Source organism: Nelumbo nucifera, chromosome 1 (assembly GCF_055504915.1).
Source record: "Nelumbo nucifera cultivar China Antique chromosome 1, China Antique-T2T, whole genome shotgun sequence".
Taxonomy (NCBI): domain Eukaryota; kingdom Viridiplantae; phylum Streptophyta; class Magnoliopsida; order Proteales; family Nelumbonaceae; genus Nelumbo; species Nelumbo nucifera.
The window spans coordinates 16,280,276-16,352,364 of record NC_142649.1 but is presented as its reverse complement, the minus strand read 5'-3'; the positions used below and the strand labels follow the sequence as shown (position 1 = coordinate 16,352,364).

Sequence of the window (72,089 nt, the reverse complement as noted above, 5' to 3'; positions counted from 1 at the left end):
ATGGAAAAGACATACAACATCCCCTATTGTATACCATTAATCTCTCTCTCTCTTATTTTCACTGCAATCGTCTAACACTTGAATCTATTGGGTGGTGGGTCCTACAATATTTTTAAATGGGTCCCATGAAAGTTTTGGCTCCCATTTCAAAGGAATGAAGGATCACGTTAGGAGATCTTTGAATTGCCAACTTCAGCTCAAAGTGGAAAATGTTTGATTGGAGAAGGCAACAATTTTGGAGAAGTTTACATAATTTTGGGGATAATATTTTTTTGGAATATTCCCATAAGTTGCATGGCCAAAACAAGTATCCGGATGTTGAAATTATTATTTCTAAAAATTCAACTTTAGCCGCATTGCCACAAAAGTTACATTCCCCCATTACCAAATAGCTGTGAAAATAACTGCTGATTGAGAATTCAAAAAAATGACACCAATTATCACTAGATATTTAGAATTAAAAATAATGGTCAATTTTTTTTTCTGCAGTATGTCAATTTTGAAAAACATATGTAAATAGATCCAGATTGTAAGCTGAAGTATGGATAGTTTGAAATTACCTAAGAAAAACAGTTGTTTTGATTTAAATAATTTCTCTGAATCAAATTCAGTTAATTTCAACAGAAAGAATGACTTATTTATGTCATGAATAAGATGAACATCAAGACAGAAAGAAAAAGATTAGGGATGACAATTTTCTCTATTTTCTTGATTCCCGTAAAAACCACCTAAAATGGATCAGGGATGGGAATGGAGAGATTTTTATCCCCGTTGGGGGAGATGAAAATAATCATGAGGAATGCGCATCCCTTTGGGGATGGGGATGGGGATAACCTTGCCCCCTCCAATAGAGACAGGAATAAGGGTGAAAATTCACGAAAACGAGGATATAGAGTGGCTCCTCGTCTCTACCCCGCCCTATTGCCATTAGAGAGAGAGAGAGTTTTGCCATTGGTTCCCATTATATGATTAACCATTAGCGTTCTCAAAATAGGCAATAGGTAGTGGATGCCCCGAACACCCTTAATATTCTTATATCAAAATAAAAATGGAAATGGTCAGGGTCATGGCGGGCTTGGTCTAACTCTTGAATGGTTAATACATCATTCATTAATCTGTACCCTCCAACACTGTAAAAAGTGGGGAAGTACAACAAGAAGGGGGGCATGGACCTAGCTAAGGACCTTCTCTTCAACAGTTGAACCAACAATTCGTCCAGCCAGGCCCCAGCTGGACCTTTAAACTTTATTAATTCAAAAAGGGTGTTAGGGCATCAACATCCTACAACAAAAATTCAAATATTAATGAATGTGTGAACTCATAGGCTCCATGGGACAAAATGTTGTAAATTCCTCCTTGCCATCAATTAAAGGAGGGAATCAAAGTATCAAAAGTCAGACCATGCATACTCATTAAAGTTATACTTATGTGGCAAGCATATTATGCTTTGTTTGACATACTAAGGCTTGAAATTGTTATGGTAGAATAGACTCAAGACTCAAGACTCAAATTGATTGATAAAAAATGGAAAAAAGTAGAAAAAAGGGAAAATTTATGATGCGGGAAAGATATGGATGGCATGGAAAGAGTTTTGATCAATCAAAAGCCACCCATAAATTTTGATAAATAAAACCTGATTGGCTATCACGTTTATGATTTCAGTTGACTGGTCAGAAGTTTTTCAGATATCATATTTTTCTCATATCATAGTCGAACCAAAAAAATAAATAAATAGAAAAATTCAGGAAAATCATACAAAGATTTACATGCTTTGACTTATAAACTACACCCACAAGCAAAGGAAGAACTGAAACCCACTATAAAAATACAAAACTGTATAAACAGTCTCTCTTACAAAAGCCCTAAACCCCCAATATACCCTAGATCTCGCCCTCAACATTCTGTCTTCTCCCGTAAGGCAAACATACATAAAAAGAGAAAAGTCTCAACAATATAACATAATCTATTCGGGCCGGACTCATAACTTAAAATGGATTAGGTTCTACCCTCCGCTTCTACCACAAACTACTATGAAATTTTGTCTTCATATTTTTCTCCATAAAAGTGAGTTACAACAAGAATTCAAAGCACAATACATAAATTTTTTTAGTTTTCAAGAAAATCTTTGTCAAAAATTTTAAATATCAACATGATACACCTGATACGAGACATATTGAATTCTATCTTTGGGTGCCGATACATCTGTTTACATGTGTTTTCAGGAACTCCTTTTTTTAATTAAATAATATATATAAAATTATACTTAAAACTAAAATTTGAAATAAAAACTAAAAAAATATAAAAGAGGCATTCATCTTTGAACCATTCCTTTGTCCAATTTGAACACACAATCAACTTTATGGTTGCCTCTCAACAATTAATGTAGGTTGTAAATGTTGCACTACGAGACCATTGTGGATAATCATACCATAAATTGTGTGAACAAATGTTTCAATATTTATTTACTTGATATTCAGACCGTTCATTGTGAATGCAGCAGATTGGGCTTGCAATTTCATCATAAAAAATACAAAAAATATTGATACAAAATTTAAAAATCAATTAATATGCAATATGTACTATTTACCAAAAAGGAATTATGCAATATTTAGTTATTTACAGCCCGTTTCTGCAGTATAGAAATACCAACCGTAATAGGCTAAGCCTGCTACTTTGGTAAAAGAAGTTTACTTGAAATCCCCTTTTATGTACCAGATTTTACAAGTGGCAGCTGAGGTAACAACTGAAGATGGGTCCACATGTTTCATGAAACCACTAGCTCTTTCTTGTGGTGCAACTTTTGGCCCAATATTTCTCTGCCATGTGGTAGAACAATCAGATTGAGAACATGACCTCATCATATTTGCTTCCACCATTCAAGCTTCTTTTAAGAGGATTTCTATGTCATTTAATCTTGATGCTGATTTTTTTTTGGTGAAATCGGGTGTTTTGAGATCTGAACTGTATAGCAATACTTAGACTTAGAGACCCTGCTTAAGATGGTTTTCAAAATCGGACTGGACGGTTAGACTGGAAAAATCGGGAATCAGTTAGGTAATTGGCTCCGTTTTACCCCAGAATCGTTATTTCGCCAAAAAATGTTGATTTGGTCAGTAAACTGTTGATTCGGGCAATTGAACTGTTCGAATTGTTTGAACCATCCAACGGTTTTGACGGTTTTTATTTTTTTGTCAGAATGGGCCGTTCGTTCGGTTCGAATAGTTGGACTGTTCAACCCAAGAACCGAATCCCTAACCGATTCATTGTCCAATTCGGTTTTAAAAACCTTGCTGATTAATATTACATCTCTTTTCTTTTTTGCCTGTGTATATCCATCTCTTGTACCTTCTTTTCATTTTAATATAACACCTTCGGAAAAAAAAGAAAAATTTAAAGAAATAGGGAAATTACTGATACGAGTACTTCTAAAATTTCATTTTTAATAAAAGAATGTAAAACAAATTCTTCACGAAAACTTTCCTGCTACTGAAAATTGTGCTCAGTAGGTCTTTTTCACATTCAGCTTCTACCCACCTACTCTTAAAAATGGCTTTTCAAAGCATTATATGGATTGCTATTATTGTTTATAAGTTCACAAAAAAAGTAATTTTTTTCTTTTAATTTTTCCTTAATTTTGTTGTGTTTTATAAACCTAAAATTATAATTTCTTTTTCATTTTTATTCTAATGTTTATTTTATTTAATTATTAGTAATTTGTCTATTTGGGCTTTAAACAATATATCTAATTTTAAAAGACTAAGTTTCATTATTCCCAAGGGAGGAAGATAATTAGCATTCTACTTTTACTATTGTTCATAACAAATAAAATACTAAACACAAAAATGGGATTTGTACTACATGGAGTAAGACTTAGTGGGCATAACTTTAGAAACGATAAAAGTTGGTTGAAATAGTTTCTTTTTGCATCACCCTTGGTTGGCATAAGAAATTGAAACCATACCTTTTCGATAAATTTACCAAAAAAATAATGGTTATTAGTGTTAGAAAAGTAACAAAATGGGACAGGGGTGGATATTAATACTATAATCATGGGACCCAAAAAATCTATTTTTGCTAATGTGGCTTATCCCTCTCCCCCTCCAAAAAAAAATAAAGTTATTTAATTGTGCTTATAATATTTAACACTTTTTAATACTTACTAGTGGAATGGCCTGTGTGATGCATAAAGTATTTGATAATGATGGTGATGTATGACTATACTTTTATATCTTGGACAGAGATGAAAATTTACATACTGTTTAAATCCTAAGACAATTATATAATACATAAAAAAGACTATCCTCACAAAATGCCAGGATCTAAATTTTATGATATGCATATAATGTTGGTTGCAAATGCATCAGATTGAAAAATTAATGCACTAAATCAATTATAAAATTACATTCAACAACATTATATCTAGATACAGTTCATCCCAATGAAACACAAAGTTTATGGAGAATAGGAGATGCCACTCTTAATCAATCTCCTGTTTTGTAATAACCTAAAACCTATGAAAATAATTACTATTAATGGTTAGAAGTAAACAAAGCTATTATGTTAATTTACATAAGTAACCATTGAATAGCAACAGTCATTATCTAACATGACTATTAAATGACTTACATTTAAGTCTAAAAACATTTTCTTCTTACTTTTTAACTAATAGGATATATATAAATTAGTTGGAAGCAAAATTTATCAACAAACCACTAAAGTAACATGTAAGAAAACGCCTTCTAGGCATGTTGATTACCTCTGCACAGTGTTGCATACGACTAAGGACATGAGTTGTAGGCCCTATTTAACAATTGCACACATGATAACATACAGTCATAGTGGCCAAATGCCTTTATAAGACCTAGGCCTAATTGACGAACATGTCCAGGGCCCATGGAATGAAATTTCTATATTTTCATTTTTTTGTAATTTTTGTTATTTTCATCAATTTTTATGATTTCCTACACTTTTTTTTTCTATTTTTTTGCGTATTTCTTTGTTTTTCTGTAATTTATATTATTTTCTTCATTTTCTATGTTTTTATAATTATTTTGTAATTTTTATTTTTTCTTTAATTTATGTTATTTTCTACATTTTATATCTTTATTTATATATTATGTATTTTTTATAGTTACATTTTTCTATAATTTATGTATTATGTGAAAAAAAAATTAATGGGTTGGGCAGGTTGGGTTGGGTTATGGTAGGTTTGGGTTGAACCCAAAATGGGTCATTTGTGGGTTGATGGGTTTGGTGGGTTGGATTGAATCTCAACCCAAACCTAAGTACCTAACCCACCCAATTTCTTTTTAGAAGAGGCATTTTTTTTTTTTTTGCCAACAACTATCATGCACCCTCATATAGAATTGGGATGTCGGAATAACCAAAAAACTAAGGGGTAGAATTAGTATGAAAAATCAGGGTCTTTCAACTATACTAACTGAATCATTCTCATTTTTTATATATGGTAGTAGATATAAATTTTTATTTTATTCTACAATTTTTGTTCATTTTTCTATAATATATGGCTTTTCTTTCTTTTTTTTTGTAATTTATTTTTTCTTTAATTTTTATGATTTTTATATTTTTTTTTTGTAAATTTTCTCTCTATTTCTTTGTTTTTTTTGTAATTTATATTATTTTCTTTATTTTATGTGTTTTTTCATAATGATTTTGCAATGACATATATACAATGGGAAAAAATAGAAAGTTGAGGGTAAAGTTGGAAAGAAAAATCAGTGTGTTTTGACCAAACCAATTGCAACATTCTCATTTTTTAGTATGGTATATATAGAAATTTCTATGATTTTCTATATTTTTGTAAATTTTCTATGTATTTTTTTGCTTGTTTTGTAATTTATATTGTTTTCTTCATTTTATGCTTTTCATAATTATTTTGCAATGACAATATATACAATGGGGGATAAAATAGAAAGTTGAGGGTAAAGTTGGAAAGTAAAATTGGGTGTTTTGACTAAACCAATTGCAACATTCTCATTTTTAGTATGGTATAGAAATATTTATGATTTTCTATATTTTTGTGTATATTTCTTTGTTTTTTTTTTGTAATTATATTGTTTTCTTCATTTTGAGGAGAAATGTGCGTAGGATAAGATAGACACCATTTTTGCTTCCTTCTTCCTAATGTAAAGTAGGGGTAATGGATAAGATATACACTATGAAGAGAAGGGGTTAAAGGAGAGAACTAGGGTTTTAGAATATATGTCTTCGCTTCATGTGTGAATGATGACATTTGGCCTTTTGCCTCTTGCCGTTCTGCTTGTCAATAGTGGGGCTGTTATTTGCATATCTAACGGCTAATAACAGGATATAGGTTGATCCTAATTCATTTATATTTGAATTCGAATTGAACATCCGTTTGATTTATATAGAAGAGTCCAAATTTCCTACCAACAAAATGCATTCCAAACCCCTATGGCCCTACCAAGTACAACTCCTACGGTATGACATTGGTAGGGTGTTAGATTACCGGATTGGCCCGATGATCGTCGAGAAAAAACACCCTAAAATGAATCAATATAATGATAAAAGCACTTCTTGATCCAATACAACTTATTACATTAACGGAGACAATTGAAAAAAAAGGGAGAAAACCAAAAAAAGAAAAAATTCATTTAATCATCTAATTGATTGTTCCATGATAAAAAGAGAGGTTGAAAAGATCCATTCCTCCCTTCAATTCAAATTCGTGATTTGGACAAACCATCTGATACTTGACACGTATTGGCACTAATCAATGAAGATGTTCGTCAGGTAGGTGCTTCAGGAGAAGATTAGATAATAGGTTCCACAATAGTCTTATTATTATTTTATTTGCTTTATCCAATTACAAGTGTTAATCATTAATTAAATAAAATTAAAAAATAAAAAGAACATAACAAAGAATAAAAATGGAACTGAAAATCAAGGTTTAAAATATAAAAAAACATAATAAAGGATAAAAATGGAAAGTAAAAATTAGGCTTTTTAATGAAATATTGTCACCATCCTCATTTTTATTTTTATAAATGATACAAAAATTATCCAATTACAAATATTAACAATTAATTAAATAAAAAAAATAAAAACATAATAATATAAAAGATAAAAACGAAATATAAAAATAAACTTTAAAATAAAAAATATGATAAAAATAAAAAAATCAAACTCTTTGAATTAAACATTATCACCATCCTCATTTTTATAAATGATACGGACAAACAGATGCAGATGAGCTCCATGACAAGCCCACTACTCGTCAAAGGAACCCACCATCTATTATCTCCTAAATCAATAAAACACAGACATACAAGCAGATAGAGGCACACAGCCGTGTTGACGACGGGGGCCAAATATGTATATCTGATTTTGAACTTAGTCATTAGTGGCCTCGACTCTGTCAATTAGCTCAAGTCAGTCAGATCGTCATTCTAGCTAAGAACCAAATGAGTTGAAAGGTTTCTCATCAATCAATTCAGATTGACATCTGTCTGAACAAATCATCATTAATGAAATTAATATTCTAGGGTAATAAGAATTTATGGAGATGAACACTCATCTCGTAGACCCAGATCAGGGATTCCTGTGATTTAACCTATTGAGTCCACTCCACACCCCTTAATAATGGTGTACTTCTCACCACTAAGGTGGTACGAATACTTGATATATATGTATATTGCGTGTGACTATACATTCATGTTTGCTCCTATGCAAAAGGGAAAAGAAATGAAAATCTGGAATCCAAATTGTTCATCGAAAACAATTCCTGTTATATCAGAAGACACGCATCAGTGACCACCACAATTAGTGTCCAGACAAGGAATCCTTGGGTAGCCCTTCTTTTGTATGATATCAGATTGACCTTACATTTTTTACCCAAAATTAAAAAAAAAAAAAAAAGATTGGCCCTACATCAGAACCCTATCCATCTACTGATGAAGCGGTTCTAGACCCTGTAACTTGTTTTTTATTTTTTTTCAAAAGTTCAAGCTCTTCAAAACAACTTGATGATGATCTTTCAGAAACCCAGAATTGATTTCATAATCAGAGCTAAACTAAAGAAATTTTACAGGGGAAATAGGATTAATTGTGGTAATCAGTTCTCATGTATGCTTGAGTTTCACTGACACACACATATATTATATCTATCTATATATATATAATACAAAATAAAGGAATCTTAGTTGTCTCTGCCAAAACTAGGCATGTTTCATGCATCTTTCTTAGAAGTCATTTTCCAGTACTGCTTAGTTAGGTTTAGGGATGGCAATTTCCACCTTGCCCGTTGGGTAGCGGTCCCTAGCTATCCTCTCCAACAGGGCAGGTTTGTTTTTTTGAAAAACAGATTTTGGGTCGGGGATGGATTTTAGGATTTTACAATCTGTATTGGTATGGATAGGGTATAGTATTACATTAAACCCAATCCTCTTGAAATCATATTGAATTTACTAAGATGCCCTTAATATTGGATGTTAACTTTGTTGTTGTAAGGTATATAAACCTATGTATCATGTATTGTCAGTGTTGAATTTAATAGTGTTCTAAATCTTATGCAAACGCTGACTGATAGCTTATGAAAAATTGAAAATTTAGCGTTTGTTTATGTTATTTTACTTCTTTATTGCTTATGTATAATAACAAATAATAAAAAAAATTAGATGTGGGTTTTGGACCTAATCCATCAATCTAACCTGCCTCACCCTTAAATAGGGGGAGTAGGGACAAAAAAAGGTTTTATATTTTCATATAGGGGGAGGATTTGGATTTTGAAAATCAAATTCCTTAGGGTTAGAGTCTTAGAGAGTCAAAAAATTTACAAAACCCTCAGTTCCGTTGCCATCCGTAGATAGGTTGAAATAGCCATAAAGTCAAATTATTGCATCCTAAATTGACTTCAAATTATGCCTGTTTTGGCTTGTGGACTTGGGAAAGAAATTAAAATTCATAAAACCTGAAGACAGAACTCATATTGTGTCAAGCGATCTCTGTAGATATGACCTTACCCTCTTTAATTTGAATTGCAACAAGTGTGATTACTGCCAATTGATCGGATCACGATCTCTAGACCCAATTAGACTAAGCAGCTAGCGTATGGTTCTCAACTGATGGGTCCATTTACAACACAGTAAGCATAGAATTTGGATGCATTCAGACAATAAGTAGATTTGAATCGCATCTGAATATTAACAAGCCCGGTCCAACTCACCCAATTGACAGTCGTAAGAGATGATGGTCTAACTTTGCTTTAAGACCGACTTTAAGACCATCCTCATGGACTCACAGCTCTGTTTGGGATATTCGGGTCACGTGGTTTATGAACTAAGAACAGTGTTTCATGTGTCTTTGATCCTCTACACGATGTTGAAGGTGGCCTACATCCATGTAATTAGAAATGAGAGAATTGCAGCTGCTTCTGGTCAAACAGAGAAGCATTGAATTGTGATGATGTGCCAAATCGCTGTAAAAAAAAAAAAAAGATATAAATGTATTAAATGCAAAGGTAATATGTCTAGAAGAAATGAACAAGGAATTCAGAAGCTCACAAAGAAAATTTTCCAAGTAAAAGACAAGAAACAAAGTACGAAATATCCATCTCTGGGTCCCCCTTTATTGAGCAATCTGGTCTCGAGAGGGCCTTGACATTAAGGCTGGTCTGATGTATTGCTGTTATAATTAATTAATTTGGGTATCTTTTAACTTTTATCTACGGTACTGGAACTGGAAGAGATGTGGAAATTAAAGAAGGGGGGGGGGGGAACAAAGAGAAAAAGCACATGAGGAAAGGAAGATAGATTCAGGTTTTAGTTGAGGATTCCAATTCATTTTTCAGCAATTCAAACTTGCTTCAGTGTTTGCTGCTCTTTCTTGTTTCTTTAAGCAAAACATGTTTCTTCTTTTATTTATTCCCTGATGTCATTATCAACTTTAGTAAATCTACTATGGGCATGGATCTTAGGCTTAATTAGCTAAACCAATGAGAACAAAAGGAGCCCACCTCATCCCTCGCCATGGGTTTCAGAGTTCCAGCCAATAGCTAGATCTCTTACTGCTTATGATCAACTATATATCTGGTTAATCAATTCAAGAAGGCAAGTTTAACACAAATTTGCCCTTAATCATGGCTGCTTATCTCAATATTAACAAAAGTTTTAAGAGGAGTTGGTTAATATAATCGATTAATCTCTGATTCAAATGTTGTTGTTGATCAAGATGTACATGCATGTCTCCCCACTCATAGAATGAAGTATGAAGGCAACCGACAGCATCCAAAGGATTCAAGACTATTTGGTAAATGAAAGGACAGCCTTCAAAGGCAAAACAGCACAGTGGTACATGGAAGATAATTACAAATTAAGGAGGGTTGGACCCCACCAAAACGGGTCCCACAAAGGAGATACTTGAGCTGAAAATTGACCAGGTTACAAAATCTCAGCCGTCCACCTATCAACATCTTACGTATCCCTAGGGAACTGGTCATCATTTAATTGCTCAAGTCTCCCAGGTGGGATGGTCTTGAAACCTTATAAATTACTCAATTGAAATCTCTTCTTTTGAGCAGAAATGAAGAATTCGGAATTTTGTGGAATTCAACATGTCTATTTCCAAACTTAACAAGGAATTTTTCATCTCACACCGTATGATATGAGATGAGACGACAGATTTGGATGGGCCCAGTAGATGGGCTTATAGATCTATGTTTGGCACTAGTTGTTCTTTGGGTAGATGACGATGATACCTAACAATGAGTTGGAATCATTCACTAGATTTAAGGTCGACTCATCAACCCCAAGTGGACCAAGGAGCTTGCAAGGATGGGAGTCACGTCTCTATCTGTTTGCTGGGAGAAATCCCTACTAAAACTTCAGTAGAAAGGAGGCTAAAACACACCAACCATTAACCAACCTTTTGTAGAGAATTTTTTACAGGCTTCCAGTAATTAATCACATGAACTTGTGTAAAGAGAGGTTTGATCTCCAGTGGAGAATCTTTTTTTTTTCTTCTTTTTTTTGGGGGGTTAAGAAACAACAAATTCTATGGAGAGAATCCGCAATCAACTTTTACCAACTTTGAAATTCAAGTATAAAAAAACAATAGAAATTAGGTTTAGGTCAAGGAAAAAGAACCAAAACTGCCCTTAAATCTCTATTACGTAGCCAAGTTGTACATGGATAAAATTCATGAATTCCTTGCATTTAGAAAAGTGTAGTAGTTTTCATAAATCGTCACAATCAATTGTACCCAATTGACAAAGTGGTGGAAGAAAACAAAAGAATTTTGAGATTTTAATTAAGAATGAAAGCAATCTACTGAGAATGACTTAACACAATGTAACCTAATTAATGTTCATAGATGCATGGATGCAGGGATGGGCATCCATATATGACCTGATAAAATAAAATAATAATAAAAAAAAAACAACAGAAGATGAGGCTTGAATCAATTAATTCTCCAAACAAGCAATGAATGAACCAACTTGAAGAGTTTATAAACACGGTTGGTTCACTTGTTACAGTGAGAGCTTTGATATTTCACTGTGAATTAAGGACAAAAATATAATCCATCACTAGTAGCAGTACGGTTGGGTATTATTTAGTTTTATTATTAAGCATTAGTGCTGGGCGATAGTGGTGGGGTTAATTATTAATAATTGGGATATAAGAGAAAAAAAGGAAAATACATTCAAGTCAACCAACTCACCTGGATTCCGGTTCATACCTACTCTTCAGTCTTCACTCGTTGGGGTTGAGTTGGGTTGTTGCCGTGACTCGTTTGTTGTGTAGAGATCGAATTCGATCATTAAAAAGTTGTATGTAGAGTTTGTTGTGTGGATGAGGATGACACGTTGTGGTCTGAGCCATGACGAACCCAGATTAATTGGTTACACACTTATACACAAACACCAAACTGAGTGTCTGAGTCAAGACACCCGGCTGCTTCAAAAGAAGGATGGGAGCTAGGTGATTAGGCAAATGGAAAAAAGAAAAGATAGAATGATTACGTTGATGATGGCTTACAATAATTGTAAATTATGTGGAAAAACAGAGTTAATGGTCATAAAAAAAAGGAAAATTAAATGAGAGAGGAAGAAAAAGAGGAACAAAAGCACCTTCATAGGGCCCATGGCATGTCTCCTCAGTAGGCCCCCGCGATGTGATCTTCTTTCTCCACTGCACTCCTATTCCTTTGCCTTCATCCCCCATTTCTTGCCTTGTCTTCCCCAAGAAAAGCCAACACACAAACACAAAAGAAAGAAGGAATACTCATCGGCGGTGCGGCGATGTCGACTGAGGGAGCAAAAGATTGTGCAGAAGGGTCGTCGAGACATGGTGGTGGTGGTGAGCAGCAGCAATCGGCACCTCTGAGTCGGTACGAGTCGCAGAAGAGGAGAGATTGGAACACCTTCGGTCAGTACTTGAAGAACCAGAGGCCCCCGGTTTCACTCTCCCAGTGCAACTGTAGCCACGTTCTGGACTTCCTCCGGTACCTGGATCAGTTTGGAAAGACCAAGGTTCACTTACAAGGGTGTGTGTTCTTCGGCCAGCCAGAGCCTCCTGCGCCTTGCACATGCCCTCTCAGACAAGCTTGGGGAAGCCTCGACGCACTCATTGGCCGCCTCCGAGCTGCCTACGAAGAGAACGGTGGCTCGCCGGAGACCAACCCTTTTGGAAGTGGTGCAATCCGTGTTTATCTGCGTGAGGTAAGAGAGTGCCAGGCCAAGGCGAGGGGAATCCCCTACAAAAAGAAAAAGAAGAAGAGAAATCAAATCAAGCCCAACGACAATCCCAAGCCCACCACGACGACGACGACGACGATGCAGTCCTCTTGATTCCTTTGCCTTCCGCTGCTAGCTCCGAATGGTAATTCTGTCATACATAATATATACAAAATTTCATAGCTTTTAATTTACTTGGAGAAGCTGATGAATCTGGAACTGACCCAGACCTCAACTTCATCATCATCATCATCATCATCACAATCATCTACTCATCAACAAATGATCATCAATAGCAACGGAATATATATATGTATAAATCTGCAGTCAATAACGAAACAATTGCACAAGGGTGTGGCATTCCTTCTGCTACCGATCCCCCATGAAAGGACGACCATGGGGAATACCAGCCAGCAGCTGGTACTGTGATGGGTCGTCTAGCCTAGCTAAGCTCAATTGCTTGACGTACTTACTGTACATGGCTGCAGGCTGCAGACCATGAGATTGCGGGTTTCAATTACAGTCGACCCACCCAAGAATTAATGGTGACACCAATGTATCATAAGCACGGTCTGAAATTTGATTGCTATACCCGTATTTGAGTTGGAGAAGGTATAATTAAAGAGCTAATTAAAGAGCAGTAGGCTATAGCAAACAGTATAGATTAACCAACCCAGTAAACCCCTACACAGTAAATGCTATATCCTCTATTATGGTCCAATTAATCATCACTACTCCTTATTTAGTTAGGGGATTTCCTTCCCTTGATAGTAAAACCCTAGTCTGACCACCCCAGAAACAATAATCTGCATAATTGCTTTCCAGATTGTGAGCCAAGACCCAGAGAATGAAAAAAAAAACTGTACTCAGTTACTTTACCTTAACGAGACTTTTACACTCAAACATAATATGCAATCATGGAAACGAGAAGAATCTCTCTCTAGAGAGAGAGAGTAGAGACAGGCATTATGTAAGAAATACTGTTTTCTTGTGGTTTCCTGATTTAATATTTCTCACTTGCATGTTTGCTTTTCACTAGTTTTGGCTCTTTTGGGATTCTGCACGATTTTGTGCCCCCCATGGATGGCCATGTAAACACTTTCCATGTTATATATTTATACTTCACGGACGTGGAGACCAATATTTCAGGGAATTTGCATGCTTTTTATATAACTTTTTCTCTTTATTAAAACATATATAATCCTCGCATAAACAAACAAATTTATCATTAATGCAAATCCCTCAGACATAGCTGCAGCACAAATTCCTTTGTTTAATTTGTTAATAATAAAGAACAGCTCATCAGCTGCTCTCTGGTTCAGTTTACCTTTCGCATGGGTCGGAATGGGGATGCAGAAGGGCGTTCCCACCTCATCTTCTGGTTCTGGAGGGCAATTTTGTCATTTCGTGCATCTAAATATATAGCAATTGTCCTTCGTTTCTTGCTAGATTTGTCTTTAGCCAGTATTAGATATTATGTTAAAGTAAGTGAAAGTTATTATTCTATTCTCCCTACAATATTGCTTTAATTTGGTTTTCTGCAGTCAACAATGTACTGGTACACAGTTGCAGCAAATGACCTTTTCTTTGGAACTAATAAGTAATAACCCATCTGTTGCATCGATCGAGTTGTGAACCCTTGTTGCCATCAATTAATGTTTCCTTCGCTTGATGAGATTCTCATTTGTCTTCTCCTTTTTAACCTCTAAATCCATTAAGATAGATGCTAAATTGAAGTTGTATGTCATTGTCTTATATACCACTCTCCATCTAGACCTTTTAATGGAGAAAATAGAGATTGTTGTTTGCTTGCTTTTTTCTTTTTTTTTTTTCAACTTTTGTGTGGGTTGACTGCATTTTAATCAGCTCTTGCTTGATGTTTATAACATTATCTAGGTAACCTATCCAGACAGATATCCAAATCTCCTGAGTTTATTATTTGGACCAGATAGATGTGAATTTCTGTATGTTGAGTGCCTTTGGCTTGTTATCTTCTGCTTGGATCTCTCGCTGTTTTAACAGCGTCAGTGTTTCAGTAGAGAACATGGCTTTCATTTACATGGTTGTGAATTATTTGAATCCCACATGGTAAATTAGTGATTAGTAAATGGTTTTAGTTCAGGGTTTTCACTTAATCCAAAAGAAAAAAACAATGTTCAAAAGTCACTACATATTAATCCATCTGAAACATGGGAATTAATCATTTATACCTTGGCGTGAAAAAATGGAGGAAATGATCTTCTCGATGCACCTGGTTTTAGTGTTTTTTCCTTGCTTCAAGTATTCATTTTTGTGGGGATCGAGATGTGATGTTTTAATGACTAATATTTCCATTTGATGGTTCATTTGTGCAGGATATCATGTTACAAGTCAATCGAATGGGAGGGATTGAAAAGGCAAATGATCTGAAGTCTTGTAGTTTCTATTTCAATTCCTGCTTTTCTCTTCCAAGTAGTTAGAATCAGGCGCTAGTTATAATACCTATTGTGACATTCTCTTATTAGTTATTCCCATTTTCACTACGTTTTTGGCCCTTGTAAGCTATTTTTACATCTCAACATCTATAAGAAAACAATTATGTTATGCTAATGTAATACTTGCTTTATGCAGAAAAAAAAAAACCAAAGAGATTTTCTCTTGTTTATTAGCACCTAGAAAAAATAGAACATTTCTATTTGTTTGATACTTTAATTGGAAACCAACTGATGAATTTTGCTTCTAAATGTGGAATTTGATGTCATTAATGCTATAAATTAACTATGTATGGTGTAAATGGAGCAATTGAAGCAGAAAGATTTAAATTTGAAGTTCCTAAATTTGTAATTGAATTCCAAAGAAAAACCAAACTGGACAGCCAAAGCATAACCTTGTAAAATGATTAAGAAACAGATGTAGAACGGAATAGTGTTAAAAATGTATATTTCCCTGATTATCAATAAAAAATTAGTTTAATATATAAAGAAAATGCAAGAAATTAATTTCTATGAACAGCTTGAACATTATCAGGATGCACTCATGTTTATTGAACATTATTTTTTAGAAGAAAGGCTCTTAATCATCTATAATTTCCTTGAAATTTGTCTCTAGCTAAGAAGTTTCTAGTGATAATCAGAAAAAAAAATATTTTGGATGTGTCTTTGTAGCATTTAACAAAATGTAAGAGGAAAAACAGGTATCTTTGATGTTTCATTTTTCCTTTTTTATTCTTGGATTTTCAACTCAAAAGCTTTAGCAATGTTATGAGATCTTCCTCAATGGCAAATATCTGTTGATCACACAAAAATAATGATTTCTTTGCAATAGTTTACATAACTAAAGTTGGGTTTCTTTGCAATAGTTTCATCTTCTTTCTCTACATTAAAGTATTTTGGTCAAACTTCAGACTTTCATCCCAAGTTGAAAAACATAAAAAAAGCAGTTCAGACATGTCACATATATAGGGATGACTCAGAGGGACCCAGTTCTGATCACATCCTCTAAACAGCAATGGTCACAGCCTCACTTCCAATGGGAGGATTAACCTCTTTCTTCTTGATACATAACAAGTTGAAATATCTGTTGGCTGGTTTCTGTTGTGCATTGGCACAGAACCACAATGAAAATATATTGACAAGGAAATTTGTGAAGCCTTGGTCATACTATAATATTAATAATTCATGTTATCTCTCACCTTTTATTAGTTTTCACTTTTCATAATTATTTGATTCTAGATGTCCCAATGCTTACTTAAAAAATATAATTAAAAGGGAGAAACTTTGAAGGAAAAGTAGATGAGTCACACAATAGCCAAACTTGGGGATAAACTTCCTAGGACAATAACTTAATCATATCTAGGATTATTACTTTTCATATATATGACAATATATAGAATGTTCAAAGGGATAATACTTATCTATCATTGTATCAGTTCTTTTTCTAGAACATGTCAATATGCAATGTTTCCTGCAGCTAGGCTGACTCATGAGAATATAAGATATAATCACTACCATTATAATATAGCTTACATGATGTAAAAGAAGGTACTACTTTAGTATTACTAATTGTTTGAATTTACACATTAGTTAAGAATTCCATATTGAGCTCCAATTTTCCACTTTATTAATTTCTAGTAATTAACTTCGTTTAAAGAAGTATTCTATTCTTGTTTTTCCATAATCATAGGATGATAGATAGGGCTGCAACTTGGACCAGGTTAGTGGGTTGTGTTTGGTTGATCATCAAGTTAGGATTAGGGATTACTTTTGCCTACCCAATTTCACTTCGGGTTGGGTTGGTTTGGGTACATATGTATTATGTACCCGAACTACTATTAATTGTTATTGTACATATGTATTTTAGTCCCATTACATTTCATCATAATCCATTTGTCTTAACTCTTACTTTTCAATAGGAGAAAAAGGGCAGCCCAAGGCTCCTGCCAGTATGGTCTGGGGAGGGACAGGTGTATATAGCCTTATCCTCGCACATACAAAGAGGTTGTTTTCAAGATTTGAACCCTAATCACTCAGGTCAAAATAGAACAACCCGACCATTGCACTAAAGTCCACCTAGACTCTCAATAGGAGAACTATCATGGTTTTCTTGTCTGTTGTTCAGGTACTTCTTGTACACTTCTATTAATAAAGTTTTACCTTACCATTTTCAAGAAAAAAAAGAAAGAAAAACTATCATGGTTCATAATACTCTAACCATTAGGAACATTCCTTCTTTCATTTTTGTACTAAAAGAGCCACTAAAAACATTGAACAAGCAATACCCATAAAATAATATGCTCAAGATATGGTCATACCTATTCAACGATTAAAATTATTTTAGTGATATTATGAGATTTTAAGAGGATGCGAGAAAGGTCGGTTGGGCAAACCCAAGGCCCAACCTTTAGGGTTGAGAGATTTTAAGTTGGGTTAGGATTAGGGTTGAATAGGTCGGGTCGGGTTGGGTTAGGGAAGGTTGAGGATTCAGAACTTTGGGTTTGGCTAGGGTTGACCTCATCTTGACCCAAATCAGCCTAACTTGCACGCTATTGATAGAGCTAATTATTTCATTATTTGCAGAGAAACTTTATACATTTCTGAGAGTCACTTGTCTTTTCTTTGAAGACCCTATTTAACCCTTTGGTGTTTACATAGTCCAATAAGATAAAAAAGCCCTTCCACTCATTATTAGTATCATCTATATTCATATACTTTTATTGATCAATATCTTATTAGCTAGATACAAAATTGTGCCTAATACAAAGAGTAATATTGGTTAAAAGCCTTCGACTATGATGCCGGAAAGGATATGATATTGTTAAAATTTTACCCAATCAAACTGTATTTAAAAAGATATTTTGATATTGGAGGATTAAGGTAGGTAGATGAATGGGAAAGAATTAATGCCCAAAGGATGTACAAGGTATATTTTTGCAGATAAAGTTCAGTACAATGGGGAACAAAAAAGAAAAGATTAATAGAGTTGTTATATTACAAGTTACAACCAAGCAAAATATAAAATTCTGTGCATCCTTTATTCATAGAAACCCCTAGTGAAACTTCTCTCACATAGGGTAATTCTCCTATGAATTTTGATAAATGACACCTTATTAGTGACAACGTTTATGATTCCAATCCAATTTATTGGTCAGTTGTTTTTCGGATATCATTTCTTTTCCATATGATAGTCGAACCTTTTGTCTCATAACGTGGTGAAGCAAGTGGCAAATAACCACTAAAGATAGAATAACTGCTATCTGATCAACAGGGAGAATGAAATCAATTAAGTTATGACAAGCTTGCTCAAAAACAAGGGTGTTAATTTGATTTTACATTTTTAGGGATTGAATGGAACCTACAAGAGAAATTACAATTTCTGCGTACACATGTGATAACTGAATGTTATTTGGACTCATTGATATGTTGTGTGATTGTTGTTTGTTAGAGCAGAAGATCAGAAATTGGGACTAGGAAAGATGTAACAACCATAAGAGTATATATATCCAGCTCAATCAACATATAGAACTCAACTCAAAGAATATACGGGTCATTCAACCATAAGATGTAACAGTTACGGTTTTCAAAACCGGACCAGAAAAATTGGGAACCAGTCATTTGATCGGTTCCATTTTACCCTAAAATTGTTTTTTAATCAAAAACCGTTGATTTGGCCAACAAACCATTGATCCGAGCAGTCGAACTGTCAAACCATCGACCTGGACAACGGTTTTTGACATTTTTTTTATTTTTTATTTGTTCTGTTAGACTGGGCCAGACAGTTGGACCGTTCGACCTAGAAAATGGACCCAGAATGGCTCCCTGTCCGATCTGGTTTTAAAAACCTAGGTAACAACAATGTACATTTTGGCTTGCCCCTAGCTCTTTTGAACCTTCCAAATTTCAATATAGATTGTTTTCTTATTACTGGTGCTATAAATGGGCTTTTATATACATGGCCAAATCGTTCTTGTTGATCGTTTTCCTTCATTTTATAACATATCATGGTTACTAGATCTTTGATCAGCCCGGATCTCCTATTTACTTAACAATGTATTAAGGCGTGCACCAACCAATGAAAAACAAAACCCAAGGCAGGGGGGTGGTTTTGATTGATCAAGATGGGAGAACCACCCCCATAAATTAATTCGAAGAATTTTCAATATTGGTTAGTGTCTTCCTTATTACAAGACGTTAAGTCTACGCTTGGTTTGAAGGAAAAGGTAGGGAAAGGAAGGGAAACCTATATTTCCTTCAAACCAAACGCAGCCTAAGTATAAGAGATTCCGAGGATTCTTCCATTTCCATATATGCTCATTTAATTAGAATCCTATTTCTTGCAGAATTACCATCCATGTGTCTCAGTATTCACATTTCTACCACATTCATTTTTTATACAATTGACTGTTCAGCACTTTGTTTTATATAACAGTAGCTGATACTTAAAGTTTTGGGTTTTTTATTTGATTTAGGAGATTATATTAGTTTTTTTTTTTTTAATTTTCAATTGAAAAATGTACTTTATTTAGAAGAATGTAATGTCTTGAAGACATTTGTGGTAGTTTTTTATTTGAGTCAAGAAAATTAAATTTGATTTTCAACTAAAGGATATAAGATAATTTTTAAATTTCCTTTTACTCTGAGTGGTATTCTCTAATTACACAATATCGAGAGCGTATGATATATGGTATATGCCATTTGAATTTAAATTTTATGGTCTGCATCAAAACCAAGGTAAGTATCCACTTTATATAGAACAGATTTAGAAATAAAATAAACATTAATAGAGAGTAATTTGTAGTAATTAATCCCTGACAATCCCCAATGGAATTCTACTTCAATATTTAGAAATCATATAGAAATTAATGGGGATTATACATTGAAGATATATGAAGTCAAAATAATGTATTGTGGTTAAAGGCAGCTAATGATTAAAAAAACTAAAGAATCTATTGTGATATACACAATATTAATCCACTGATGTATTTGGTAGCTTAATTAAACAAGCACAATGGAATTAATTGATATCTGGCCTCAACAATTAAGCTAAGTATTGCTTTTTGGAGCACCAACTTCAAAAATCAGATACACAAAAAAAGATATTATTCGATGCCAATCAACTATCACCCAAAAGCCAACCCAACCCAATCAATAGAAAAATGGAAAAAAGAAAATATTGTGATAGTGGATATCATAATAGAAACATATGTACTAGATGCTTTGGAATGTCGAGGTGATGAGTATGACAAGTAGTGAAGAATGGTAAAACTCCAATAACAATAACAACATGAAGGTATTGGCATTAAAAAGTAGTGTTCGGTATTAGGTGAGATATATAGGAATAACTTGCTTCCAACTTGTCGGAGTGACTCTGCAAATTAAAAATGTAACATATTTCGTTTGTTCGGGGCATACCCAAGACAGTAAGAAGTGGCCAGAATCTCTCTTGTCAGATTTGGCCCCAAAACATGAAGTGCAATAATGGAAGGGAGAAAGTGATTGATGCATTAGATTTGCCTACATGAATTAATGCTTTTGTTTTTGTAAAACAAAATAATTGAAATGCCACACCAACAACCTCTAAGTGCTGTTCAAATATGAAATTTAATTTCAAGGTCGATCCATAGAATTGTGAAAAACATATGAAAATAAGGTAGGGAATATGCAGACCAGAAAATATAGTTGGCTAGTAACACAAGTGACTGCATCGAGACGATTTGAAAGAGTCTTCAATGACCAAATATATACATACATATTTACATACATATATACATACTTATATATAATTTAAATTTAAATTATAGATAAGTTGAAGGATATATGGAAGACCATATGGGTAATAGTAGTAATTATAAGAAATGATTAAAACACTAATAATTTAATAATAGATATGGCTTTAAATAGAATGGATTGACGAAACAAATTCATGTAACAGCGACGATGACAATAAGGATGAATTTAAATTGTAGACAAAAGTAATTAGAAATAATTCTAAAAACCCAAATTTAGAAAACCAGCAACAGGAAAGGGAGAAGAATGTGGAAGCAGTACTAGTGATAAATAACCATGAAATACTGAGCTTATAGGTACTGAAATTAAGCATGGTAAAATACTAAAATATACAACCCTAACCATAATGATCTGCACTCATCAAGAGAATATATATACAAGATACCCACAAGAATAAATCAACCAAAGGCACGCCCAAGAAAGGAGATGGAGTGAAAACATACGGGGTCTCCATGATCTATTCAAGGAAGGAAATATAATAGATAAAACACACAATAATACATGAAAAGAAACCAAGGCTATGTTTGGTTTTGATTGAGAAACAGATATCTTTCCCCCATTTGGCTAGATGTTTCTTTTTATTTTTTTATTAATAGAAACTAAATGATTTAATAAATCACTTATAATGATGGAGTTCAGATGAGATGACTGAGAAGTAGCTCAGTTCACACTTGAACTAATTAATTCTTCTTTGGACTTTTACCTTAGGATTCCAAGCCTAGAGATCCTCCAGGGACCCAAGAATTTCTTCTAAATCTTATGCTGAGCCCATTGCCTAACTTGCACGAGTAGTAAACCAAAAATGATTTTTTTTTTTTTTTTTTGCTTATACCAATGGCAGGAGTTGCTTCTCAACTTGGTAATAAGTAACCGAATAACTCAGTTATTTCAGTTGACGAAGACAAACCCTTTTCTCTTCATCTTTTGGATTTCTTGACAGGCTTTTGCCAAGTACCAACTTCAGAGATCAGGATCTGTTATGACGAGGGACTACTCTCTCTCTCTCGCCCACATCCAAAGAATTTGGTTCAGAAGCATCACGTCCCTCTTGTATTATTCGCAGAGTCACGATTCCTTCCTCATCAAAGGCATATTTATATGAAGTTGTCTACTGTGTGCCTCTTCTATTTTCATCTCATTCTCCACTAACCAGACGACCTTGACCAGAACCCTCTCATGGGAAGCTCTGTAATGATCAGTTCATACTTTATTTTGTTCAACGCGGTTTCTGCTGTACTTCTTGTACGTCTGGGATTATAACAATAATAAACCATTTTTGAACTATATATGCTCTCTAAAAACTGAAGTTGAAGCCGAGCTTCAATTCCTTTTTGTAATTAAATCCTCAAAAGACTAAACTCTTCTAAATTTATGAGTAGTCTGTACAGAACTGCAGATGGTTGTTTATTTTTTTGGGTGAGCTCAGAATTGCAGAATGCAGATAGTTACGTTGGGTTGTATGTTGTTCCGATGAGTTATCATTAAAGGGATTTGTCTGTGAAAGCGAATATATATATATACTAGTCCCCTTGTTTCTCTTGGAACTTGGAGGATATACTGGGTTTAGTGCTTTAATTTTCTTCAATATATAATAAATCATTTGGATCATGGAGCCCACGTTACAGTTTTCTCTTTTCTTTTATATTTTTCTCTTTTCCTTTCTGGTGTGGACTGATACTTGATCATGGCTGAGCTCACAGCAGAGCAAGAGCACACATGTCATAAACCAGTGTGTCATGCAACCACGGCGTGTGGCTCTGTGTGGGGTGTGGCCAACCACTTCATTTCTGTCAGATAGGACACGCCCACTGTATTGGCATGTCTTGACCTCCCCCTCTTCCAGGTTCCCAGCCAGCTTAGCTCTCTATACCCAGTACCCACCATTCATTGGACCCTTTCCCAGAGTTGTGTATGACAGTAAACCCATTTAACCACATCACAGGGGCTGAGAAACTTGCCCATGAGTAGAGGTTAGAGACAGCTAGAAAGAGATTATTATTATTATTATTATTATTTTTCTTTTGTGGGTGCAACTGAAGATTAAGATTGAAAGAGAAGCCTGTAGTAGTTCTGCCACATGAGAGAGGTCTATCCAATTCCTTTTGTCCACATGAGCCCCATCTTGATCTACATATACAATTTGAATGGTTCCCAGGAATATAATTTTGTATATAAACCAAAGCTGAAAAGATGACATTTGACAAATGGCATTGGCCCATTGGCTGAACCTTGACAAAGAGAATCACTTGGACCCACGTTGGGCTGCCACATATTTAATGTAGGAATTGTAAATTAGCAGGATTCAAAACCTGGTTTGTCGAAATGGCATAAAATAACCACAAATCATATAATATATATATATATATATACTATAATAGCAGCTGGCCCAGAATGTACCATTTTAGACATATTGTTGTATATATATATAAAGTTAGAAGTAGAAAAGCAGCTTATTGGGTCCCCTTCTCGGTGAAAGGACAAACAGCATTCCTATTGAATGATTCTTTTTGTCAATATAAATGGAGGTATCATTTGCCTTTCAAGGACAAAATGTCCCCATTTATAAAAAGTTGGATGCACCCCAAATCACTACCCGGTGATCTGATGGAAAAAATCAGATGAGAAGGCTCTCATTTGTTTGAACTACACATGCAGTTTATCACCCATTGGGGCTTGAAATTAGAAGAAATGTTCACAATTAATTTCTTTCGGATGTGGCTTTCAAATCATAAGGCTGCGTTTGGTTTGAAGGAAATAGTAGGGAAAGGATGGGAAAGGCAGGAAACCTTTACAAATCTTGTATAGGTTTCCCTGCCTTTCCCTTCCTTTTCCTTCAATTCAAACCAAACATAGCCTAAATTCGACACTACAGAACCAACATGGATTGCTCAATGAAAGCGCTCTCATTGGATCATCACTCATATATGTATCAACTTGGTGTAGGGCCAAACAAGGACTTAAGGCAAGCATTTTTTTCCTGGACAAGGCACATGCTGACCTAGACCCGCCCAATTCCCAATTGCACTAGAGTGGTGTTAGCAAATTGGTACTATATATAGACCCATTTATATCCCTTTCCCAAATCGGATGGGACCAAATTGATTCCCACATCCTTCTCCCATTTAATAATTATCTTTTGTATTAACTTAGAATAAATAATTAAGGTGTTATTTGGCAAATCCTTTTAAGAAGATCTTTTGACAGTTTAGATGGCTAAAAGATGCAATAAACTTTTGGGTTCTTATCTTTAAAGATTTCCTAGTCTTCCATGATCCACAAGTTAAATGAAAGACTTTAGGTGCAAGATAGGAAGCTTCATTTGAAACTTCCAGATTTTTTACTAGTTTGGGCTTTTGTGAGCTTTTTAGGTCATATGTCTTTGACTTCCTATATATCTTTCGTTGCCGAACAGAGAAAGACCAAATTTTGGTCTTCCAAGCTTTGAAAAGCTCAAAAAGACTTGTCAAAAGCCTCCTAAATCTAGTGCTTATCTTCTCAACATTTGCATTCCCAAAGGAATTTCTTTCATTAGAAGTAATTAGAGAAACATTAGTATTTTATGGTCTGAGTTAGCACATAAACCACAACAGTTGTATTCTTCATTAGATTGAACGCCGAGAAAAAAGATTATTGTTATTGTTGTGTTGTTGTCATCATCATCAACATCATCCAAGCTTTATCCCTAATGTAGGCGCATATGGCCTGGCCCAATAGTGGGCTTGCATGTGTTAGGCGGCGGCGTTCAGAGTGGACCCAATTAGGGTGTGCGTGGAATAGAGCTCGACAGACATTTTGGAACCAATGGCATGGTGTCACTTGGTGACCTCGGATGACCCCGCCCCTCACATACGAACCACATTTGGACCGTCTGAGCCCATCTACCTCCAGGTGGCCTCAAGTATAAATAGGAGATAACCCCCTCAAGGTAAAGGGCTGGAACTTAAGAACTTGGACTTGAAAACTCTTAGTCTCGTCTGAGTGCTCACAGCTCAGGCCTCGTCCACTTTGTACTGCTCTCGTACTAACTTGACCGTCGGAGTCTTCGCCTCGTGTACCAACCCGGGGCCTCTAACATCCTCCTTTCTTCACTCCTTGCAAGACAGGCCTATCAGCCCTCGGCCACATCGGGCCTCAGACTACTCAACCACACCTTGGCTTAAGAGCGAATTGAGAGTGTTGCCCTCAGCCCAATTCAACCGACAACAATCCCAATTATATGGGGTTGGTTATATGGGTCCTGTTTTGGTTTGCCAATTGCCATTAATACTATTATGTTCAATGTCATATATCTGTTGTTAAATTATTGGTGCATAAACCATATATCACCAAATTTGAAAAATAAATAAATAAACACATTTGACTATCCTCCTTGTATGAAAGCTTGTGAACAGCATTCTCTTGTACATATGAGTAAACGTTGTTATTTGATTAACATGGGATCTTTTTTCAACAAATAATCCATTCAACATAAAGAGCAATTTTGACATCCTCGTTCATTTAAAAAAATAAAATAAAATAAGAATATGTCGCAAGCAAGTCTGACAATGGCGGCAAGAATGTATTATATTATATTATATTATATATATATATATATATATTAAGGTTTTCTAAGGCTTAGTTTAAAAAGAGTATAAATACAAATATGTAAAGTGCAAAACCTTATATTTTGTACTATTGTACATATTTGTATTAATATTCCTTCCAAACTGAGCCTAATTTTTAAAATTCATAGATTCCCTTCTCCTTGAAGGCAGTCAAATATAAGTTATTTATTTATAGCTAGCTTATTAATAATAATATACATTCTTTAAAAGTTATCTATCTAACATTCTATATATTATTTTATAAATGAAATTACATTATATATATATATATTATAAGAAATGAGAGAGAGAATAGTTTGATGAGTGATGAATGGATATTGTGTTCCGTGTGAAAAGTGAAAAGGGGAGGGAGAATGTGCAGAAATTCAGGTGAGTGTGGGTGTGAGTGTGAGTGAGAGTGAGTGCATCTCTTGTCCCCATTGAAAAAGCTGAGGGGATGAGGTTACGTGAGTTGGGAGTATAGAGAGAGGTAGAGAGCATCCATCACCATATGACTCCTGTCACAATTAATGGTGATGACAAAACTCAAACACAAAAGGATATTATCATATATAGAGAACCAGGGAAAGAGGAGACTTAACTAATTTTGGAATTCAACTAACTCCATCAACTCCATCGTCGTAGCCAACTCAGCTGCCACCAAAGCAATGAGTCATCGACACCTCCTCTCACGGTGTTCCGAGAGTCGTCCCACTGTAGAAGGCTGCTCTAAGATTCCAAGAGTCTGTCTGACGGGTTTCAGACAGACAGTCGGTCACCTCGTACCTGTACACAGTGGCGAAGAGTCGAAGACTGCTACAGTTTTTACCCGGGAAAATACAAGAAAACCAAATCAAGTTGCAGATGTTAGGTGCGCATTAAAATCTACGTGCCTGGTCCGTTGCTCTGTTAAACAGAGAGAGAGAGAGAGTGGAGTTCCATTACTTCCATTGACTCCACTCTTGTTTTTATACTTGTGTCGTCTGTTCAACAGTTCCAAGTGTTGAAACCGTAAGTTTCGGCTATTTATTTTGACCAAAATATTAATTTTTTATTAAAATGATAGAATAAAATATAATAGAAGAATTAGATTTTATGTATAAATTAATTCACCCTAAAGTTTGTTTATTTATTTTTTTAAATTTGACTCTTTAATTATGAGCCCATAGTTCAAAATGGCTGAAATTTTCAAAATGTAAAACCTTAATCGAGACTTGAAAAGAATCCATATATATATATATATAATAAACGTGGGTGATGATATATGATGATGATAATAATAATGTTTTAGTTAATGTCATTTCTACAATTTGAATGACTTTGATATAGACAATTAGTCTTCAGAAAACCCTTACATCTATGTTCAAAGTCTCGGGGATGGCACTCCATTGGGGGCATTGTCAACGGTGAAGTTGTTTCCTGCAAAGGCAGGGGGAAGGAAGATTCTTTGTTTGTGAGTGGACGAGAATGCCAACATTGATAGATTTTGTGTCTGGATACAAAGATTATAGGCCAAACTAAATTATACTTGAACACATGGTGATTAAATATTGGATGCAGTTAACTCACCTCAAGTATGTTAACAGAGAAGTTGAAGATTGTTGGCAAAGCTCCGCTTTCTACATAAGTTTCTGCATCAACATTTAAATGCTCAAACAGTCAAACCAGATTTTGATTTTGGAAACATCAAGTCCAACTTTGAGCACAACCTAGATGCAGAGAAAGTAACTCAATAAATACATTCAAGGGAAAAAAATTCAGTTCAGCAAAAAATGGGAAAGGAAATGAAGAAAAAAGAAGAGTCTCTAATACTTATCAATCCAGTTTTTGAGCTTCAACAAAAACTTTTCATTATCTTCCTCTGCAACTCTCAACAACCTCTTTAATAGAATCTTCTTCTCATGTAAACTGAGACTCAATATCAACTTCTTTGGTCTCACCCCCTACTCCAGACAGTAGACCTATGGTTATAAGTGGGCATTTTTTGAACAGTTAGACAGGGGGGTAGAAAACGTCCAGTGAAAATTCTAGAAAGAAGGGGCATTCACTCTTTTATAAGTAGCATACATACATATATACATACATACATACATACATAGAATATACATACACGTACATACATACATACATACATACATACATACATACACACGTACATACATACATACATACATACATACATACATACATACATACATACATACACACACAGTAGCATAAATCATTTACAATTTTTATACTATGGTGGCATTTGATAAATTTTAGCATTGATCATTGTAAAGAAAAAAATCTTAAAATAATTCTTATTTCTCAACTATTGAAAAAGAACTTTTCTACTTTTTATGGAGTTCTGAATAATGTCTACTTTTCCTTTTACATAATATATAATTATAAAAATATTTTGAAATATATCATAGGGTCATTTACTAAAAGACCCCTATACTTTTATGGATTTACTAAAATCTATCCAATAATTTTTGTTTTACTAAAATACCCTTATAGTTTTCAATTAATTTACTTAATCAACCTTCTAGTAGATTGAAGTTGAAAACATGGCCCTAGCATCTGTTTGGACCAATTTAATCTACAGGAAAATTAAATGGAAATGTCTTGCTAGCCCCTGGTAAAACGAATTCTAATAGCAATTCTAGGGGTACTTTCAAAATAAAATGCCATAAGCCCATGCCCTTAAACATTTTCCACTCAGAATAGGTGGTCAAGTTACCATTTTTAGATAACAATATAATAAAAGTTTGATTAAGGAAATCAGTTGTAAACTATAAGGGAGTTTTAGTAAAATGTAAACTATAGCCTATAGTGTAGCTTTTAGTAAATCTATGAAACTATAGAGAGTGTTTTAGTAAATGACGTTAAATTAAGTGATCTAACCTCCAAAGTTTTAAAAGGAATTTTCAGAATTTGGAGGTATGGTCAGATGTTCAATCAAACGACTACCTAATCTCTAAAAAGCAAAAAAAAATTAGGGATCAGAAATTAAACATCCTTACATTGATAGATAGAAGTGTCTATATATACATAAATGCTTCAATAAATTAAAACAAGATAGAGTATACAACCAAATAGAATCTGACAAAAACACATGAGCCCTTTGGGCTACACAAAGACCAGCTTTATTGCAAATTAATCCTATAAAAATGTACAAAAGATGCATCTTCAAAAGAAAGTGATCCAGAATTCCATCACGCAAAGGATGTAACTTCAAATCTAGAAGTTCTCAATGTTCCCTAAGTCTGTGTTTGGTTTAATAGAAAATAATACAGAAATAGTAAGTTGAGGGACAAGGTTCTTTTAAGAAAATTTGTGAAAGTTCTTAATAACTTTTCTTCAACTTTCGACTTTAAGACTTAGTTTGGAAGGAGTATAAATACAAATATATAGAGTATAAAATATTATATTTTGTATTGTTTTGGATATTTGTATTGTACATATTTGTATTTATACTTTTTCCAAATTGAGCCTCAGGACTTTGGTTTACATTTCTTTGCCTAATAAGCTGCACAAATTTATAGATCTTATGACTATTTTTTTTTTTATCAATAACACTTTCATTAATTCATCAAGAAAATTTACAAGTGGAAGACAAACACACTTATCTTCCAAGAGTCACAAAGAACTTCAAGAAAGGAAATAAGAAAATACAAAGATACAAGGACACTAACATTACAACTTAGCCCAAAACAAGGAATCCCTTTCTGCCCCTTGTTTTGCTAAACCGTCAGCTAGGGAATTAGCTGATCTCTTAATCCAACATGTCTTAACTTCTATTTCCCGCACCAGCCATTTGAATTTCCGCTTCTCATTGTTATACTTCAAAAGATCATTTTGTTCTTTGGTCAGCCACCCTATCACCACCTCTGAATCCCCTTCAATTATAAGTTTCTTGATGTTCAATTCCTTCGCTTTCCGGGCTCCTTCCATAACTGCACATATCTCAGCTCTAAGGGAGTCAGCCACTCCAATTGGGCCTGAGAACATAGCAGAGATGACCCCATTTTCATCTCTAAAAACACCCCCGATCCCTGATTGTCCCGGGTTTCCCCTACTGCATCCATCAAAGTTTAATTTCAAGAATCCACTAGGTGGGGGGGTCTAAGCCACGCTCATTACTGACTTGGTCTGTGTGCAACTTGCAATTTCACCCCACTTCCTCAACATGTCATCCATAGTGTAATCTGTGAATATTTCCAGAGATTTCAACCACTGTACCGCCCTAAACTGTATGATAGCCCTCAAATCTGTTGTCCCTCTCTGAGTTTCTGAGAATATCCTGAAGTTCCTTTCTTCCCACATTGTCCAACATACTGCAGCCCTTAGTCCTCTCCACATTGTCCTTCCCCTTTTTAACCGCCACCTGAAGAAGGAGGGGGCGAAAAGGCCCTGCATGTCTGATGGGGGGTTCCAACTCCATCCAAATAAGGAGAAAGCCCAATCCCACAATGACCTCGCGAAGTGGCACGACACCATTAGGTGAAAACCAGTCTCCCCATCTGCTTTACGCAGAACACACCACTGAGGTGACAAGCAAGTATTGGGTCTCTTCTTTTGGAGTAGATCACCAGTGTTGATTCTTTCCAGATAGGCTTCCCAACAAAAACTACCAACCCTAGGAGGTATAGCTCTGCACCAAACCTCACCAATAGAAAAAGGGAACTGGGTAGGACTGGTGGACTGACTTAAGACTTTGAAGAACGAAACACAAGAGAAAATGCCATTGGGGTTAGGTGTCCAAATTCTAGAATCCACCCTAGTGGGGTCTAAGACAACATTATCAAGAAGTGCAAGAAGGCTCGAAATACAATCGAAGTTTGAATCCCTCAAATCCCTTCTTAGACCCAAGTTCCACCCAATCCCAAAAGTGGAAGAGGGCAGGGTGGTGAAAGACGAGATCAGCTCATTTTTCAAATCAGAAAGAGCGTACAAAGACGGAAACTGATCCTTTAGAGGAGCGCTCCCCACCCAGGTTTGTTCCCAAAATTTTATGGAGTTACCGGAATTCAAGTCATACCTGATATTAGGAATGAAAACGGGTAGCAGGTCATGAATGGCTTTCCAATGAGAATTGCTTGTGATCCTAGCTCTGATTCCAGCATCCCATCCATTGTGCTCCAGCCCATGAATACTTGCCACTATTCTAGCCCATAGCTTCTCCTTCTCTATAGAAAACCTCCACAACCACTTCCCCAGCAGAGTCATATTCCTTCTCCTAATACTCCCCAGCCCCAAACCACCACACGACTTACTCTTGCACACTATTTCCCAGCTAACTCTATGATCCCTCTTCTCTTCTCCCGGCTCCCATAGGAAATCTCTCATTAACTTCTCTAATTTGTTAACAATATTCACTAAGATTTTAAACACCGACATGAAGAAGATGGGTAAGTTATTAAGCGTGGCCTTAATTAATGTAATTCTCCCGCCAAGAGAGAGGTAATTCTTTTTCCAGGATACCAATCTTTTTTCAAACCTTTTCATCACCGGATTCCAGAAGCTCTCTCTCTTGGGATTATCACCTAATGGTAATCGTAAATAGTTCAGAGGCCACCCCGTGACTTCACACCCCAGAACTTCAACACTCTCCCTGATCTCTCCCTCCTCCAAATTCACCCCCACTACACAACTTTTCCCAAGGTTAACCTTCAAATTGGACAGTTGCTCAAACAGTTGTATCACCGACTTTAAATTCCTGATAAACCTCACATTACCACCTTCACAAAACATAATCGTGTCATCAACAAACTATAAATGTGTGAGGGGGGTTTCCAGCCTCTAATGAGCCCCCTAGAATCTGCTTTGTGAATCAATTTCCCCAAAACCTCCGCAATTAAAATGAACAAGAAAGGAGAAAGGGGGTCTCCTTGTCTTATACCCCTACTGGCTGGAAAGAAATCTACCACTGTCCCATTCACTAGCACTGAATAATGACAATTCCGGACACAGCCCATGATCCACTTGCACCATCTAGCCCCAAACCCAAATTTGGTTAAACTTTCCTCAAGAACTCCCAGTCCACCAGGTCATAAGCCTTTTCCAAGTCCAGCTTACAGACCACTCCCTTCTTCTTATCCCTCTTAAAGTTCTCCACACTCTCATTAGCAGTTAAAATCTGGTCTATAATTTGTCTTCCACTCACAAAAGCTCCTTGATAGTGTTCAATGATATCCGGAATTACCTTCTTCAGCCTCAAAGACAACACTTTTGCAATGATCTTATACAAGCTATTCACCAAGCTTATTGACCTAAAATCCTTCGGGTGGGATGCATCTTTCTTTTTGGGAAGATACAACTACTATGTTTTGAAACCATCCATTAAGGGGCTAAAAAAAGTGATTTTTGGACTACAATCTCCCTTAGAAATCTAATTTGCAGCCCTCTCCTAGTCTACTAGTAGCCCCCCCTATAAACAACATCCTGCCCAAGAATTTGGCATCAATTCACGGGCAGGATTCAGTCCACCCCTAGTCTACTAATAGCTCCATCTAGGAGTGGATTGAACGGTAAACCCCCCAAAAAAAATAGCTTAACCACTTCGTACATGATGCACCATCCATATTTATTATGATGAAAAGTTACTTGGGCTGCATTTAATTGCTTGCAATGCAAATATGAACCTGATACAAATTTTGCAACTTTGTTCAATTTTGCATCTGTTTGTTTGTGTTTACAAGTTGCACTATTATTTGATGCAAAATTTATACTTTTGTCTGATTTATACCTATTTGCAGAGGTGGGAGAGTGGAGACTACATCAACTTACTTCCAACCTTACTTCCTGGGAATAAATAACCTTCCTCCCACCTCATTTTTCTTCCACGTAAATTGTGGATCACATCATTGTATTTTAACCCCAAACTTTAGGCTGCGTTTGAAAATGATGCAAGTGGAGTGTAAATCATTTATGCATTGACAAATAACAGACCAATTTATATTTACATTGATAATAAGATGTAAAAGTACATCAAATAAAAAGAAGTAAATTTACATTCAAGTGAACTTTTGATAAAAAAAGCATATGCTTTATTGGAATTTATGTTTTCATCCATTACACCTAAAAGTTTGTTTGGTAAGAAAGTAAATTTGTCAGTGCAAAACTAACCCAATTTTATAATTTATATGAACCGTTTTACACTCTACATATTTGCATTCACACTTATTTGCATCGTTTCCAAATGCAGCCGTAAGGGCAGCCACCTTAAGATTGTATTAACCATTATCAAAAGAGAGAAATAATACATAGTAGATCTCTCAACCCATCCCAAATATATAAAAAAACAAAAAAGCAATAATGCAAAAGGAAAGCATCAAGAGGGTGTAAAGAGGCTAGATAGGGGAATTAATCTAGCCGAAGGGAATGTTGATATAGTCTTCACATATTAGACTCTTTGTACAATCATGAGGACTAAAAATATCATCAAAGAAAGCAAAATGCAATACTGCTCAATGTTTTAAAAAACAACCCGGAATTGGAACCATTCTTGCCACCAGTTTCTGGGTCGACGGTTTGATCGTTTGGTCCAAATGGATGGTCCATTCTGACAAAATAAATTAAAAAATGAAAAATAATTAAAATTTAAAATAGCAAAAACTGTTGAACGGGTCAGCGGATCATTGACTAATTCAATAGGTTTTAGTCAAGAACCAGGTTTGGAGTAAAACGGAACCGGTTGCCTAGACGGTTCCCAGTTCAAACAGTCTAACCATCCGAGTCAACGGTGGTTCGAAAATCATGATACTGCTATTAGCCAACCAAGCAGCACAACGATTATTCTCCCTTGAAATGTGGATGAAAATAACAATCATACCTATGGGGTGGGCTTTTCTAATTGGGGTTTTTATAGTTCAGTCCACCCCTAGGGTGGATCTAAGATTTCCTTCAAGGTGTAATATACCAATTGTACTTCCTAACTTACTTTTTACAAACGAAATATAATCACGATTTACACTCAATCTATTTGCACTTTTATGCATTTACACCAATGTAAATGAAATTTGCACTTCAACCGAAGGTATCTTTGAGAAATTTCATTCTCTTTGCATTTTTTTTAATCTTTTCTCTTTTTTTTTGAAATTTTTAATTTTTTTAATCCATGTCATTTTTGAAACTACTAATTAGAACTCTACTTTCCCCAAAAATCTTCCTAAAATCTCTCTCTCTCCCACACACACACACATTCCAATAATGTAGATAATCTAATATCTTAAAATTTCTCCTAAACAACCTCCCCCACTATCCCCAACTTTCTCCTAAGCTATCTCTAATTTAGTAGAGATTTTCTCTCCTAAATTATCTCTAATTATTATTTATCTTCTCCCCCACTTTTTATAGTTTGAATTAAAAAAATTTAAGAATTATTTAAATATTTTAGCAAAATTATACAATAACTTTAAAACATTTATTAAAAGGATAAAAAATAATTATAATAGATTTAATAATATTCATATTATTAATAATTTACAAAATTCATAATGAAAATATGTAAAAACAATATAAATCATGATTTTCTAGATTATTCAATCTAAATGTCATTCAAATAATAAAAATATAACACTAAAAATGAAATATTATTTAAATATTTCAATAACTAAATATCTTAAATAACAAAATATTAAAATTAATATTTTCAATCAATTAATAATATATTTAAAAAAATGAAATATTTAACATAACTATATTTTAAGTAGTTAAAATAACAAAATTATGTAGTAATAGAACTATAATTTTATGGATTATTAAATTCAACAAGTAATTAATATTTCAAACTTTAAATAATGATATTATTTTAATAAATAAATAATATTGTAAATAACTAATTTCATTGATACCAATTAATAATTCTAGAAAATAGCTTTCAAAAAAATTATTGTTTATTAATAATAATTTTAATAACTTAATCTTTATTTATTATATACTTATCTATACTAAAATTAATATTTATTGTATTTCAGTAATTATTTATTGTTTTTTATGATAAATATATTTTCAATAATTATGTATAAATATATTTTTGTTTTGTTATTTAATAGAAAATTTTCAATAATTATTGGAGTTTAAACTACTGTTATTTAGCTTTTTAAATTTAATTTATTGTGTATTTTCACTATAAAATTTTAACAATTATTGGAGGTTAAACTATTGTTCATGGGTTGGTTCGGTTCAGTTGTAGGTTGTTTGGCAACCAAATTGGCCTTGTCAGGTTGGGGAGTTGGTCACTCAAGTCATATTGGTTTTGTCTATTTTCAGTTTGGTTAATCGGTTCAAAAGATTTAAACTTAAAAGATTAAGTTTAAATTTAAAAAAAAATACAATGGCATTATTAAAAATTAAATTTATGATATAAACTATTTTAGCCTAAGAAATATTGGAATTTTTTCGCTTTCCCGTATTAAAAGAATATATTTAAAATATAAAAGATTAATATATATTTATAGTCAGGTTGTTCGATTTTAGTCAGTTTACAAATGGCCAAACCAAAACTGATTCAACCCAATCGGGTTAGGAAATTGTTGAACCAAAGCTGACTGAAAATACTAGAAATCGAGTTGGTCAATTTCATTAGTTTGATTCAAAATGGCAACGAGGTGGGGCGGGGACGAGGAGCCTCTTCCCATCCCCATCCCCGTGAAAATCCCCATCCTCATCCCTACTAACGGGGGACAAAGTTACCCCCATCCCTGTCTCCACGGGGATCCCCACTCCCTGTGATTCTTTATAATGTCAATCATTATGTTTTTGTTTTTTATTTTATTTAAAAAATAAAAATAAAATAGTTAAAATTTAAAATCCTATTAGAAAAGATTAAAACATATTCAACAGTATTTTTAAAAATATTAACATATAGACGTATGTGTACATATATACATATATAAACATATGCGTATATATACATATATATTAGCGGGGATCCCACTGGGCAGGGGTCGGGGTCCATGCGGGGCAGAGAGTGCTCTTCTCATCCCCACACTGTCCTTTCCGACGGGGATGAAAATTTCCCCATCTCCGACCCCATATGGGGGAAAGTCATCCTCATTCCTATCCCATTCTGGGTAGATCCCCACGGGGATTGGGGAAATGGGGAAAATTGCCATCCTTAAGTTTGATAAACCACCCTATCTAAAATTATTTATTGTTATTTTTGTATTGCAAAAAAATTATTAAAAGTTGTATAAAAAATATAAATGATTATTAATTATTATATAAAACAATTGTATACTCTTACATGTTTCTATTGTTTATCTTTTACTTAACAAAACCCATGCATTGCACGGGTTCCCGCTAGTTCTTTATTATTTATAGCTAATATAGAAGCTACATGAACAACTTGCAAGTATTAAGATGGATTTCCTTAAAATTACAACTATTTTAGGCTTTTCATGTAGAATATAGGATAAATTGCATACTAGTACCTTGTACTTTAAGGCTAGTTTCACTTTAGTACCCAAACTTCAAAACGTGCCACTGTAGTACTTGAATTCCCAAAAACTGCCAATTTAATACCAGCCATTAGCAGTCCATTAATTGCTGTATCATGTGATGGTATGTGTGACTTATTTTTTTTAGAAAAAACCAAAACTATCATTTTAATATTTTTGAGACCATTTTACTTTGATTGTCTTCCCAACAACGACAAGAATTACCCATCTTCTCTAGCAACAACGGCGGTCTAAACCCCTTTTGTTATAAAAAACAAAAAAAAAATACAACGGCAGTGGTCTAAATCCCTCTTCTTCAGCAACGGCATTATCTTCTCCAACAATGTTTTTTCGTGTAGCTTCTTTGGTGGGAAAGGGATTTAAACATGGCTATTTTTGGCCATCTCAAAATTATGCTTCTATCACCTATTCAAAAACTTGAAGGTAATTGTGTCCTTTCACATTCTATTTAACATTGGTTAATGATTTTCGATTATTAAACTGACATTTTTCAAGAATTCAAGTACTGCCCAAAGTAGAGAGTAGTAATTTGCAATTTACCCTTCAAAATTGACAAGACAAACACTTTTTCATGTAATCTGTAAGCATTGGGTGAATTGGATGTGCTTTGAATAGTAATAAAACTCCTTTTGATTTAAACCCAAATTAACCAAATTGCTCCAGAAAAATCGACAGTAAGTGAGCAAATGATGAAGAATTTCATCTGCTTACCCACAAAACACACATCCAGCTTCTACTTCTATCTCTCAACGGGGTAGTAATGATGAGGAGTGTTTTCATCACCAGCCTGGTCCGGTCTGTACAATTGGGTTGTTCAACGGGGTAGTACCACCGACCAAGAAATAAGATCAAATGTATGAAGCACCCAAGCCAAAAGCCTTGGTAATTTCCATGGTTTTTAAACTGGACCGGAACAGACAGTTGGATCGGAAAAACTGGGAACCAATTTTTGACAGATTTTTATTTTTTAAGTTAAAACGGGTCATTCGTTCAAATCAGATAATTGGACCATTCGACTCGAAAACTAATCCCAAAATAGTTCCCTGTCCGGTCTGGTTTTAAGAACCTTGGTAATTTCTGAGTTGAAAACAAAAAATGTTCATCGATGTGTTGATCAAATTTAAATTTCCCTCTACCTTGATCTTTTATTTTTGAAATTTGAGGAACCCAACGGTGGGGTTTGTTTGGATGAATTGAACAGGTAACCAGTCAAATCAAAGGGGCCCATCGAGTAGACATAAAACATGAGTGGACTTGTCCAGTGAAACCTAATAAAAACATTTGGGGAACAGGCATAATATTCGAATGGAATGGCCAAAGAATATATCTATGGAGTTTGGACTTATATGGATTATATGGAGAAGCATTAGAATACACACAACCACATGTTCAGAGAAAGTTCTCTCTCAAATGCAATCTTCCTCCCACCAAAGGTTTTATATGGATATCCTATATCATATTGATAAATTTAAAAACGGATATTTATTGTTTTGGATATGGTGGAAAGATATAAATATATTAAAAAATAATAGATCTTATAAATGTATTAATAATATTAAATTTAAGATTAAAATAACCATGAATAAGGTATAAATATAACATGTAATAAACAAAAAACCACATTAATTACAAATTATGGGTATCACATGATTTTCAGATTTTCCTAATTTTTTGGATAAAAGTCCATAAATATACTAATAGAAGCCTAAAGCACTACAAATCTAACCAAAAGTTCAACATAAATTGCTACTTATCAAATATCTTTTTATATAATACTAACTTTTGTTTCTTCAAATAACCAATATATTTTATTTACTTATTTATGTTGATTAAATTATTAGCTAATTAAATAAATAAATAGTTTCGGTTTAAAATATATAAGGTCCATTAAAATTTCTTAGATACATATAATATATAATTCACAATTTCAATAATTAGTAACTAAATACTGACATAATTGTTTTATTTAACGTTATTTTTATTTTAGTAAATTACCAAAATTAAAGAAAAAATTATCATTTTTGGCATAAATAGTTGTTGGACCAATGGATTTGATAAATCATTTAAGGCATATAAAATAATTAGGTTATTTTCATTACTTTTGGATTTTTATTTTTTGGAAAAACCGATAAATCTATTAATAGAGGCCTAAAACATCACAAATATAGCCACAAATCACCTTTTTCTTTTTGCAATTGAAACCCCAAAATACATAAATCTATTGAACATTAATGATTAAATGAAAAAAAAACATGCAAAATACCTTCACTTCTTCTTGCTTTATGCAGTTTTTGAATTGTTTCCATTTTTTGCAGGTTGTAGTCTCCTTTGGCTATTTTGGGTTTGAAGAAAAAGGTAGGGAAACCTATACAAACTCCTAGTATTCCTTCAAATCAAACACAGCCTTAGGGCTTAGGCTCAGTTTGGAAGGAGTACATGCAAAATAATACAAAATACAAAGTTCTGCACTCTATATATTTGTATTTGTATTCCTTCCAAACTGAGCCTTAATTATTTTTCTTTTAAGACAGACACAATTGATTGTTTAAACAAAAAAGAAAAGAAAAAGCTTTAAAACCCATTGTGTCCATTGGTGAATTGCATCAAGTAGGCTTGAATGAATTCTGAATAAATCCCCAAATGGTTTTAAGAGGTTTCAACTATATATCCAAGATAAAATAAAAAAAAAATTATTTATTATAAATCAATGTATAGATACATATACACTAAAAGCAGGTTGTATACCTTTTTCTTTTGAAATGTCTAGGTTCTTTTTTTAAGGAAGAAAAGAACTGTTAAGATTCTAAAGTTTTGTATTTTATTTTGCCTTTTGTAAATGCCGAGTTAAATCATTTTTAAGGTAAATAAAAAAGAAATTAATTAAACAAAAAACATAGGGAGGGATATACAAAACAAACCCCGATAACAATGAAAGCCCAAAAAACCCAGGCCTAAAGTCTGATAGAACACAGAACCCTCAGAAGAACTCAAATACTCCCAGCCAAACCAACAACCACCCCCATAAAACAACTACATGACGTCCCAGTTAAATCATCTTTTTAAGTAACTTAAAGGAAAGAGATTTGGGCTGGAATATAGATTAACATTGACAGTTAATTGGGTAAGCTACACCAGACCACCCCTATTGGGTTAGGTCTTTATGGGACCAGATGGGCTGGAGATAAAATCATGCAAAACGGGTTGAGCAACCTATCATGAATGAACACGCCAGTATTTCGTATACATGGGATCATCCACCTCCAAGGTCGAGCCTATTGGCACTGGCCCACCTCAGTTTTTTCGAGTTTGGCGTGGGTGGACCCAGTCCACCTCCAAGGTCGGACATGGATATATAGTATTACAGATTTGACACCACTTGTCCATTGTCAGCAATAATTCATTTTGTTATCCCAGGCAAGGTTCAGCAAACCCTTAGTTGAGTGAGTTGCTTTTTTCAGGCAGTCTGATACTCAAAACTTGGGATTGAAAAGAGGTTAACGTCAATATGAATTCCAATATGCAGCATGATGAATGCTCAATTGGTCTCATTCTTTTTTCAAAGTACAACAGTAGTAAGCTCTATGGTCTCAACCATTGGAGTTTGCTGCGTGCACTAATCTATGATTCAAATAATATTCATAGTGCATGACCATGTTCATGTACAACTGGATTCCGGATACGCCAAACCATTGCCACTCTCATGTTGTTTCCCTTCTTCACCAGTTTTGATTCGGTCAGACAGATGAGGAAACCCAGGCCACCTTTCAACCATTCCACCTACAAGAGTTGGTCCACAATCCAATACCCCACTCACGTCTCATCTCCCATACTAAATGGCTACTAATCAATGTGGGGGAGTTGTTAGCTTTTTGGAGGCAATAGGCTTTACATTCCTTAAAAAGTTGATTTGCTAAAGAGGGTATAAAAGGAGGAACAGGCGCCGGATTGAAAGAAAAGGTTGGCTAGCTCTATACTATAGGAATCCAAAGGATGAAAGTCATGGCCCATGCATCATTTTACACTTTCTGTTACTTTCTACTTTCTGGAAAAGCACTTGCTGTTTGGTTACTGTTTTTGCTCTTGTCCACAATTGACTAAATCGGGAAGAAGTACAGAGTTCCAGTATGGATTCAGAAACTCGTTACTGTCTTCACTTGTTATTTACAAGACATCCAGGGTCCTCGATTGTCCGTTCAAGAATCAATTAAGTTTGAGTCAGTGATGTCAAATCATTTTAATTTGCCAAACATTAACGGCCATTTCCTTGTTATATTAATGGGATAGGCTTAGACAGACCCAGGCAAATCTTGTATTTTGTGTACTGTACATATTTGTATTCAGGTGAACATATTCAGACTCCACACTAGCGACTAGTTGACATGATGAAGATGTCACCAAAACCTCGGGAATTTATGGCAACACAACACTTTTATTACAGTCGGCTAGTATTGAGGAGGTGGCTTCGTGAATCCAGGAGTGAGGAAAAAGACTAGTAATCTCCTTGGTTGCTTGGTCAAGGGAATTTGGGATCTAGGCTTCGCATCCCAGTTTCCTTCAGTTTTATTAATGCATCCACAGTTGGAACAAATTAGATCATCAGATGCATCAAGGATGTGAACAAGATAGTCCCCAAATTTGGAAAGCTAGTACATCATCTATTTCATTTTACTCAGAAATAGAAAACACATTAAGAGGGCTGCAAGTATTCGGAAAGGTTTCTTTTTTTTTTTTCTTTTTTCTTTTCTTTGGATGAATTAGTGAGACACCAATATTTCCTTCTGCGGACTGCGGGATGACAGCTGATCGATCACCAGAGGAAAAGAGATGAAGACAAGCAAATAGGTAGAGTACATTGGAGCAGGTACAATTTTAAGTTCTAAACAAACTAAATTACCAAGAAAGAAAAGCAGATAGAACTGCCCAGTGTTGGCTGAACAACGAAGGAGAAGGGAGGACAAAGGAATATATATATATAATAAAAATTGTTAAAACCTATCTGCCCATAATCTTCTGAAGCGTCCCAAACTAAAATAAGCAGAATTCACAAGAAAGCAGGTTCTACTGGCACTATACAACATCACCAAAGCTTCAGTGCCAGGCTTCCACTCTCCACCAGGACATTCTTTTAATCCCAAGTCCCAAATATAGGTGGAGTAATATGTTCTCCAGGGGCAAATCTCATCTCCAGATTCTGTAAACCAAACAGCGCATCTCCCAAGAATGGCCTCCTCTTGCCAAGCTTTCTCTCCCACACGGCTAGCTATAAATTACCGTCTGAAATACATAGACAATAATATGAACAAATTAGCACTAATGAAAGATTTCATTTCATGTAATTAAATAAAAAATACAGATAATTACTTCTCAGACATGGTTATACATGGTTAAATCATTTGAGGACTTGGTCAAACATAAGACAGACAGAACATCATCGTAATCCCCAACCACGAAACAGACACCCATAAGATTTCATGTCATTTACCAGATCCAATATCTAAACATTTTGTTATCTATCAGCTTTCTCAGTGATAATTTGAGTAAGCAGGTCTTAATGTAAACAACACAAAACATTTTGTCATCTATCAGCTTTCTCAGTGACAATTTGAGTAAGCAGTCATCTATCAGCTTTATCTATGATGAGAAGCACGAAACGGCTAAATTCCGTAATTTGCCTGTTAATTAGAACTAAAATCAATACATAAGCAAAAATAATCTCTAGTCCATTGCTCTACTAGTAAGTAGTAACCCAAGTTTTGCAATGCAACAAAACAGCTGTGAACACTTTAATACTTGACCCCCATGCCAAGGTGACAACTGCAGGTAGCACCAATCGGTCAAACAAATCATAAGACTACAAAACAGCCTAATTCAGTCATTTGCCTGTTAATTAGAACTAGAATCAATACAAAACAGCTACCACCAGCTTTTGTATGGAAAAACCTACTACAAAATGCACGTATTTGTTTCCGACAACAAAATAATACCTAGGTCTATTGGCATCTTGCTATAAGGCATCATATAAACAATTAGCAAGTATACTTTGTAGGTAAAGTAAATGTGGTGAATTAGGAATATGTTGTTATATATCATCATAACCACCTTTATTTGAGCTATTTCATCTAAGTAGGGCAAACAGAACGAGTCCTCTTATTCCATTTCACTCCAAGGCCATAATTTCCATTGCAAATTGAATTTACAAAGCTAGTCAACTAATATATACTAAACATAAAATTAAGACAAGACAAGAATGTATACCCAAAAAGAAGTAATAAGACTGAAACTACAGAAATAGAGACAGTCAGAGACCAAAAAAAAAGTGCATAACATGAAAGAAAGAAAGGATAACAGTGATCAAATGGTCAGGCATCTTTCAACCATCCTTTGGGCCAAATAAAGACAAAGGAGGGTCAAGCATCTTTCAACCATCTTATTAAATGGAACAAAAAGAAACTTTCAAACACACAATAACAAATAACAATAATGTAAATTTCAACTACATAAACGTACTAACTAGTAAACGCAGTACTGTTAGATAGGTGTCCACCGCTTGTCAAAATTCACAAGGTCAACTTCCAATTCTAGGTTCTAGTAATTCATGATCACTCTCACATGCCTGGCATTTAAGAAATGTGATCATTGACAAATCAAACACAGAGACTAGGCAACTAAGTGTTTTGCACCACAAAGGAAATGGAATTGAACTTCTTGATATACATACTAGTGGACAACTAAGTTTTGAACTTCTGATATACATACTATTGATATTATGATACTCACAATGGATGCAGCTTTTAGAATAGACTGCAAACCCTATATGGTCCATTTCGTCAAAATGACAGTACTGGGCCAATCAGTACTCAGTGCTCACAAGGAACTCCATCTCCTCTGATTTTCTTTTTTTTTTTTTGTTTTTTTTTTTTTTTTTGTAGTAGTAGTAGTAGTAGAAAATGTGTTGATTAGACAAAACTTTAAGTTCTTCCTTACTTATTGGTTCAGGTTTTAAAGTTTTTGGGGGTTCAATACAGCATTTAGCGATGTTTATATTGATTAAACCCTAACAAATAAGAAAATAATAAAAAGAAATTAGTATATAAACACAGAAAATGAATATTTTAGTTTAATAGTGCCTATTTTATAATTATGATGTCAAAAAATAAAGAATAAAAAAGTATTTTATAATACATAGTACAAAACTGTTTGGCGATTAGGTGAGGCGAGCCTCAAAGGGCACCTTGTTGCCTAGGCATCACCTTGACAACTATGGCATAGGTACAAGCCCCATTTGGAATTCTTAGTATATGGAAGGATTGGAAACAAGGCTCTTGCTTTCTGGTATTAAATTAGAATGTTAATGCATTCTGGGCTCCAAAAAGCTTTTCAACAGGGGCCAGGGCCTTGAATTCTTGGAATTCTTTTCACCCATCAGGTAAGAAATGATATTTCAATACACTTTTATAACCTGTATAAACTCTCAAAAATTTATTGAATATTGATCAGAAGTTTTCTTTTTTGAAAGGTAAGTACGAATTTGCTTTACTTAAAGGGTGGAAAACCCGCAAAATTATTAAAAAAGGCCCCCATGAGATAAGGGGGCTCCAGTGTATGATATACACAGCATTTACCAAAAAAAAAAAAAAAAGAGAGAGATTCAGCCTAGATCATGAGTAATATTTGATCCCAGTGGTTACATAATTGCTGGAATGAGGTACCCCTGAACTCCTTTTCAGAGCACTCCACTTAGCTAAAAACCTCTATGCTTTGCTTATCACATTCACAGCCACCACCTGCAAGCCTTTGCCTGTAAAAATGCAATTGTTCCTCTCCCCCCACAGCAACCAGCAAACTATAAGGGGAGAGGCCAGCCAAAGCATCCTACCCCTCATACTCAGACTACACCGCCAAGCAGAGAACAGAGAGCAGATGCTACTCAGTAGAACCCAACTCTTCCCAAAAGACTTTACAAAATGAGTCCATATTCAGTATGAGAAGGGGCAATGGAGCGGCAAGTGGTTGACTGGTTCCCAGCCATTCTCACATAGGCAGCATCTATTCACCAACACGGAAACACCATTGCCCTTGCCATTAAATTGTCAACAGTTTTGTAAGTTGACCAGAAGTTACAACTTACAGTAAGAACAGCTGTTTAAGATTCAATTTAACTCCACCAGCTTCCAATGCAATCCAAACAATCCTTGATTCAGAACTTCATCACAGGTTCTCAGGTAACAAATGCACCACAACCACAGAGTTGTTGAAACAAAAACTGCTAAGCACTTTCAGAAACAAAATAAGAACTTGAGCATTGTACACCTAGCAATATGAGACACAATCTTCAGATTATATTGGAATTTTATAACACTATTCTTAAGCCACATACACCAGCAAGAAACCAGTGTTATCAAAATGTAGACTAGTCATCAACTAGTTGACTGATTAGTCAGTTCAGGGCCAGCCAGACTGACTGCATCACTAATTAGTTGACCAATACTCATGATGCAATCGACTAGGACAACTAAGCATCGACTAGGTCGACTAGTCAAATAACAACTAGTTGACCTAGTCAACCAATCACCACAAGTCATTTTAAAACTTTATTTGTTTGTTTGTATCTCTAGTTTTTTGAAATAAAATAGAATATATCTGCACTCGGTTATATTCATGTTGTTACTTTAAATATTTGTCAAGGAACATGATTGGATAATTGTATATAAGATAGAAAAAAGGCATATAATAAAGAAGGCAGTGGAGGAGTCCTTTCAAGTTTTCTTCCAATCAGTGTTGTGAAGGTACAGAGTTGCCACAAACAAAGGGCACATCAAATAATCAAAGCTGCTCACTTTCTTTGGAAACTTTTTCATTGTTTGGAAAACAAAGACCAAACTAAATGTTTGATACCATTCATTTCTTGCACAATTGTATATCAAATCATTTATGTGATTGCATCAATATCTTAAATTTAGAAGACATCTGTTTTTTATTGACCAGTCATCACATCAAGTAGAGAGGATTGATAAATGATTAAACCCTACCACTTCGCAACAGAAAAAAAAAAAAAAATCTCCTCCACCTATGGTACATGAAACACGTGCTGATTTCTTCCTTTTCACCAAGATATGGTCATTTAGACAATGCATTAAAGTACTGGAGAGTGGCAACACAAGAATGAGTGAATTTAATGGGGGCATTCCTACCAAAAGCCCCAAATATTGAGAAAAAATAATGTGGAAGATTGGAGAAAGTGAATTTAATGAGGGTATTCCTACCTCGCAAAGAGATATGTAGTATTTTCCAAACCGATAGTTTTTTGGAGAGTATCCATTATTGAGCTCTAAAAGGCCACAAACATGGATTTCCTCCATGAAGAAGTACCTACTTGACAAGCCAATTGGCAGCAAAGCAACCTAGGATCCTAGAATACATCACTATTCTAGACTTCTCTAAGTAAACCCCTGAAATGCACTCTCTCTCTAGGTTGATTTTGAGATTGGGCAATGTTCAAACCATTTAACATGTGCAAATTTCTCAAAGCTTCACAACTTTGGTCTTCACAGAATAGTAGGAGATTATCTAAAGTGCAAACTAGAGGTGGGAAACCACCATACCCTCTCTACCCACCCCAGCCCAAAACCCCTAACGAAACCTACATTATCTGCTCTCACAATTAATCTACTAAGAACTATGCTACCAAGGTAAAGAGGAGTGAAGGACCACCCTGTTGAACTCCTAGACAGCCAGGGAAGTAATCCTTGGAGGAACCACTCAAAATAGGCCCTGATTTTCCCTATAATATATAGATGAGAAGTTAAATACCAGACCTAGACCATTAAAATTCTAATGCCCCCTCCTCCCAATTTCCATACAAGGGTACCAAGAACAGACCATCATGGCTCCATCTTCAGACTCTTTCATCTAATCAATTATCTCAATTTTAAATACTACTAAATCTTTGACACAAGGCCAATAGAACCTAGATTCATTAACATATATAAAATTCCTTTTACCATAATAGGCCTGGAAGTGGTAGTAATAAGGTGAAGACTCAGAATTTTATGTGACACGTGCAACTGCATCATTCAAATCTCTACTATCAACAAACTCTAACTTATCTACCTGACAGTAAATCTACACATTTTTTCCTTCTTTTTTATTACCAAAGAGTACCGTGAAAAAGTGTAGAAGTGTGAACCTTATTCAAGAGGAGTTATACACCTGGCCCCAAGGTGCCAAAAAAGCCAAACAAGAAACTGTATTTTTTTATCAATAACAAAAAAGTAACTGTCTATTTGTCATATATAACGAGTCATATGAAAAAAAATAAAAAAAAAACCCTTGAATTCCTTGCTTACTGATGGGTATAAGTTGTTCCAATCACTGTCTCTTGTTGTATGTTTAGATACTCAAAAATATAAACATTCCTTTCCTTCCATATAGTCCAAAATATCACAGAAAAGTAAACTCCCAAATCCCAAAGAGTCTTGCCCCTCTAATTCAATCCTATAATTGATGCAAAGGAAAGCAAAGAAGACTCCAAAAACATTTAGGAAATTGGTCCATGACACCTGGATGAACTCACGGTGAATAAAGAGGCAGTTGGTTGTGTCCACAGGCTACAAGAAACATCAGATAGTAGCATTCTTCTTCTAGTTAGTTGGTCTTGGTCCTTTGTGAGACATTTCCAAATGAGAGTAACCGAATCATACATGCTACCCTTGACAGAACATGGGAACCCCAAATTTGATCTACTGGTTAATTAACTCTCATAAGAACATGCAATTTCTTGTTAAGTGATATAATTCTAAAGACCCCCATTTGCATCACCCATAACCCTAGACAGAACCAGCCTCTGAAGAGTTTGGTGAGTTTTCTGAATATTTTCATCCAAGACACATTTAGTAACTCTAATTCCAATTGATGAATGTTGCACCTGAAACTTGGAAACCAGAACACCCCATGGGAACGCACATCATGGCACCAATGCATCCTTATTTGTGGTGGCCATGAATAACAACTGAAACAGCTCAAGTGGAGACTGGAAGTGGTTGGTAAACACACCAAGTATCTAACCAAAATTTGCCCTTCAGCCACTACCAAAATTTTATCCATGAGACATCATCACCACAAATCTACTCATTCGTTGAAGAGAAAACCTAATATGAATTTCTTTTATAATTTATAGTAAATATCAAATTTTATAAAAAAGGAAATTATTGAAAATTGTTTAAGCGGTATCAAAACCTCTTCTACAGATCAATTCATGTGTTAGCAATGAATTATCAACTGTGATTAATGTCAAATCCCTTGTCAATTATTTCAAATCATTTATAAATAAATTTTTTTATTAATCAGAAATTAGAAAGAAAAAAACTACATAAAAATTATACAGGAGGGCACACACATATGTTGGGGAAAAGACAAAAAAATGTAAAAACACCTTCCCCCAAAAAAGTTACCAAAACCTTCAAGAGAAAATCTCTCTACAGAAAAGGCCCCCAATTCAGCAACCACACCCAGCAGCAAACAACCAACACAATGATCTCAAACCCAAGGTGACACAACAGAGCAGTATCTTGGAGGGCACCATTCACACAACCTGACAATCAGTGATACCTTAGTATTTAGCACAGGTACCAAGTATTCAGGTGTTCAGCAGGTCAACCTTCAAAAGACATGGAACAAAGGCACAATGATAAATACTATTAGCTACATAAATAATCTAAGAACAGAATATAAGTAAGAAAATTAAAATATGGTCCACGAATTGGATCTTTACTTTCTTGTGATAGGTGGTTCATTGGTACTAAGTAGCATGGTGCTTTTCTGATTTCATCTGGGAAGTAGAAAATTAGGAATCTATATCTATATTATATAGACAAAAGAGGGAGGCTAAGAGTCTCACCTCAATTTCACAAAGGCATCCTTCTCCTCTCGTTTGTCACACATGTGGTTATTTATTTACAAATTAAACTATTAAAAATATGTCAAATAAAAACCCTCTTAGGTCTTAACTGTTTCTAATAAAATCTATCATTACTCTCTCTCATTTTTAAAACTCCCTCACTCTCTCACTTTCCCTCCCCCTCCACCTCCACCTCCACCTCCCTCCCACCCAATAGTCAACGTTTGTAACATCTCCCCTCCCCCATTAAATCCCTCCTTTCCTATTAAATTTCGGTCAACTCATTTTGACTCTCTCTAATAAAGTAGGATGTATAACCTTAGATGCATTGTGTCAAGGGCCAACCCAATACCAACCCTAAATATGGACCCTAGCCTGGACCCAAACTGACGTCAAAACCCAACTTTGCTAACCTAAACCTAACCAAATTTCTATTTAAACCTATGCACTTGCTAGTATCATCAAGATGCTACAAGAAGTGTCATGCCAAATGCCAAATGCCAAATATCAGCACAGATAGACATTCTAGTTTACCTGGTAACACACCAACACTGCACAGAACTACCAGAGCATAGATAGACACTTGCATGATCACCCTTAACTACAACACAACAAAGGCTTGAAGTTCATATTAACGATAAATAAGACCCTTTTATCATCAATTCTTACCTCTCCTTGCAAACCTAGAATATTTCTCCCCCACATTCAGCTCTTATCTCCATTTAGCAATTTCTGGACCACTTTAAAGTATATCATATTAAAATCGTATAATTTCATTCTTTCCACTTTCAGTGAATAAAAATGAGACTAAACTTCATTCACAAGACACTAGCAACAATCCATCAAAGCTACCCTCCAAGAACCAGATCCATGCTTGCATCAACCAAGGATATCAGACAAACATGTCAGAAAAACAACCATAAAAGGGGCAATGGAAAATGGTAGTAGACAAATCTCTCTTCTCTGATCAAAGTAAAGAAGACATGGTGGTTAACCATTTATGTGACTGTATGTGGTGTATGCCACAAAGTGTGCCTACCCAGAAGGACAAAGCACCATCAGGAACAGAAAGATAAGTAAAAGTTACGTCTTTTCTAAAAACTGCACTACCATTCCTCCACATAATATAGACTATTTGCTACTATTACTCACTCCAATCAAATTTACAAGACAACTAAAGAATTTTACTGACCTCTCGAGTCTGTCAATTAACTCCAAAGATGGGTCCATTTGAAATGCCAATAAATCCACGAATGAGGGGAAAAAGAAGGAAAGCCCTGGTAGGTAGTGAACAGTCTTAGGACTTGTCAAAGGATCAGGCCTTTCTAGGAAACATGACCAATTTAACATGCACCACCTCCCACCTCCCCTTGCTCCAGCATACACCAGTGGAGTTTATCATATACTGCCTTCACAAGAATATGATCATTCATAGGGAAGTTTCTCTATAGAAGTAGGTGATGCTTCAATTGTTGCCATATAGGTTGAGATACAAATTGAAACACTTGGTAAGTGATCCAACGGTAAAACTCTTTAGCCTAACCGCAATCCTATCATTGCAATCCCACCATGACCAAAATGCAAACAAAATGAGATACAGAACTGAGTTCAGTCCACTTCATGATACAACAATATGATCAATGAAATGAAATGTTTCAAGAAATCGGGAAGAGACAAATAACTCAATGTCCAACATCAAGAACTTGCTGGAAAATATAGAACCTCAAGCCCTTAATATTCACTCTCTGTCTTTCACAACACTAGATCATATATGTGTTACAGTTGAAGGTAGAATTAAGAAAGTCATTTTACAACTGAAGATAATTTATAGGATCACTTTATCACAAATCCAAGCACAAAAAAAAGCAACCAAGTAAAACAAATAATAATACCATCACTCATCCCATGGTTAAGACACAAAACCACCCAAAAAATGTTTCCACAATCAACTAGCATATTTTCAGTCATTTTACAACTGAAAATATGGTACACTCACAACCAATATCCCCCCCCCCCCTCCCCGCCCCCTCAAAAGCAATCCTAAGGCCTCAAGGTTGCACAAATTATCGCTAGCATACTAGCAATATATTGAAGGAAAATATATTTTTGTCAGAGTTTTAAATAAAAAGCCACAAATATAAATAAAAATGAATCAAGTGGATAACTCATCACCGCTTCTGTTCAATAGATATTTGCACACTATCCATCTAAAGTTAGTTACATTTAAAATTGAACCTTAAAGCCAAAGATACAACGAAAGAGAGAACAAATCAAAAGATCAGAGAATGCACTCACCAGCAGCAGCCGCTCTTTTTGCACGCTTGATCTTCTCAAGCTGAACCTGTGTATCCATAAACAACTGCATCCTCTGGAACTCCAAATCCTTGGCAAACTGCATCCTCTGCTTCTCCAATTCAATCATCTGCCTCTGTTTCGCGCCCTCCACTCTCTCATAAATCTCCCCAAATCTCGTTATAGCCTGAGCCAGCTGTCGAAACCCATCCGCCTCCCCATCTCGACGTCGACTCTCCGTGCTCGACCTCGACGACTCCGAATCCGCGTCGTTCTCTGCAGCCGCAGCTGCAGCAGCAACCGCCGAATAGTTCCGCCGGAAGAAGGAATCGTCGACCGCAGGAGACGGCCGCTTCTCCTTCGCCGACCGGACGGCGACCGGTACCGGAGAAGCGTGCGGCAGCGAAGGAGGTGTCTTCCGGTAGGGCAAAGGAAGGGCAAGTGGAGGCGATGGCTTCTTCGCCGGCACGGTCGACCCAATCAGGGCATCGAGACGATAATAGAAAGGCCAGCTACTAGTTAGGGTCCCGTCCGAAGCCAAAATCCTAGCTTTCTCAATCTTGTACTTCTTCTTCAAGGTATCGATCCGGTTCTTGCACTGAACATCGGTGCGACGATTCTTCTTAATGGCGCCATGTCGGGCGTTAACGGCGTCAGCGACCTCCTGCCAATGCTTCTGACGGAGGTTCCCGCGGTTGAGCTCGATATACCGATCGCCCCAGGCTTCGATCAGCGTGTAGGTGGCTTCCTCACTCCAGCAATCCTCACGGAAGGGCAACGGATTGTGCGACGGGCGTGCTTGAGCCGTCGTCGTTGGGGCCTCCGATCCGTCCATCGCCGTCTCTGCTTTGAAGTTGAATCTTCCGAAGAGGTGGTGTTTGTTTTGTTGTTGTTGTTAAAGGGGAGGGATGGAGACGAGATGCGTCGGTGGGATGTAACGTAGTCGTAGCGGCAATGCGCCGGCTGTCGACAGGCGCGTGAGCCGCATGTGTGGGGTTACGGTCAGGTCGCCGGTAAAGCGCGCGTGCGGCGACGTTCGCGCGGATGCTTGCGTCATTGCTCGGCTCCGATCGAATCGGCTCGGCTCGGTTACACGCACTTACGTCGTTGTTGTTCTCTCTCTCTCTCTCTCTCTGACCCCTTATTATTTTGGGATTTGTTTTTTCCGTGGTTTAGGCAGACGGAAAGGAGAGACGATTCATACAACTACAACTACAAGGAAAGAGAGAAGAAAATTCCGGTTGGTCTCTGTCTACGATGGGACTTACCGATATGGCAAATGACCATCTTGCCCTTGGAATGTTGGGCTTATTTTCGTCACCTTGGAGTTTCAATGGTTGGTCCGGGAGGGTAGTTTGGGGAAGGAGAGGTTGGAGTGGGAGGGGGTGGAATCTGTGAGCTGCCTCGTTTGTCTCGCTGTCGGCTAATTAATGTGGACCGTGCTTTTGGTGAGGTGGGTTGGTCGTCGTGAGCCGGTGGACGACTCTAGAGACAGCACAGCAGAAATCTGGAAAACGTTGGGAAGGCTTCTTGCTCTACTATTGGGTGTGTCATGGACCACAATAAGATGATGGGCTTGGGTTCACCGTGATTGTACACGTCCTTTGCTGGTGAATGGTGATGGATGGTTACCCACCCACCACTCCATGGGTCCCACAGCCCTACTCCATAAGTTTGCGTATATCGTATAGCGTGTACTTGACTTCACCGGTGTAGTGCACCCTGGTCAACCGATTTTGATTTATGAATTGAATCAATATCAAGTGAGAACTGATAACTGGAGAAGCTCCCTCCAATTTTTCATATACAATTGCCACGTGGCAAATAATAAGTCCCACGTAAACGTTGAGGGCACCGGGCTCCCTTGTCACTCGTCACTGGTTTTCATGGGCCACCATCAGATCGGTTACCAGTCACCAACTCACCATAGAGGCTCATGTAGAGAGAGAGAGAGAGAAAGAGAGAAACAGGTCTGAAGCTCTGAGGCTCTGGAGATACAATTTTCAATGGGCTTACTTAGCAGTTAGCATCTTCAACCGACTGAATATATGCTAAACTGCTGTCAAATAAGTGGTCCATTTGATGTTGACAAAGATTCCTTGTTTTATAGATTTTGCAGCCCAATAAACCGTAAGCACCCATACCCACACCATTTTTGAATTGGTATTTCGGCCCACCAAATACCAAATTCTGAGATCAGCACAATTACGCAGTTCATTTGTCTTCTGCAAAAATCAAAATGCAATTGACTTGAGGGCTGTTTTGGCAAGTCCTTTTTTAACTGGATCTTTCCACAGCTAAGAAAGACCAAAAGACGGACCAAGCTTTTTGGAACTCGTCTTTAAAAATCAAAGATCATTTGTTTAGTATACTGGTCAATCAGGCTATTCAAAATCGAGTATAAGGATGTTTTAAAATGCAGAATTATCAAATCTTCATTTGAAATTTCTTGATTTTTGGTCGTTTTTGGCATTTCACGAGTTTCTGGAAATAGGTTTTTCTGGTTTTCCATCTTTTATTGCCAAACCAAAAACAAAATCAAATTTTGGTCTTTTCTGATCTTTGAAAAGCACAAAAGACACATGGAAAATTTTGTCAAATGCCTCACTGGTAAATAAAGCTGTAAACAGGTCAGATTTGGATTGGATTCAGTAAAATCCAAATCTGATCCGATTAGCATCCCAATTTGGTTTGAAGTTCAATTGGATTTATTACAACATACTAAATTTATTATATATATATATATATATAATATATAATTTTTAAAAATACATTTTTTATAATTTTAAATATAATTATATAAATTTATATTTTAAAATCAATAAATATTAATCATAACCAAATTTTAACCAGGGCGTATGGAGTCAAATCTGAATTCAATCCAATTACATAAACACATCATTCCAACTTGAGATAATTAGATCAGATGTGGGGCCACATGTTTTCTGGTATCATTGACAAGCCTACTGGTAAAGCAGGGCAGTGTCATCTATGGATTGGGCCTAATCTAAGTGGTTCTAGATAGACCTGCCCTTTCCGAAGAGCCCAAATTAACTGAGTGTGATAACTGTGTAACCAATAGAAACACTCCACATCAGCCAGAAAAGTACATATTCCCCAAAAGCACTCAATCTTTCATTTCACATGCATAGCTGATGTAGTCATGTAGGGCATTATTATTGGTTATACAGTCTCAAGTTCACATCTCTGCCCCACAAAGGGCCACCCCATAACGCCCCACAGCACATCCCCATCGTGTATTGGAAACATCTCCCGATGATAGTACCAGTGACATCATTGGGAGATCTTCCCAATACACGGCGGGGATGTGCTGTGGGGCGGAGTTGTGATCTCGTCCCAAGCACAGTAATCACATTCAGCTAATCCAAAATATAAATAAAATATGGGTATTGTATCATATTTTTTATGACCAGTATGCTTTTTTTAACAATTAAGGGAGTGTTGGACAACATGGTTGTTTTTACTTTTGAAAACAAAGACAATTGCCACACAAAAAGGAAATACTAATAAGAGATTTATTTTAACAATTAAGGGGTGTTTGACAATATGGTTGATTTTGTTTTTGAAAAGAAAAAGGCTCCTGGTTCTGAAGTTTTGAAAAAAAAAAGCACAAAGTTCAAGATACTAACACATCCCTTTCAGTTCCAACGGAGTGTATTGATACTTTGAATCAATGTTTTAAAAACCAACCTGGAGGCCAAACTGTTTTTACCTCTGGGTCGTAGGTCGTCGGTTCGACCGACCAGGTCGAGTGGTTCAGACCATGCCACATCAATGCATATATATATTGTATATAAAATTATATTTTAGCAATAAATAATGTATAAATATGTTTTAAATATGTTATATGTATTATTTTATATTTAATTTATGTTTTTTAATTTAATTTTTAATATTTTTATTTATAAAAAATATTAAAAATTGCAATTTGATGCCAAAAAAGGGGATTTTTCGCAAAAATAGCGAGGACAAGGCGCCTAGCTCCTTCGAACGCATAGAGATAGAAAAGTTACCTACATTTAAAAAAATCACTCCAACCAAATATTGGAGTGCAAAGTTATGGTCTCTGAAAGTTTTGCATGCATTGAGTATGCAACCCATAACCCAATCACTGGGTCAAATGGTTCTTGACCAAATCAACAGTTTTTAACCGTCTGACAAGTCTTGACTGAATTAGACTTGAAATCCTAACCAGGTGATGGTTTGAATGATTCGACCGGCCGAGTCAACGGCTAGTTGAAAACATTGCTTTGAACATTGTCAGACCCTATAGGATATCTACAATAACAAATGTAGAAGGGATCCAATCAAACCTCTAAATTTGTTAAATTGACACATTTGGACGATGATATTACAAGCATAATATTAAAATTATATTTTAAGACAATTATAATTAAAAGCACAATATGAAAACCTCGAAGCAATTAAGCCAATTAAGTCAGAGCTTAGATATTATTTTGAAACCAGATTCATATAACCGGCCCATATCGTTGATATAATGCTTAGATGATGACTATGATGGTGGTGGTGGTGAAAACAAAGAAACCTTTTGACCACCTATGCCAAGTTAGCAACAGTGGTTGGGCATTGGGGAATAGGTAATTTTGATTGATGTAGCAGTTGTTTTGGTTTAGAAAATGAAATACACATGTGGTCATCACCACCTAAAATGTTAAACTGAACTTTTTTGAATTTCAAATCTCTTCTATACTGTACTTTCAGCACCTATTTTAGTAGTTAATTTATGAATTAGAAAAACATCTTTGCCTTATGAAGCATTGAAGTTAATGACCCATTAATCAACATAGCCACACGGTATCACTCCAAACTCCAAAGAGTTCACATCTGCGCCTCACAACGTTCGACAGCACATCCCCGTTGTGTATTGGGAATATTCGCTTCTGATATATCATAGGGAGATGTTCCCCAATGCATGGCGGAGATGTGCTGTGGGACGTTGTGGGGCGCAGATCTGAACTCCACTCCAAAAAGCCATGGACTTAAAATGTGCAGATGCTGAAATTATTGATGCACCCAATACAGGCTCTGTGTGGTATGGATAAGGATTAAATTATTGATGCACCCAATATGATAATATTTAAAGGTGAGTATTAATACATATTGAATATCAATATGGCTGATACTCAACTTTTTTTAACTTTTTTTAGGCATTAGAGGAAGAGGGATTAGATCCCAAAGTTTTAAGGTTTTTTGTATCATCTTATCCAGCCATTTTCAAGTCAACCAATATGGATAATGGATACAAGATAAGGTGTACTGTATCGATATTTTAGGTCATGTTTGGTATGTCTTTTCGTGCGGTCTATTGGTTATTTACAAGTTTGGCGGACTACGATTCAGTCTTTTTCCGTTTGGTTCATAGTATATCTAGTTGCCAAAAGCTACCGCACCAAAAAGATGTGAAAAGCCTAAAACGGGTGATTTTCAAGAAGCTTCAAATGGAGTTTTTGCATTTTTTTATATTCGTCTTTGTACAGAAAAATGCACGGAAAGACACATCGTAACCAAACAGGCTTTAGGCCACTTAAATCTTAATGTAAAAGCTTAATGCATCTTTTGACTGTCAGAGCTACTAAAAGATCTTTCCAAAAGGACTTGCCAAACAACCCCTTAATCCTTGGGTATGGACAATAAACTTATACATCCTGCTCCATCTCCATCCTTGAATCCCCACTAATGTGTATTATATAATACAAAAAAATAAATAAATAAAAGGAAAAAAAGAAATATTCAATCGAATTTAATATTATATTGTTAAAGAATTCAATACTGGATTATATGACATTATTGTTTATAATACCTTAACACACACATTATCTTGTGTAGCAAAATCTTTGGGTCTGGACGTGCAGTACCTACAAATCATTATAGGCCTCTCAGCTTGTTGTTGGATGCCCCAATTTAAAAGGATTAGAAAGAACCAACACATGGGTCTGGACGTGGAGTATGGCCACAATTATGTGGTTTTATTTTCTATGTGGGGATGGTGGAAACATAGTTAATTCTTTTGTCTGAAAAAATAATTAGTTTCAAACTGTTTGGAGAAAAATTGAATCACTTGTACATGATTTGCCGGGCAAAACACCAACTAGGGTGGATGCCTCCGGGCTCCAGACTCCAGTTTTTCTTGTTGTAAGACATGTAGTATCTTGGTCGTTTGAAATTTCCTCTTTTTTTAGATGACGCCCTACAAATTTAATGCTGGGAGTACTGAAAGTATTTATTGACTTTATATGACAATGTCTGTACCACCTAAAGCATGGTAGTACTGGGCCTGGGCTTTTTAATGGACGCCCAAAGGCCAAAGCATGGGTCACTTTGGAGCTAGCCATTTTACTTTCAACATGCCCATGTGATTTGGAGCAAAAATAAGCTTGAAGCATGACCACTACTGTGTGATTTTGTTGTGATATATATGGAATGTGGGAGAATGTTCTGTTGCAAAACTCTTTAAAAAAAATGTTTTGGATATAAAGCATGTAGTAGTTGACTACAACAAATTCAACTAATAATGTTGATTTGGGTCTAGCTCTAGCCTCTAGACACTGTCTTAGACAGGACCCATTAACCCCATCGACTAAGGGACAAGGCATTCCCATGTGTCAAGCGACTGCCTTTATTTTCACCTCTTGATTTGTTTGTTTGTTTGTCTGTTTGTTTGTTTATAAAAATCTTATAACTTGTATATCATCAATCCATATTCAACTTTGTTTGGATGAGATTCATAGTTTGTGCCTTCAGGCTGTTTTTTGGTTTGATAGAAAGCAAGAGAGAAACAGAAAGTTGCTTAAATTTTGTTAAGAATTTCCCTTCAACTTTCTATTTCTCTCTATTTTCTATTAAATAAACTTAGCTTTTTGATAGAAAATAAAGGCTATATTTGTTTTGATAGAAAATAAGAGAAATAATCAAATAAGCATAACCTTAAAGCTTAAATGTGTTTTTGACTTTAGATTATGATGTTTTTACAAAATCTCAGAGCAAATTTTGACTCGATTTTATTTTATACAGTCTAAAGCTCAAAAGCAAAAAAGTAGGGTAAAACAAAACCTGAATCCAAAGAAAAAGTGAATCAGAACTTGCATTCTTAGAGAGTTCATATTCACATGGATCATCTTGGTGTCAGGAGCGGCCAACTAACAATACAAGTAGGTGTTTTTTTTAATGGTGAAAACAGAAGTGGCCCTGGTTTACTCATGAGCTTTTCATCCTGTTTAATCCTTATACAATTACTCTGCCTTCACACTCAAAATCCGGTAGGCTTACTTTAGAAAAAATGTACAAATGCAAGTATGTAGGATGTAAATGTGTATATGGTATTTCTAAACCTTGTATTTTCACGCTCTTACCAAATAAAATGATGCAAATGATTTTATTTGCACAAATGCCTTTTGTAACTAGTTCATGTTAGTTGAAGGCAACGGCTGTGAAGTAGGCTGTGGAACCAATGCTACACTAAATGATAAGTGGCTTGGCCAATCATGGGAGATATAATTTTCTTAGGCTGTGTTTGGTTGCAATGCAAATTTATTTGCATTGATGCGAAACTGTGGCAGTGCAAATGATTTCAGTGTAAATTCTGACCTATTCTTATTTCAAATTTTAGCTTATTTTGTTTGATTGCGTTACAAATGAAATGAATTAAGACATGAAGCAGAGTAAAGTAAAACCAAATACAAAGTTAAATGAAAATTTACATTTTTTTTTCATTTGCACTCTCATGCATTTGTACTAGTGCAAATAAAATTACACTGCAACCAAACACAACCTTAGCTTCAAGATTTCAGACCTCAATTTTCTTTTAATTGGGTTAGCAGGAGTGCTGATTGGGTGGCTCATCAGGGCGGTGTTTGGCACCGCGTATTTTCGGTCCTGTCCACGGAATTTGGTCCCGTTCAGTTGGGTGTGGACGGGACCGGTCCATGCCACACCTCAATATACCGTGGACAGGTCTCGTCCACACCCCAATATATCGTCAATGGGAAAAACTCGTGGATACGTCCTATCCACGGTTTATTTTTGATCCCATGCTTCAAAGAGTAGGGGTCAAACGTTGTGTGATATAAGACAGACTACAGATACACCTTTGGTTTTATCTCTAAAATTCTTGTAGTTGCATTTCAGTTGTATGATCTAAAATATTAATATTTTACTAAATTTTTTAATTTTTATAAATTTTTAATGTTTTTATCAATAAAATAATATTTTTAGATATTTAAAATATATTTTTTAATTATTTTACTATTGTTTTATAAAAAATTAATATTTATCACAAGGTTTTTAAAACCAACCTAGAGAATGAACCGGTCAGGGGTCTGGTTCCCAGGTCAAACGGTCCGACCATTCAAACCGAACAGTCGGACCATTCTAACAAAAAAATTAAAAAAATAAGAAATTATCAAAATCGTTGAATAGATCGAACGGTTCAACTGCTCGGGTCAACGATTTGTTAACCAAATCATCATTTTTTACAAATCTCTGGTTTTGGAGAAAAACAGAACCAGTCACTTGACCAGTTCCTGATTTTTTTTATCCGACTATCCGGTCTAGCCCGGTTTTGAAAACCTTGATTTATTGGTTAATATTAATTCATTGATGCATTTTTTAAAAATATTTATCATATAAAATGCAAAAGTTAGACATTTATGATTAACTGTGTATATCATTTATAAAATGTATGGGATACATGGAATCAAAAAAGTGTGGTGTGGACCAATCCACACCACGCTACAAAACGCCATTGTGGGTGTGGATTGGTTTAGTCCACACAATTTGTTCACAGTTCAAAACAGTTGTAGCCTGTGGTTTGGTGTAGATTGATCTCTGCCATAGGGTGTGGTGTGGATTAGTTCACACCCACTAATTTCTCATCACACTACAAAACACCCCCCAAGTTGTTACATTTTGTTCTCATTCACAAGTATGGAATGATTCGATTACGAGTTATCCTCCTTGAATAGAACTAGTGTTAATCTTTTGTTGTGTATTCTATTTATTTCCAAAAAAAAAAAAGAATTGAATGCTTGTGGGTAGAGGTGTCAATTGGACTGGATTTGGTCCAACCCGATTCAGTCTAATATGAATCCACTTACAAATGGATTGGACCCAATCCGGTCCAAATCCAGTACAAACTAAATCCAATCCAGTCCATTAAAATATAAATGGACTGGATTGGATCCAATTCAAACCGAATGAAATATCACAAATTATCATGGTTTTCAAAATCGGATTGGACCGGACAGTCGAATCGGAAAAATCGGTAACTGGTCAGGCCCCTGGGTCTAGTTATACTGAAAATCGGAAATCTCTAAAAAACATTGAAAAAGTCAAAAAAATGCTAACCCTGACGGTCGGACCGCTAAATTGTTCAACTCGGACAGCAATTCGCGGGTTCTCTTTTTTATTTTTATTGTTTTAAATAAAATAAAAAATAAAAAATAAAATTACGTTAATAACCCCATCCCAAATCAATTAATTGAATGTAGGGTTAGAACCCCACTTTTGTTCTAACCCTTCGTTCTTCCCTCTTCTTAGTCCTTACACCCAACTGACCACCTACTGCGGCCAGTACCTACAACGTTCAACGACGACATACACCAGCCAACGGTGATTAACGACGACCGGCAATGGTGAGTTTGCAGCAGCAACCAGAGTTTTTTGCAATTTGTAGAACTTCTAGGCTTTGCGGCAAACGAGTTTGTAGCGGCGGCCATTCCTCACACCCAACTGACCACCTGTGGCGGCCAACACCTCCAGCATTCAACGACGACACACATTGAACAACCGCGATTAACAGCGATCGACGATGGCGAGTTTGCAGCAACGGCCAGCGTTTTTTGCAATTTGCAGCACTTCCAGGCTTTGTGGCAAGCGAGTTTGCAGTGGTGGGCAGTTCTAAAGATTTGGAGATTGATTGTGAGTGTTTTTGACACCTAGGAGCAGTTCTAAAGAAAATCTCAGAAATTAAAGAAAACACAAGGTTTTGAAGTTTTTGATTGGTTGAAGCTTAGGGAGCATCATTTAGCATGGTGATTAGGTACAAATTAATATAATTTTTTGATCAATTTGGTAAAATTAATGTATATTGAAGTCTTTTAGAGATCAATCCTGGTTGCATAGCAATCTAACATTTTAGAGTGAATGCTCCTATTTCTCCCCTTTTATTTTGGTGCCAGGGGAATCTATCCCTGTGAATCTTGATTTTATGTCAAGGATATTTGCATTTTAGGATTTAATATTCTAGAGTTTTTTTTCTGTACTTTTTGCAATTTTCCGTTTTATTTTTCCATTTTTTCTATATTTTTTTTTTTGTGTTTTTTTCTGTAGTTTTTAGAAAATTTCTATATTTTATTTTTTATATTTTTTATGTATTTTGTACTGTATTATTTTTTATTTAGATAGTTTTATTTTCTGTTTTTATTTAATTTTATGCTATTTTTTATTATTTCTATTTTTTTAAAATTTATTTATGACATCATGGGTCGAACCGTTCAACCCGAACGGTTGAACCACTTAATTGGAAACTGGTCTCTTAACAAGTTCTGTTTCCGGTTCGTTTTTAAAAACCATGCAAATTATATTAAAAAACAGAACATATAAAATTTATAAAAGTATATTAAAATAAAATAAAAAACTGAAAATTACAAAAAGATACCCTTTTGGCATTAAAAAAGCACTTTTGCAAAAGTGCTTTGATAAACCTCGTGTTTTCTAGGGTAATTTACCCCCCCCCCCCCTATTGGGGTAAATTACTTAAACTTCCGTCGTGTTTTCTAGTAAATACTTTTAATGTCCAAAATTCTTACCTTTTAACATTTGGGAGAAATTACAATTTGACATTAAGAATCTAACCGAAAATGATGTTATCATGCTTTTAAGCACCTCAAAAATCTCAACTTAAAAGTAAAAAAAAAAAAACACTCTGAAGTTAAAAGCACAATCAATTCTTGAAATCCCACATGAAAAAGAAAGGAAAATCAATAGAACCAGAGGATCGGGTTGGGTCACCTCCCCAACTTCTTATCAATATAATTCAGCACCAATTTAGGTGGGAATTATAAGCAACCTATCTATACAAATATAAATATCATGTTTTGTCGTGGCCTATTTGACTCGTTCTATAACATGTCGATTCATTGAATGGTAGAGAAACAAACGACAAATTTTGTTTCATTTGATTGTTTGGATTTGCTTTTCTTTTGTAAAATTTAAGACGTTATTTAGTTTGTGGGAATAAGGGTTTGGAATCGGAATCAGAATCAGAATAGGTTATTCTAATTTCAATTGTTTGGTTAGATAGAATCGAAATTTTATTCTCATTTCTGCTGGAATAGCATTTCCTCTTTTAAGGAAATGGTCATTCCTTGCCCCTTCCTTGAAAATGGAATCCCATTCCTACTGATTTCAATTCCCATTTCTATTCATGTCTGAACTAAATAGACTTTTAATTTCCAAAAATTAATTAAATATTTACTTCTGATTTTATTTTATTTTTAGCCCTTTGCTTTTTTATTCTCTTTCCTCATGATGATGATAATGATGATTTTATTTTATGCATATAGGTTGACTTTGCAAAAGCTAAAATCATGTTATGAAACCATCATTAATTATGGGCTGTTGATTGTGATATATGAACTATCAAAATTCAAACACATGCAATGTTTTCTTTTCCTCCATTAGTTGACTGATCTTTGATTTTAGTACTACAATCTTCCAACATTTCAATTTCCTTTATAATAAATCATAACATTGACCATCCAATTAAGTTGTATTTGCCCATGCATCCCTTTCAACAATTATTCATTATAAATTATTATGTCTTTTATACATACATACATATATATATATATATATATATATTTTTTTTTTATATAAATCAAAATGGTTGGGTTGGTTTCGATTTTAAATTAAATCGACCTAATCTATTTAAATATATATTTTATATTTAAAACTGTTAAATAAAGATATTCTAGTTTTACATAAAAATTGAAATATCTGACAACCCAAACTTGCACCACACAGGCACATGGGCCATGGGGGGCATGGATGAACTTAGAGCCAAAACCGACCAAAACTGATCCAACCTGACTCAAACCGACCAGGTCAGTTTTGCTTAACACTGGGTCAGTTTCGGTTTCCATCTCAGATAACCCGATCAGGTCGGGTCGGTTGGAAAAACCTCAGTAAACCGACCCAACCCGACCCATGAACAGCCCTATTTATAGGAAAAAACTAAATATTCACCATATTTTTGGGAGTAAAGTATTTCTTGAAAATTTTCATTTCTTGAATATTTTTGGAAAGTTATCTTAATTGTTGATAGAAAAGCGAAAGGTGTAAACAATTTCATTTCTTTAATATCATACAAATTTTTATAATAGAAATAAATATAAAAAAAATAGTATCATTTTTTTCAATTGCAGATGGTCATAATATATCCAAAATTTTCAATAATGTATCCAATTTAATTATTTTTTAATTTGATTAATAAAAGTATCATAAATGTATCTAATTTAATTATTACTATTATTATCATTATTTAGACAACATGCAAAATAATAAAAAATGTGTCTAATTTATATATATGATAATCATAAGGTTGTATGGAATATCAAATAAATTGAAAATATATAATTTGATAAAATAAGGAAAATAAACTCAATCTTAAGGGGTGTTTGCTAATATGTACGATAATCATATTTACCGAGTATACCTCTTTACTGTACGAACCAAATATGAACAGCAACTGTGTGATGTAAATTTGTATTTGACAAAAAAGAAAAAGTTCTGTTCTTTTTCATTAAACCCCATTATTCATTTTTGGTGGGAAGTTGTCAAATAGTTGAAAAAAATAGAATGAATACAAATAAAAGAAAACCTAAACACTAAAAATTCAAAAGTAAAGACACTCAAGCGCCGTCAGTTTAACCTAGATTATCATAAAAATTAACAAAAAATATGAAATCAACTATTGATAATGGAACCAAATAGGAGCATATAGCTTCTTTGGATCTTAGAGTATAGATTTGTCGCCTTCTGGTAGGATTGAATTTGAGCCAAATTGAGTTGAATATTTGGCTATTCAGTTGTGCTCAGTAGAAAAACATGAGTTCAAATTCAGCTGAAGCTTGTTAATGAGCTAAGCTTCATATAAGAAATAAAAATCATACGAATAAAATTAAAATATCATATAAGCTCAATTAAATTCACAAGCTTCACGAGGTAAGCTTCATTAAGTTCACAAGCTTCAGTAAACCGCTGAACTGGTTGGTTAATCGTTTGAATTGTTTTGATCGTTTTTCAATTTTTTTTGTCAGAACAGGCTAACTGTTCGGATCGAACGGTCGGACCATTCGAATCGGTAATCGGACCTCTGACTGGTTCGGTTTTAAAAACCATAATCATACATATAGATATCCCATTAAAAATAAAATCATGTATACATACATAAATGCATACATGCATACATGCATGCACACACATACAGAACTACATAGATACATTTATAGATGCATGTCAACACTTTAACATATATGGGGTTGAATCTAAGTTGAGTTCAGCTGAGTAGACTTAACCTTAACCCGAGTCCAGATCTCCTGCTCACATCTACCCACATAATATCACAGTCACACATGAAAAATATCTTATCCTCTATATAGTATCATGCATGGGGAGATGTTCCCGATGCATGTTTGGTGTATTGTGAGCAGGAGATCCGGAGTCCCTTAACCCTAATCTGAACTTCAACCCAATCCGACTTTCTTGGATGTACGGTGAATGATAATATGTAAGGACCATATCATATGCATCTGAGGTTCCGGCAACGCCGCCGAGTATGATTGAGATAAAAGTGATGGGGATTTGTGTAAGCGGATGGTCCCTGCAACAGACCATCACTTGGTCATGTTACATTGTTTTCTTAGATTTATATGCATTTAGAAGCAGATCGTGGTTCCAGAAAAAAGCCGTTAATTAATTTCTCCCTTATTCATTCCCCTTTTATTATCCATCCAAAGATCTCACTCCCGATCCCTTTCAAGGTTTCCATCCAAAGCTCTCTCTTTCTTTCAAACTTCTCACTCTGTCTGTCTGTCTGTCTGCCTTTCTGTGCGGTCTGTGTGGGTTTATCCTCTTTTTTTTCATCTAAGGTTAAAGCACATGGGTGGAGATTCTCCATTAAAGAAAATCAATTCAAAAGTTGGAGACAACGATGCTTATAATCGATGGAAAGTGAGAGGGCTGTTGAATCATTGCTTCCCTTTTCTTATCAACTTCTGCACTACAAAAGCAAATAACAAATCTAGCCTCTTCAAAATCCTTTAATACCAATGCTATCCCTTAGCAAATTACTATAATACCCCTTTAATCCCCTTCATTAAGGGTGTTTATGATTTGGTTAACTGAACCATAGACTTCTTTATAGTCCGAACCATTCTTTCGGTTTTTTGAAACCAAAATCTAAATCGAACCAAAAGCAATCGGTTAATGGATTGACTAGTTTGTTTTTTCGATTTTTTTATTTTTTAATTTATAATATATTATCAATAAATATATAAATATATAATATAAATACTAGAAATATATGTAACATATTAAATTATAAATAATATATAATATATATGAAAAAATATATAGAATATATATATATATATATATACCGATTGATTCGATTAACTACCGATTTTTTGGTTTTTTTATGACCACCCCTATCACTCACCTCTGAATTTGATCTATCTGACCTGATTTCTACACAAAGAACTAGTTTAACCCAAGTTTGTTCTAATGGTTCAACCCATGTACAATATTGAGTCGACAGGCCACATGGGTTTTGGCTAAAATTAACTAATCCTAATTTGGATAAAAACTGCTAAAACCCAATATCTAATCCAATTTGAGTTAAATCAACTGAAACAAATTAATTAAAAAAACTAAAACCTGGTCAAATCGGGTCAATGGGCTGACCTATATGATACGCCATTCACTAGATTGAATTCAAATGAAATTTTGTTAAATATCTGTCCATCCTTCCTGAGAGCAAAATGGTGGGTCCATCCAAAGCTGCTGCATTTCATCTGAAGATGGTGGATTCAAATATTCTACTCAGTGGAAAGAAAAGCAAAGCTCACCTGTTTTACTATTGCTGGGCTATACCGTTTTAATCTAATCATGAAAAGTTCAGACTTTTTCTATAAGAACAAAGTGCTTAAAGACAAGCCCACTAACTCTAGTGAAAGCTAGAAGTGCATTTTTGAATGGTGGAAAGTGAGAACTAAGTTCGATGTACCTCAACTGATTTGATCCTTTCAATCGATTCCCTTGGATTTTATTCTTGTACGACATAAATGTGTCATTGACCAAAAGGAAAATTGAAATGCGATAATTTAGTATCCAAACTTTTAAAATATATTAATCTAGTATTTGTCATTAATCAGCCATTAAATGTCATTTGAAAATACATAAATACCCTTCAAGTGTCATCTAATTCTCTTTATCAACTATTCAAACGTTGACAAAAAATAAACAGTCCCAAATCTTTGCCTCTTTTGTTCAAGAAAGTTGGGGTCATTAGAATGTCCACTGAGACGTAACTCCAACTTTCTTAAATAACAGAGGCAGGTATTTAGGACTGTTCATTTTTGCCAACGTTTGGATGGTTGGTAAAGAGAATTAGAAGACAATTGAAGGGTATTTGTGTCTTTTCAAATGGCACTTAACGGCTGGTTAACGGACCGATTAATGGCAGGTATTAGATTGGCACGTTTTGAAAGTTTGGGTGCTAAATTATTGCATTTTAAAATTCGATGACCAACGTGGCACTAGAACCAAAGTACAGGATACTAATTTGGGCCCTAAGAAAATCTAAATCAAACCAATGAGCATTAATAGGAAGCTTATCTCGAGAAGAGAAAGAAAATCTATACCACCCCACCCAATAATGTGTAGCCTCTTAGCGGATGTTTGGTATCCATGAAGCTTATTTGATATTTGCTTTAAACATTTTTCAACAATTCAATGTCACTAACACCATTAGGCGTCCCATGTGCCAAACAGTAAAAAATGCCTCAGAAAATAAAAATTGATAAATGGCTGTTATGTTTGTGCCTTGAATTCTTTATTGCGACCCGCTTCATGAATTCGCTCCGAATTAATTTGAGAAAAACCCGAAGGTAAATTTTCATAATGGTTTGTGGTAGATGCATAGGTAGCCCACCATAAATCACTATTAGGGGTGTGGGGGCACAGCCCCCACAACGGCATGGACTCGACCCATATTCATCTTATAGGTCCGAACCGAATATAAAGAGTTATGCATTTTTCGGGGGTTTTCTCTTTTGTATACAGAGTCTAAGTCTTGTGAGAGACGAGTGAGACATTGGGTGTATTTGAGGCTTAGGGTTTTCTATGAGAGCACAACTCTGTATTTTTTCTCCATTACCAACTTTATAGTGGATTTCTATTCCTCCTTCTCCCGTGGACATAGACTATAAGCTGAACCAAGTAAATCTGTGTGTGTTCTCTATACTTGTTTCTCTTTATCTCTGTTTTACTTTCATTTTAAGTGCCATTCGAATCTGTTTTCTTGGGTTTTTTCACAACAATGACTCTCATGTAAATTGAAATAAACATCTATCAATTAAATGGATCAATCAAACAATGAATTAATCAACTGAGTGGTGGCTCGATTAGCATGTTAGCTGGGTAGTCCCACCAGAGAAGTAGGATTCAAATCCTGCTATTATCAATTAGGTTGAAAAGTTAGTGTGTATTGTATCAAGTACAAAAAAAAAAATCAAACAATGAATTGAACATTTTTCTGTTAAATGCGGCGTTGAATTGATGTTGATGCTCCGAAAAAACACCACGATACCGAACACCACCTTAGAGTCCGATCCGATAAGCAGGCATGCCATGCTGCCTTGATGGGGTAAATCTGAACCAATTAACCATCTATCAGATCCCACCAACTCATTTCGCATTCCTTTTACTGCAGAACAAAGTGCAAAAGACAATTTAGTGAAACTATTTCAGCAGAAAAATCAAAATACATATAAAGTTGATCACTTACATCAGGGCCATTGGTTTTTTGTTTTCTCAGCCTTAATAACATCTAGACCCCACCAATGTATTCTTAGTGAGGGCCCACTTGACACAGAACCCTAAGCTCAAGTAGATCATTGGGTTGTAGTGAGAAGCCTGTTAGCTTGTAGCTGGATCTGTCAGTTCTGCTTTACAAGTTGCAACTGGCAACTGTATTCAATGGTCAGGCCCCTGGATCCTGTAACTGCAGCCAGCCACCATGGGTTGGCGGTTGACCCGGGCCGGTCCCTTTCTGGGTTGACATCTGGACTGGTCTGGTAACTATTGAAGGCATAGATAGGATCAAGGAAGACTGATGAAAATTTTCATTACCTACCATGTTCATCAATTGTTGACAAGGACAAAATCTGTAAATAATTTTTTTTTTAATTTTTCCATCCAATGAATGGTAGACACGTAGGCAGCCATCTGGATAAATTGCTACATCGTCCGGACACCGGAACTTATGATCGACGATTGAACCAAGATTTACTAAAGTAATCATCTCAAGTCTCGAGTCCCAACCACCTTCATTAGTTCATTTATTGCAGAATGCTGGACATCAGAAGATTAGTTGTAGCTGGGTCTTCTTCAGTCTTCACATAGAAGAATGAAAAGGCGAAGGCATCACAAACTCTCTCTGGTAGAAAGTGATGGTCTCTCCATTGATGTCCCTAACAACAAACCTTACAATGCTCACAACAACCTCAACTCAGAGACTCGAGCCAAATTATGGCCAATTCTCAGTACTGAGATCCTAACAGAATTGTTTAGAACCATAACCTCAAATTCCAAACCCAGGAACTAAAACAGAAGCAATGACTGTATATATGTTTATATACAAAGAGATGGATCATCTTCTGGAATAAACTGGAGGGGAAAAAATAGAAGAAGAAAACAGAACTCATCAATACTGATCACTTGGTGCCTCAGAGATGCTTTCCAAATGAGGTCTCCAGATACCGACACGCCCTCGCCTCCGATCTCTTTGTGTGGATATCTTCTCCGACAGGATCTCGGTCAGGTACTGATCAGATATCAGAAGCTTTGCTACGGCAATTGAAGAATTTCCATTGCTCTCCTGTTCTCTCTTCTTCTTCCTCTTGTTTGAACCTGTAGGCTTAGTCTTCTCGGGTGGTGAGTTCATGGGCATGAGAAAATAAATCTTCCCACGTTGAAGCTCAGCATCAGGAGGCAATATCACGATTTTTGGGACGACTCCGTCGTTGGACTCCGATGGCGAGGAAGGTTTCCTCAAGACGTGCTTAGGGTGTGCCTTCATGATCTCCCCTGCTTGAATTGTCCTACTGAATTCTTCGACATGGCCATTTGAGTGTACTATCCGAATTACATCGAGAGATCCACATGGAAGAATGCAGGAGATGCAGCATCTGATACTATTCTTCATAGCTCTTGTCTTCCTCTCTATAGCTCCCAACTTACACAGACACACAGACACAGAGAGAGAGAGAGAGAGAGAGAGAGAAAGAAGGAACAGCAATAGAAGAAATTAAGTGATGAATATTTATTAATTGGGAAGGAGAATGAGTACTCCCTTTTCTTTCCTCTGCATCACTGTCAATGAGGATGGGAATCAATCAACTAGAGCTATGGTAAGAAATAGTTCTATTATTATACTTCTTTTTATTTTTCTGTTTTTGGGGATTTTTTTTTCTTGCTTAGGATGAAATCCATGGATTGAATAATTGCACCTCATTCTGTACTTAATCTTTTGGATCCATCATTTAGGTGGCCCCTATTCTCCAACCCTCTCTTCTTGCCTTCTCTTATTCAATAATGGGGTGGGAGCTTTGTGGGTGACTCATGGTAGTCATTGATAGGGACCGCCAAGTAGGCGAAAACAGGGGATATAAGACGTCTGGTACCTGCTGATAGGTGCACACCTTGAACTCACCATGTGACACTTGTTCTTACATGGTTAGATGGGACAGGTAAGAGTTTGGTTGGGTGGCTACTGATGTGAGGACCTTGTTCAAAGATGAATGGAGAAAGAGAAAGAGAGAAGGAGGTGGGGGTCCTCGGAAAGAGATTTGTTTATGGAGGAGAAAGAGAGATGGTTTCATTTGGACTTAATGGTGTGAGGGGTAGGGCTTAGGACAATGAGGTATTGGGGCATAGAGAGATCTTCTTTTGAGGGTGTCATGATCTTTTCAACACTCCCAACTCAAGCAAGATGTGGAAATTGATTTTCATTGAAAAGAGGGGTCTGAGTCTGATGACTTTTACTTTATCATCTCTAGTGGTTGAGGGGAAGTGAAATGCTTTGACCCAATTGAAGACTGTATCACTGTACTGATGATAAGTGTCTCTCACTTAAAATAAGCATGGTGCTCTCCTGCAGCAATCATGGCGGGATCGTGGTACAAGAAGAAACAGTTACATGACAGAGAACTGACCCTCCATTATTCTCATCCATCTGAGCTGTTTCTACAGGCCACCTGAAATTAGACTAAAAAGAAAAAGAGATCTATTAACAGTGAAAAAAAAAGTTGGTCTGGTTTCTGGGCTACGACCCCTTGGCCCCCACCATTAAATTGTTAGGGTGGAGCAGTTAGTGGCAGCATGTGAGGTGTTGAAGAAGGTAGGTCCTTGGTGGGTGATGCTTAAAACTTAATCGTCTCTATTCACTTCTCAAAGCTAGTGACTTGTGGCACATTGGAACTGATTGAGGGTTTTGGAAAGATCAAAATGCCCTCTGCCCCCCCTATAACAAATCATAAACACATAAAGGATACAGTGAAGGGTATGAAATACTATGAAAGCAGTCTGGTTCCCATCTAGGAAAGGAATGGTTAGGTATGAGAAGGTATTGGGTGGTGGTCCTCTCCATACCTCATGGCCATCTCTCATTGAAGAAGGAACATGGGAGAAGCTCCTGCAGACCTACCAGACTTCGTTAGCATAGTTAATGTGTTCCCTTTATGTCTCTGCAGTCTGTGGTGCCAGGGTTCTCCATGGCAAATCCAGGAGTCCAACCATAGAAAACATCTAAATTAACCATGTATGTAGTTGTCATGTGTCCCCATGTGCATAAGTCCCATATTTCACCTTTTCCCTGAGAATGGTAGCCCTTGAGGCTTGAATTGTTTAAATTGGAAGTGAGAAACCCAACTCACTTTTTGCCAAAATATACCTTTTGCCATGTGCTAGAGGGCCATTGGGCCAAAACTTATCATAGGGTGTGATGTGGCCAAAGATATGAATCCGTTTTTTCGCCACCAGCTCGGCTGCCATGAGTTTGAAACATGTACAAAGAGGATGGTGCAGATTGCCTCCTATCTTATGAACAATGCAGGTACTGGTGCTAGCATGCCGGTCCGACTGGATGGATTAAAAGCAGGGATGCAACCTGGACTATGCATTTCTTAAACTTTGGAAGGGGCCAGGCCTGAAGCAGTGGAAATCCTTCAAAGTGGGTACCATCTTTCAATCCAAACCTAGAGTGTATAGAAACATGTTGGGATCAGAATCTTCTTACCTTTAGTTTTTTGAATAGGCTCAACTTCTTTGTACAAAATGATCTACCAATCTATTGTATGGAGTCCCAAATCAAGTTTATATGTTCAAGCATGAGTTGGGGCCTTGAATATCCAGATTGACTGTAAGTTCTGTAACTCCACCATCCTCTGTGTAGAAAATCAAATAAAATGAAATTAATAACCTTAGATGCAACCTTTTTGAAGAACATTTATAGGATTATTTTGGGGCAATATAAAGGAATAGGGTAAACTGAATGATTGAACTAATCTGATGGTCCACATGTTCACAGATTTATCTTAAAGATGTTTGTGTACTTAATGCTCTAGGGTCCCCTTACCAGCAATGGTTAAGTTGTTTTCTAAAATCCATACATATTAATTCAAAAATCAAAGTAATGAGAAAAGTCAGTCATAATGATGGGCATTATTTTCCTCAACCCTAGTAACAGCCAAAGATAGCATGATGATATTAGCTGCTTTTTCTCCAGTTTAATTCAACCATGAACTGTAATGGTCTAAACTCTCAGGCCTACTAATTATTATTATTAATATTTATTAACTATAATGTAAAAGAGCCTAATTAATAAATTTAGTTATAATCACATGCTTCTGTTTGGTGGGCAGTTATAATCATATGTTTTTCTTGTAATGTTTATATATCCAAATTTCATGATTCATCATGGTGAACTAACCATAGACTGGGTCTCTAATCCAACACATTCATGGTTTTATAGCCAAGTTTTCATCGATTTGTGCTTATATGTTTGTGGGGTGGGAGAGCTCGCTTGTAATAGCAAACTGGACACATCAGGTGAAGAAAAGCAGCTTTCATACGTTTTGGTGGAATTCTTCTGCATTAGCATTGCCCACAAATAGAGTGCTACAATCCCATTCAACACTTTTGATCTACATTGTCTATGTTAATATATAATAAAAGAATTTTGAATTTATAAATTTTATGTACTTTAATTTCAACTTCCTGTGATAACAACGAGAGAGAGAGAGAGAGAGAGATGGGCTTAGCAGCTAGTATAAGGGCTTAACCTAAACCAAGGCCAAGCCTTACATGGGCCCAAGCTGGGCTTCTAGGGATAGAAACTTAATAATGCAGTGTGTTATATAAATATATATCATAAAATAGTATTTTTAAGTTTCTAGGCCAAATTCAATTGTGTAGCCTAGACCACATTAGCATCTTGAATTTGCAAGCAATCAACAACTTTGACTTCTTTGTCCACTACGATTTCAAAAAGAGTTGGGAAACTCTTAGCCAAGGACC

The 72,089-nt window shown here is 35.5% G+C and overlaps 3 protein-coding genes and 2 long non-coding RNA genes across 6 annotated transcripts; 1 reads left to right on the top strand and 4 right to left on the bottom strand.

Moving 5' to 3' along the window:
• Positions 1-8,981: 8,981 nt before the first annotated feature.
• Positions 8,982-12,229, bottom strand: LOC148802947 (uncharacterized). Its single transcript, XR_016083780.1, has 3 exons — positions 12,107-12,229; positions 11,698-11,930; positions 8,982-9,457 (listed from the first exon to the last, which is right to left on the bottom strand). It is a non-coding gene; the product is annotated as an uncharacterized LOC148802947 (long non-coding RNA).
• Positions 12,143-15,356, top strand: LOC104611589 (protein LIGHT-DEPENDENT SHORT HYPOCOTYLS 10). The gene is made up of 2 exons (XM_010278722.3): positions 12,143-12,857; positions 15,067-15,356. Exon 1 carries the CDS (start codon positions 12,278-12,280, stop codon positions 12,824-12,826), a length of 549 nt encoding a protein of 182 aa, XP_010277024.1. The 5' UTR covers positions 12,143-12,277; the 3' UTR covers positions 12,827-12,857; positions 15,067-15,356.
• A 10,314-nt stretch (positions 15,357-25,670) lies between these two features.
• LOC104611588 (uncharacterized) lies at positions 25,671-27,548 on the bottom strand. The gene is made up of 3 exons (XR_016079082.1): positions 27,126-27,548; positions 26,912-26,975; positions 25,671-26,342 (listed from the first exon to the last, which is right to left on the bottom strand). It is a non-coding gene; the product is annotated as an uncharacterized LOC104611588 (long non-coding RNA).
• Positions 27,549-40,809: 13,261 nt separating this feature from the next.
• Positions 40,810-52,456, bottom strand: LOC104611587 (trihelix transcription factor ENAP2). Of its 2 annotated transcripts, none has more exons than XM_010278720.3 (2): positions 50,196-52,456; positions 40,810-41,278 (listed from the first exon to the last, which is right to left on the bottom strand). In XM_010278720.3, the coding sequence occupies exons 1-2, from the start codon at positions 51,025-51,027 to the stop codon at positions 41,265-41,267; spliced, it is 846 nt and encodes a 281-aa protein (XP_010277022.1). In that variant the 5' UTR covers positions 51,028-52,456; the 3' UTR covers positions 40,810-41,264. The 2 variants fall into 2 exon arrangements, with proteins under 2 accessions (XP_010277022.1, XP_088752444.1); XM_088896318.1 differs by lacking the exon at positions 40,810-41,278 and adding an exon at positions 42,906-44,314.
• A 14,800-nt stretch (positions 52,457-67,256) lies between these two features.
• LOC104611586 (phosphatidylinositol 4-phosphate 5-kinase MSS4-like protein) lies at positions 67,257-71,045 on the bottom strand. Its single transcript, XM_010278719.3, has one exon. It carries the CDS (start codon positions 68,716-68,718, stop codon positions 68,218-68,220), a length of 501 nt encoding a protein of 166 aa, XP_010277021.1. The 5' UTR covers positions 68,719-71,045; the 3' UTR covers positions 67,257-68,217.
• Between the last annotated feature and the right edge of the window lie 1,044 nt (positions 71,046-72,089).

Bases quoted from the DNA above. Each gene is read 5' to 3' on its own strand.
- LOC104611586 (XM_010278719.3), bottom strand. From the start codon at position 68,718: ATGAAGAATAGTATCAGATGCTGCATCTCCTGCATTCTTCCATGTGGA.
- LOC104611587 (XM_088896318.1), bottom strand. From the start codon at position 51,027: ATGGACGGATCGGAGGCCCCAACGACGACGGCTCAAGCACGCCCGTCG. The intron at 44,315-50,195 runs GTGAGTGCATTC...TCATATTGCTAG, and splicing joins AAAAAGAGCGGCTGCTGCTG to GTGTACAATGCTCAAGTTCT.
- LOC104611589 (XM_010278722.3), top strand. From the start codon at position 12,278: ATGTCGACTGAGGGAGCAAAAGATTGTGCAGAAGGGTCGTCGAGACAT.